General features: G+C 42.8%; 2 long non-coding RNA genes across 2 annotated transcripts; one reads left to right on the top strand and one right to left on the bottom strand.

The window, feature by feature from the left end:
- Positions 1–6,057: 6,057 nt before the first annotated feature.
- LOC108352920 (uncharacterized) lies at positions 6,058–20,745 on the top strand. The gene is made up of 4 exons (XR_001841328.3): positions 6,058–6,241; positions 7,056–19,990; positions 20,180–20,239; positions 20,651–20,745. It is a non-coding gene; the product is annotated as an uncharacterized LOC108352920 (long non-coding RNA).
- Positions 20,746–29,485: 8,740 nt separating this feature from the next.
- On the bottom strand, positions 29,486–33,206 carry LOC102550121 (uncharacterized). The gene is made up of 2 exons (XR_359930.5): positions 32,760–33,206; positions 29,486–29,863 (listed from the first exon to the last, which is right to left on the bottom strand). It is a non-coding gene; the product is annotated as an uncharacterized LOC102550121 (long non-coding RNA).
- Positions 33,207–66,297: the final 33,091 nt, after the last annotated feature.

Raw genomic sequence — 66,297 nt, 5'->3', positions numbered from 1 at the left:
ACTGCTCTTTCAGAGGTCCTAATTTCAATTCCCAGCCACATGGTGGTTCACAATTATCTCTAATGGGATCTGTACTCATATAAATATAATAATAAATAAATCTTAAAACAAAACAAAACAACGAACAGGAACACACACTCTTTCCTGAGTCAAAAGCTGACAGGTGCAGCTCTATATGTGACTACAGAGAACAGTAATTCTAGGAAGGAAAATCACAGTCGTGGACCAGAGCGAGCCAGGGTGAGCCAGATACAGATAGAGGACCACATGGCTGGGAAGTGGTAGCCATAGCTTGTTGGGTGGTAAAGGCAGAGCAGGGTGAAACTCAGAGACTTGGTGGGCACACACCTGAGACTTAGGCATCTCTGTGCATCCAGCCAGATTCCTGGCCTGAAGCATGTGTCATGCTCCTCACAGAAAAGAAATGGAAGAGAGCTGTCCCACTGAGTATTGTCTAAAAGAGCTGTAACACTAAAATCCTCAGAGAAGGCCTTCCTTGGAGAAGACCCCTCCACCCTGCACTCACTCCCAGCCAGACGGGGATCCTGCAGGCCACACCTGTCCAGCCCGGTGTGCAGAGGTCCCTGGACACTATGGAGAAGGACTCAGAACCCCAGCTAGTCCCCAGTACACATACCACACAGCTTAGAGCTTGCAGGATGTTAATAAAAATACCAGGTCTCTGTGCCATTTATTTGGGAGTGAAAATGGGTTAAAGAAGGCATAGACATGCCCTGCCATTATTTAGGAGCAAAGGGGGTGAAAAAAGTCCTCACCAATTACTTCTACGGGCGGGCTTCAAAGAATAGTTCTTTGTTCTTCTGTTGTTTTCAACCTTAGGAATTTTAAAGATTTTCCCTTCACTCAGCTGGGATTTGTTCAGTACCCATCCAGCCTCAGGTTATGGATTTTGGGCACGAGTGACCCCACTGTTAATTGCATGCCCATCTCTACCTTTCCTACTGCTGGTGGATAACCTTGATCTCCTGGTCAAATTGCTATCCACCAAGTTCATTTTCTCATGAGCAGTCAAGTCGCATTTTGTGGGAAACAGTTCATGACTACGCTACTGTTCTATTCTTCCGTGGGCTGTTTTTTGTCACTCTGATGCAAAGTAGAGTCACCTGGGAGGAAGGAACCTTAAATGAGGAAATATCTCCATCGGGATCTGCTTGTAGGCATATCTGTGTGGTATTTTCATGATTGACCCAGTCCACTGTGGGCAATGCCACTCCTAGGCAAATGGTCCTGGGAGGTCTAAGAAAGAAGACAAACTATGTAGTGAGTTGGTCTGGTATTCAAACGCTAAATACTATATCCTCATGGATACCAGCTTTTGTTGTGCAATTGTTGCCCTCCCAAATTATTCCTGATTGGTTAATAAAGATGCCTACAGCCTGGACTGGGCAGAAGAGAGAGGGTGGAGTGAAGGTTCTGGGCTTGGGGTTGGGTTGGAGGCAGGGACCATGAGGAGGAGAGGAAGAAGGAGGCCAACATGGGGTAGGTGGATCATGACCAAATGGCCATGAGGGCCAGTCTGTTGGAGTAGGAGCGGCCCAGACAGAACACAGCAAGTGTTATCTCAGGGTTACTGGCAGGGAAGTAGACATAATAGCATAGAGGGTTAATATCTGCCCAGATCCAGTGCTATAAGGCTTATTATAAATCTAAAGGTTTTTGTGTCTTTTATCTTGGAACTATATGGTCAAAGTGAGGTTAAAAAAAAAAAACCTCAAATAGTATTTACTGCAACATAAATCTGAACCCGGGAGTGAGCCGCTAAACAGATTCCCTCCATGGTTTCTGCCTGTAGCTTCTTCCCTCAGGGATGAGTTGTTACCTGGAAGTGCAAGGTACAGTAAACCCTTTCCTCCTCAAGTTGCTTTTGGTCATAGTGTTTATTACATTAACAGAAAGAAACCGGGACCCTCTGTAAACATTTACTCCCCTGCAGAGTACGTGTGTATTCAGTCACTACTGTGGTAGTTGCCATGTGACAACTTTTGAGTTATTTAATTTTTGAGGGGTAGGGTCTCATGCATCCCATGCTGGCCTTGGCCTAGCCTTGTACTCTAGATCCTCCTGTCTTCATGCCCCGAGTGCTGAGATACCACAGGCAGGTGGTACCAGGTCTGGAGTAGGTGGGGTCTGGGATTAAGTTCAGGGTGTTAAGCAAAAGCACTCTATCATCTACACCCCCCACCCCACCTCACAGGGCAGCTTTTAAAATGAATCATTCCTTCTGCATAAAGAAAAACATTCTGTGAGTTGATGTTTATATGCTGGTGAGGGCAGACATAAGATAAGGCAAGGCCTGTGATTGGGCAGTGAAAAAGAAAGGTGGGCTGAGAATTTTAGAGACTGGACAGAGAGGACAGAGGAGAGGGAAGGAAGGAAGATGGAGGAAGAGAGGGATGACCCAGATCTGTGTGGCTTTAAATAGCCACAGGTAGTTATGAATATCCTATAAAGGATGGATAATTACAGGACAATTTGTCTCCTCTAGGTGGGCAGTTATATCAATATCAATTGTCTTTGAGTTTATTATGTGGATGTTTTGTGTGGAGGGGAGGATTTACTGATATAAATCTGATTGATAAATTACAAGCCTCTAGAGTTTTGATTTTACTGGGAATTGTGACTATAACTACAGAGGGCGGATGCTGGGAATGTGAACAGAGTCCTAGCAAGGGAGCCGAGAGATGGGTGGTCTCTGCATGGGAGGGGCTAGCCATGGAGGCAGTGAGACCACTGGGGCCAGAGAATAGCCAGGGCTAGCATGGGATGGTGCATCCTTTTGTATTATTAAATTTTAATTACAAAAGAAATCTTTTGAGTTAGGGTTTCATGGCCCAGGCTGACCTTGTATTTGCTAACATCCCAGAGAGTGATCCTCTAGGGTGCTGGGATTACAAGTGTGTGCCACCATGTCTCTTCAAACCTAGTTGTAAAAGTTTCATTCTTTGGGTACGAGTGACTGCCTGCGTGCATGTAAATGCGCAGGGCACATGCCTAGTGCCCACAGAGGCCAGAAGAGGGCATCAGATAGCGTAGAGCAGTGAGCTCCAAGTGCCCTTACAGTACTGCTCAACCATTTCTACAGCTGCCCCCACCTGGCCTTTAAAATGAACTGGTGGGAGCGATTAGGCAAGCACCTTCTGAGGGACTTTCTCAGCCCCAATTTCTTCTTATTTAATAATTTCATCAGTGTATTCATGTCAATCTGAATATCCCAAAACCTTTGTGTTAGGTGATGGATTAGGATACATTACTGTCAGTATTAGTATGAAGCTCAAGCTGTCTCTGCTTTGGTCAGTGCAAGTCCTCTCTGTCTGAGGCCCAGGCCCTTTGAACACATGCTCGTCCTTCTTTGAGGATTGCCTTTTTCGTTGCTCAAGAAGATGTGATGTTTCAAGGTCATCTTACACCCAGTTCTGCAACTGGTCATTTCTCGGAGAATTTTGGGGGGAAGAAGGTATTTATAAACTGAGACCTTTTGTGCTTGGGAAATCTGATGTAACCAGGATATAGTTTGAGTATTCTTGGCACAGGGAGTGGCAATTTTAGGAGGCGGGGCCTTGTTGTAGTGGGTGTGGCCCTGTCAGAGGAAGTGTATCACTTTGGGGGTGGGCTGTGAGAGCTTCCTCCTAGCTGCCTGAGGATGCCAATCTTCTCCTGTTTGCCTTTGGGTCTCGATGTAGAACTCTAGGCACCTCTAGCACCAAGTCTGCCTGGACACGGCCTTGCTTTCTGCCTTGATAATGGACTGAACCTCTGAAACTGTAAGCCAGCCCTAATTAAATGTTGCCCTTTATAAGAGTTGCTTTGGTCATGGTGTCTCTTCACAACAATGGAACCCTAACTAAGACACAGGACATCACATGCATGCACTAATTATATTTCCTTAACTGCCCATCATTTTTATCACTCATAAGCTAACATTGACACCTCCAACTCCAGCCTAGTGCGTCAGTGTCTGTTTCCTGGTCTCTGTTTCCACGCTTGTGAAGTCCTGTGCGGGTTATCAATAAATCTGGTGCCCACCTTTGATATGTTACCTTGTGTGCTCAATTTCATGTACAGAACCAGTATCCCCAAAACATGGCTTGCTGCCTGTCCGTCTTTCTTCTTGACCTGCTGACCTCTCAGGTCCAGGTGCTGTCTCTTGGCCTAACATCTGCTTTGGTTCTTGGTCTTTCTGTGGCCTCCTCTTTTGTGCTATGCTGCCTCCTCAGGATGGGCAAGGAAACGAAGAAGAGAACTCATCTGTCTCCTTAGTGATAATCTCATACTCTTCAAGATTTTCAAAATAAGAATTTGGCACCTGAAGACGTTCCACTGTGCTGGAATGTTAATTATATTTAGTGTAGCTGTTTTGGACTTGTGGGTTGTGACCTTTTCACAGGGGTCACCTAAGATCACAGGGAAACACAGATACTTAACATGGCAATTCGTTACAGTGCAACATTACAGCTATGAAGTAGCAACAAAAGTCATTTTATGGCTGGAGGTCACCACAACATGAGAACTGTTTTAAAGGGTTGCAGTGTTAGGCGGGTTGAGAATCAGTTTTATTGATAAGAGGGGAGAGAATCAATAAGAACAGATGGGGAAACATAACATGAAGGGTGAACATGGACAGAATAAGATAGAACCTCACCGTAGTGGGGCTGGTTTCGCTGGAGGATGACGGGAAGTGGCTTTTCAGGTCCGCACTGGAGTGCAGCTCACATTTTAGAAGGACTTTGGAATCACTTGGCTTTCAGAGACACTTTGTGGTCAGGATAGATGTAGGTAGGCATTGTCAGAATTTAACCAGCCCTGATCCTGGGCTAGAAGTCAAATGGCCTCTGGAGGGCAGAAAAGCACCACAGGATTTGCTCTCAACTGTGTCGCTATGACTTTGGTTGTGAGCAACGTTCATTTGTTAAACTTCTGACCTCCTGAAAGGCCAACTGACCTCCACTGTGTTTACTAAAGTGGACAGAGAAGGAGTATGATGTTCTGGAGTCGAAGTAAGAAGAGTTGAATGGCGTTTACCTATTCCAAACTACTGAGCCATCTCTCCAGCCCATTACCTATTCTAAATGTAGACTTTGACTCTGTTCCTTATGATCCACGAGCCTTGACTTTCCAATGAGTGAGCTTACTAAGAATACAGGGAGCAGGAGTGAAGAACACAAGAGAAGCACCTCCGTCATTCAGCAGAACCCACCGGAGTCCCAGGGTCCTGGATCCACAAAGAGTGTGTATAGAGAGAGAGTAGTTTAACAACACAACCATTTAACAAAATAACAACAGCAGGTTCTACCCTAGTGCCTATGACTGCCCCAGCCATGGGTTTCTGACCAGGTTGAAGTGTCAGGCATGAATTCCCTCCTGTGGAACCAGCCTCAAATCCAGTTGGAAACCAGTTGGTTACCCCGTAACAGTCATGCCACTACGGCAACTCTGTCCTGGTAAGTTGGTATTGTAGCATTCAGGCCCCAGGCCAGGTATGATCACTGACGTCTTTTTTCCCCCTAACAATCTGCCTAGTACCTTCTGATATTGGGTGTGTTAGCTAGCAGGGAGGAAGTTTCCAAAGTGATTTGAGATTTATTTCTTTATATCTAATAGTCAAATTGTGCATGGTGCATTCAGCCATAGTATAATTGTTTCCTTTCTCGTGAAGGGATAAAATACCCTGACCCAAAGCAACTTAGAATAGTAAAGGATTTATTTCATTTTACACTCGGTAACAGTCCATCATTGAAGGAATTCAGAACAGGAACTCAAGGCAGGAAACTGAAGCAGAAATCATGGAGGAATATTGCTTTGGGGCTTGCTCTCTGGCTTGTTCACTGGCTTATGTTTAGCTAACATTTTTAGACAATCCAGGACCTAGGGATGGTCCTACGCAAAGTGGGCTGGACCCTCATGCATCAGTTAGTAATCAAGACAATCCTTCATAGACCCATACACATGGGGAGATTTGATCTAGATAATGTCCTCTCAGAGGACTGCTGGCTGTGTTAAACTGACAGTTAAAGCTGACCAGGACAAAGGTCTTGTCCTCTAGTTATAGGGAACAAGCGAGTACAATGGGAACAGTTCGTGTTGTTCTGAAGGCCTCTGGAGCTTCTCTGATAAACAGTGTATCAGGAGGCTTAGAAAGACGAACACCGCATGTTCTCTCTCAGTCATAGAGCCCAGCTTCAAAGCTTTTGTGTGTTTAATTCGGGGCACAAGAGCAAGCCAGGTAAGTGGAGAGGAGCTGGGGTGAGGGAGGGGTGCAATGATCAAAGGGGGTGTGGTAGATTGTGGGTACTGAAAAATCCCATTCCTGAATTTTGTTTTGTTATCCATCTTCTGTGAGAAGCATTGACCACCCACGCAGGGTATTACTGTCGAAACTCCTTTCTTCTTCTTCTTCTTCTTCTTCTTCTTCTTCTTCTTCTTCTTCTTCTTCTTCTTCTTCATCTTCTTCTTCTTCTTCTTCTTCTTCTTCTTCTTCTTCTTCTTCTTATTATTATTATTATTATTATTATTATTTTGGTATTTTAAATAAGGTTTCTGACTGCTGAATTTCTATAATGGTTTCTCATACATTCTTACTTTGGGTTAGCCTGTTGCGATGGTTGATCTTAGTTGTTAATTTGACTGGGTCTGGAATCAACTAAACTCTAAGTTACTGGTCACTTCTGTGAGAGATTTTAAAATTAAAAAAAATTTACTTATTTATTATATATATAAGTACACTGTAGCTGTCTTCAGGAACACTAGAAAAGGACATCAGATTTCATTACAGATGGTTGTGAGCCACCATGTGGTTGCTGGGATTTGAACTCAGGACCTCTGCAAGAGCAGTCAGTGCCCTTAACCACTGAGCCATCTCTCTAGCCCTGTGAGATTTTAAATGGGAAGACGCACCCTAAGTGTAAGCAGCCCAGATCAAAGGACATGGAAGAAGGAAACAGCTTTTTGCCTGTTTAGCCTCGCTCTTGTTGATAAGTCCACCCACTCTGTTGTGGCATTCCTTCACTAATATTAGAACCGATTTTTTCCATTTGCAGTGTTGACCATGACCAGCTGCTCTCCGGGAATTCTTCAGCTTTAGACTGGTTGCCTTGCAGACTGAGCAACTGCTGGATTTTCGGCCTCTCTGGTAGGAGACAGCTGTGGCTGAATTACTTACATCATATCATGTAAGCCGATCTAATAATGCGCCTTTGGTATGTATGTATCCATTCTATCACTTCTGTTCTTTTAGTGAATAGTGACTAAACAAACACTCATTAACTGCTTCTTTGCCTGTCTCCCCATCCCCACATAAGCCTTTTTATTCAAAACAGTTTTCATAAAGATTTTTTTTTTTTACTTTATGTGTGTAAATGTTTTGTCTGAATGCGTGAATGCGTATAAATGCACCAGTGTGAGCTTGGTGCTCATGGAACACAAAAACACTGGAGCGTGGGGCTGGGGATTTAGCTCAGTGGTAGAGCGCTTACCTAGGAAGCGCAAGGCCCTGGGTTCGGTCCCCAGCTCCGAAAAAAAAGAACCAAAAAAAAAAAAAAAAAAAAAAAAAACCAAAATAAAAAGCAAAAAAAAACCAAAACACTGGAGCGGAACTGGAGTTACAGAGAGCTCTGAACCACTGCGTAGGTGCTGGAAACTGAACCCTGATCCTCTGTGAGAGCTTTTCTTAACTGCTGAGCCGTCTCTCCAGTTCCCAGCCCCTTTAACTCCCAGAATCCCCCACTTCTTTCATCTCATGTGTGCTCAACTATCTCCTCCGGTGGACCCACATCTGGTTCCTCCGAGTTCCGCCTGCCTCGGCAGCGTGTCTCACAACTGGCTCCTACCACGTGGGGCTCGCACACCCGGCTGACTCGTACTCCAGCTGACGACCCACTCAGACCCATGGAAATCCAGATTAAACAAAGACTGTGAATAACCCCTGGCGCCCATTCCAAAGACCCAGGCCTTCCCACTCCCAAGACAGAGACAGTATCTTCTTCCCACTTTTGTTTTCCGGCAGAGCTTTGTGGTCCAAATACAGACAGTCCAACAGACCATTAACAAAAACTCCGATCACCTCCGCCCCCCCACCCCCCACTCCCCGGAATTCCTGGCTGGCCTTCCTTTCCTGGAGTCTCAGGGTCGTTTTGATTTGCATTTCCTTGATGACTAAGGACTTTGAACATTTTTAAAGTGCTTCTTTTTTTTTTTTTTAAAGATTTATTTATTTAATGTTTATGCGCATTCTGTTGCTGACAAACCAGAAGAGGGCATCGGATTCAATTACAGACGGTTGTGAGCCACCATGTGGTTGCTGGGAATTGAACTCAGGACCTCTGGAAGAGCAGACAGTGCTCCTAACCACTGAGCCATCTCTCCAGCCCCTTTAAAGTGCTTCTTGGCCATTCGAGATTCCTCGGTTGTAAATTCTCGGTTTTGCTCTGTACCCCATTTTTACATTGGATTATTTGGGGGTTTTTTTGGAGGTTAGCTTCTTGAGTTCTTCATATATTTTGAATATTAGCTCTCTATCAGATGTGGGGTTAATGGAAAGTCTTTTTTACTCTTCTGTAGGTTGCTGTTTTGTCCTATTGACTGTGTCTTTTGCCTTACAGAAGCCTTTCAGTTTCATGAGGTCCCATTTATCAACTAACTGTTGATCTTAGACCTGAGCCATTGCAGTTCTGTTTAGGAAATTTCACGCTGTACCAATGAGTTCGATGCTTTTTCCTACGATCTCTTCTATTAGGTTTGAAGAGTTAAATTTCAAAGAGTTAGTCACAAACAAAGTCCGAACATGCCTGAGAGAATTTGAGATAGGGTTCACCGGCTGGAGCCACCCCCTCCCCTTCCTTCACTCCCTGAGGATGGGTCACCCCCCTGCTGAGTGAGATGAGTCACCCTACCCACATTGCTGAGATACTAGATTGCACGTATGCTTTGCTGATGTAACTCCTCGCCAAAAGTAACTGTGCACCATTTGAATCAGCCAATCATGTGTAACCTCGAAATCCCCTGGCTTTCCCTATATAAACCCCTGCCTTTAGAGGCTCGTGGTCGGCTCCTCTATCTCCTGCGTGAGATGCGTGTTGGCCCGAGACCTCGGTGTCGGCCCGAGATCTCGTTAATAAAGCTGCCTCTTGTTGTTACATCAAGATTGGCTTCTCGTGTTTCCTGGGGCACGCCACCATCCCGAGACTGGAGCGAGAGTCTCCCCAATTTGGGGTTCTTTCAGGTTCAGTGTGTCTGGTTTTACACTGAAGTCCTTGATCCACTTGGACTTGAACTTTGTGGTAGAATAAAGCTTACTTGGTCATAATGAACAACCTGTTATTTATTATTTATTTTTATGTGTATGAGTGCTTTGCTCACATGTAAGTATCTGTAATGTGTGCATTTAGTACTTAAGCAGGCCAGAAGAAGGCATCATATATATCTACTGGAATCAGATTAACAGATGGTTGTGAGCCACTATATGGATGCTAAGAACAGAACTTGGGTCCTCTGCAAGGAGTGTCAAGCATGATTGACCACTGAACCATCTCTCCAGCCCCACAACAAACATTTTTGATGTACTTTTGAATCTTGAAGTGCCAATATTCTATTTTATTGAGAATTTTAAAAAATAGATATTTAATAGGAGATAGGGCTGTTATTTCCTTTGTGTCTTCTTCTTTTTTGGTGTCTTTATCTGGTTTTGATACGGCAATACTTCTTTCTGTTCTTAAAAAAGAGCTTGGAGGGGTTGGGGATTTAGCTCAGTGGTAGAGCGCTTGCCTAGCAAGCGCAAGGCCCTGGGTTCGGTCCCCAGCTCCGAAAAAAAAAAAGCAAAAAAAAAAAAAAAAAAAGCTCAGAAGCCTCCATTCCTTTTCTATTTTATGGAACAATTTGAGTAGCATTGGTCTTGGGTTTTCAAAATTCTGTTAGAATTCTGCAGTGAACCTAGTCCTGCCTGGACTTTTTTTTATTAATTATTTTATTTATTAAGTCCTGGACTTTTTTTTTTTTTTAAGTTGGGAGATGTTCTACTATGGCTTCAATTTCACCGTTGGTTATGGATCTAGTTAAATGATTTATTTGTTCTTGGTTTAACTTCAGTGGGTTATTTTCTACAGAGAAGTTTCCTAATTTGTTGGAGTATATTTTTAAAGCTTGTCATCATGGTTGCGAGTTTCATTGGCATCTGTTGTAATGTCTCCCTTTTTAATCTCTTGGTTTATTTTACTTATTTTTTAGCTTTTAGTTTTTACTTACGTGTATAGATTTTTGTATGCATGTATGTCTGTGTACCACTTGCCTGCCTGGTGCTCCTAGAAGCCAGAAGAGGTATCTGATCCTCTGGGACTTGAGTTATAGTCAGTAGTGAGCTGCTCTGTGGGTACTAGGACTTGAACCTGGGTTTTCTACAAGAGCAGCCACCAGTCCTCTTCACTGCTAAGCCATTTCTCCAGCCCTCATCTTTTAATTCTTATTAATTTGATTTTTCTCTCTCCCCCTTTAGGCTAATTTGACCAAGCATTTGTTAATCTTGTTTCTCTTTCCAAAAAACCAACTCTGTGTGTGTGTGTGTGTGTGTGTGCGCGCGCGCACGCACGTGCATGTGTGCTCGTGTTTTTTTGAGACAGAGTTTCTCTGTGTAGCCCTAGCTGTCCTGGAATTTGCTCTGTTGACCAGGCTGGCCTCAAACTCACAGAGATCCACCTGCCTCTGCCTCCCAAGTGCTGGGAATAAAGGTGTATGTTACCACTAACTCTTTATCTCATTATTTGTGTTGTTTTTGGCTTTTCTTTTTTCTTTCATTCTTTTAAAAATATTTATTTTTAATTAGCTCTGTGTGTGTGCGCTCGCGCACGCACGTGCACATGGGGACATGAATGAAAATGTCATGGAAGCTGGAAGAGGATATTGGACTTCCTAGAGCAGCAGTTGTAGAGCTGGAGTTCTAGGCAGTTGCCTGATGTGGGTGCTGTGAATGGAACTTGAGTCCTCTGTAAGAATAATACATACTCATAACCACTGAACTGTGTTTTACTCTTCTCTAGTTGGTTACTTTCTACCCTGACTTTTAGAATGGAAATGCTGTCAGTTTTATAAGTTCCCACTGGCTGTGGAAATGGTTTATGCGATTGCTCATCTTTCCTGGGTGGGGGGGGGGATCCCCATACCTAGAGGACACATCGTAAGTCTCTTTCCAGGACTTTGTCAGTAGAAATAACTATCTCAACCAGGCAGAAACTCTTGACAATATATGAGCTGGAAGTGAGGGGCTGGGCGGGCAATAGAAAGGCACTTCCTTTCCCTCCACTTGATGGCCTCGGCGACATCAGCATTATGAGAGCAACAGCCTTTATCTCCCTCCTGGGTCAGCCACTTACCACCATATTTATTGGATGCCTTTCTCATCACACTGTAACACCGACAGCTCGTAGGATTTGTGTCCTGAGTCTAACTCCTGCTGGCTCTGCCTGCTATGTAGTAGTAGATAGTTTTTAGATTAGACTCACTTGAGCTTTTAGTAATGATCAGGCTCTGATTGTAGAGGAGGGAAGCAAAATAGCCACAATTGCAGTGTTGGGCTACATTTCAATGTCTGCCCTGATTTTAATTGTTTCTTCCTTTCTAATGTTTCTGGCTTTGTTTTGTTTTCATAGAGTCTTTCACATTCTTGTTTATTTATTTATTTATTTGCTTAATTTATTTATTTTTGGTATTTTGACATAAGGCTCCTCTGTGTATTGCTGGGTGACCTGGAACTCCATCTGTAGATCATGCTGGCCTCAAACTCAGAGATCCACGAGCCTCTGCCTCCCCAGTGCTGGGATTAAAGGCATGTGACAAGCACTGCCCAGCTAGGTTTTGTAAAGTCTTAAGGCTTAAGTCTTAATTAAGTCCTAAGTCTTAGTTTATATATTTGAGAGCTCTCAAACTTTCTGAGATAGGCTCTTAGTACCTGTTGTGTGACGCTCTCCCTGGGGGAGATATAAACAACAGCTACTCACCCAATGGGAGCCCACAACAGACCAAAGTATGGGTACCATCAAAATCCAACTGAGTGAGCCAATGAATTATACTGGAGTTATTTACAGGAGCAGAAACGACTCAAAAACATCACCAAAGTCCACCTCAGACTGGGTGATGGGCCATAAAAGCTGGAGGCAAGAAGGAGGAGGATCCTGTTTCCTAAGACAGTGTGCTAGCCTGTCTCACTTCTATTGGCGAATCGAGATTTCTAATACTCAAGAGTTGCTATTTAAAGTGTATGCTGATTCCTGCTATTTTGCTGATCTTGTGGGGGCTTTCTTAGACCACTTTTGGTGAACAGTTTGCTATGGTTTTTCTCCTGTGGGTGACAACTTTATCCTCCTCATCTAAGGGATCCCTTCCAGTATCCCTTGCAGAGCTGGTGACGTGTTCATAAGTTCCTTAGGCTGTTTTCATTATGGAAAATGTGATTTTTTCCCCTTCTTCTTCTCTTCCTTCTTCATTTAGAAACCATTTGTAAACAGCTGACATACACTCTTGAGCTGTTTCTCGAGCTGAAGGGCAGACAGTGCCAGGCACAGGGACTGGAGCGTGAAGGGCGACTGCCACAAGCCTGTGCTCTTGCTCCAGCTTCCTCACACCACATCTCCTTCCAAGATCCCTTTTGCTGCTTCTGAACCAGTCCTCTTCTGGCTTTCCCTACGATGTTGGACTCAGTGTGGATACTCGGGCTGAGCAGTGTTGCCACTGCCCAGGTTTAAGGGACAGTCATGGTCTTGATGCTTTTTTCTTATCTATTGGTTCTCTGTAAAGTCTGCATTGGAGCTGAAACAAGGAGGTTCACCTTGAAAGGCATTCTCCACTGGGGAGTCTGCTCACCAGTTCCTAGGGCGACTGACCACCCTCGAGAAGTTATCCTGTAGCCAGAATTGAAGGTGTCCCATCTGCCTCGAGGTTCTTACGAGCCACCTATTCCTCTGCCATTGAGTCTACCTTTCAAAGCCACCTTCATTTTGTTTCCTGACTTCTGTAACGTCCACTTGAAATGACAGTTCCCCAAGAGTGCACTGTCCTTTGTTAAAGCCTCCTTCAGGGAAATCTACTCCTTCAAATTTGACACACAGAATCCTGCATCTTTGTGACTAGCTGCACACTCCATAGGCTGAGATCCTTAAAGATAGCATCTGTGTTGTCCTGAATTATGTTAAAAGGGAGATTTCTTTTGTCTACTGTGTAGGGTGGCTTTGGGACCCATGGCCACGAGCACAGTCATCTCATGCCCTCTGCCACCACTGAAGCTGCTGTAGGCTGGACTGTTGGGTTCTGGTAGTTAATCCAAGTCTGTCATTTGCTGTCTCAGCTCAATTTTAATAGATAGCTTCATTGAGTACAATGTTGGGAGCTGTTTGTTGCTTCTCTGAAGCAGAGGGGAAAAAAAGAAAAAGTCTGCCTGCCAAGCAGAGTCAAGACAGGTCAAGGTCTGTTGGCAGATTTCCTAGCCTGCTGAGGCATGGAGTGATTAGAGGAGGTGCACTTGAGGCTCAAGGCCAGGGGCTGAAGATTCTATTGACCTTGGTGGCAGGAACAGGGAGATTTTTGTGTGAGAACAAATGTCTTGTGTATATTTCAGCATTTGTTTTCGTTAGCTTGGGGCTTTGCTTCCCACGGTCCTGTAGTATAGGAAGGCCATGAGAAATACACTTGCTGCTGGCCTGGTCTAGACCTTCAGCCCTCCCATTATCTGTCTCTTGTGTCTTTTTTCTATCTTTCCTATAATCATCCTCACTTCCCCCTCAGGGGACTGTTTGATTCCGTACTGATCAGACCAGACCAGACCAGTACAATAGTTAGGATTGGCAGCTATGATCTTTTAGAACTTTAGATATATCTTTGAAGGTTCTTTCTATCTATGGTGGATAGTTTTTGCCAACTTGACACAAGCTAGAGTCATCTGGGGGGAGGGAAACTCAACTGGGGAAGTGCCTCCGTTAGACCAGTCTACCGGAAGGTCCCTGGGACATTTTCCTGATTGCTGAGTTGATGTGGGAGAGCCAATCCTACAGGGGGAGGCAGTGTCATTGCTGGTTAGGTGGTCCTTTGTGTAAAAGGAAGGTCGCTGAGCAAGCCATGGAAAGCAAGTCAGGAAGGAGTGCTCTTCCGTAGTCTGCTTTGGTTCCGTGTCACTCATCTAGAGGTGGTGGGACCTGGGAGAATGGAGCTGATATGTGAGGTGGACTAAAGTCCTGTGCAACAACCAGCTTTATTCTGGGCATCAGACAGTTTATATTCTGTTAAGGAGAATCACACGAGTAACCTGTGACAAGGACAAGGACAAGCTTCTTGAGGCAAAATCATGTTTTCCATAGAGGCACATAAACAAATAACAATAGCCAGCTGTAATGAATAATCTGAAGTAAACTCACTCTTACCTTCTTAGCTTAGCACAAAAACGCATTCCAAGAACAGTTCTGTGTTTTGTTTTTTTTTTTTTTTTTTTTTTTTTTTTTTTTTTTTTCGGAGCTGGGGACCGAACCCAGGGCCTTGCGCTTCCTAGGTAAGCGCTCTACCACTGAGCTAAATCCCCAGCCCCCAGTTCTGTGTTTTGAAGAAACTTAGGTCCTAAGATTCTTCTCTTGTTTTCTTCGCAAGCGTCCAGCAATCTCCTCAGATGACCTCATTCTTGAACCAGGTTTCTACAGTTCCCAACTTTAGATTCCCGCCTTGAGTTTCTACTTCATTTCCAGTCAGAAATGGACTATGGTGGTTTGAATGAGAATCCCCCCCCTCCCCCACAGACTCATAAACGTAAGCATTCAAATGAATGCTTAGTTCAGTTTGTGGAACTATTTGGGAAGGATTGGAGAGAGGGGAAGGGGAGGGGGAGATAGTGTAGGAAGCGAAGATGGAGGGGCCGAGGCATCTGAGCCCTTTAAAACTGAAGCATCAGATACTGGATATAACTACAAAATTTGATGTTTGCACTGAAGGGCTTGCTTGGTCTTGGTTTGTCCAATCTTTCTTCATCATGTCCTCATTGATCTACTTTAGTGTGGGATGAATATAAATATATATTTAAATGGAGGGTCACAGTTAAGATAGTTCCTTGAGTCTCAGAAGAGGCCTTGGACTTTTGAACAGTATTGAGACTGTGAAGACCTATGGGGAGTTTTGCAGCTACACTAAACATGTCTTGTATCATGGCATGGCCAGGAGCCTAGAGAAGCCAGGGGATGGAATGTGGTAGTTTGAATGAGAAATGTCTCCCGTAGGCTCGTGCATCTGAACACTGGGTCCCCAGTTAGTGGCACTGTCTTGGGAGGTTCTGGTACCTTTAGGAGATGCAGTCTCGTTGGATGAATTAGGTCACTGGGGCTGGGCTTTCAGGGTTTATAGTCTTGCCTTACTTCCTGTTCTCTCTCTTTGTTTCCTATGTGAGGATGAAAACTGTGCTCAGCCAGCTTTGTCCTCCTGTCTATTGCTATAGCTTCTCTGACAACCTCTATTTCTCTGGAATCAGACGCCTAACAAACCTTGTCTTCCCTAAATTGCTTTTGACAAGGATATTCCATCACAACAACAGGAAAGTCGCCGACAGACCTTTTGACTCCTTTCTATGTAAAAAGTGGTGACTCTTTAAGAGGATATGCCTACCCCATTTTCTTTAAACCTGACCTTGAATAAAATGTCTCTGTAACAAAGGAGTCAATGCAGGTAACCTGGGGCCAATGTTCTTTTCCCCAGGGAAGGGTTGGTTAACTGTCTCATCGTCAAATCCAGACATCTGCTGTTTGTCCCAGGGTTTATGACAAATTGCAAACCAGCCTCAGATATAGGGAGTGTAAAGTTATTGTGGGGAGGGACTGAAAGGAAGTCAGTGAGTCAAATTGTCCTTCTGGAAAGAGCTTTGTTGATATGGTCGTATCTGACAGGTAGACATAGCATGGTAGGGGTACAATTGTGCTCTATAAGATGACATTTTAAATATAGATCTTAAGCACAAGGGCTAAGAAGAGGAAGAAGATGCCCAGGAAGAAAATAAGACGCCTGAGAGCAGAGGTGGGCTTCCCTGAGAGAGAATGGTCCTGCGGCCCTGCTACAGCGGAAAGAAGATAAACTTCACACTGAACGCCCTACAAGGGTGATGAACTGATTAGAGCTTCAGTGACTGTGGGATGGTACAGGTCTACAGCATAATGGTACTGTATCTTGGGCTATCTTTAGCACCATTAATAGCCATTTCTTGTCTACCTCTGTGTCTGGCCTAGTAGCCTTGTGATTATCTGGTGAAGAACTTTGGAATGCATTGATAGATCCCTAGCTAAGAATGTCACCAGATAACATCTGAGGCCTATAACAGAGGTTTCCCCAGTTGGCTGCACACTACCTACCCACTGTACTCATATAGAAAAAGATTTATTTATTCTATTTATGTGAGTGCACTGTAGCTGCCTTCAGACCCACCAGAGGAGGGATCGGATCTCATTACAAGTGGCTGTGAGCCACTATGTTGCTGGGAATTGAACTCAGGACCTCTGGAAGAGCAGTCAGTGCTCTTAACCACTGAACCATCTCTTCAGCACACCCATCAATACATTTAAAGAGTTTTATGTTTTTTCACTATTAAAAACCCCATGAAACAGCTATCCCTTGGGAACATGGAATTCAGGGTAACCAAAATCTGCGACCCTGGGCATGGTCACTCATCTTTGGTCACAGAATGAATTACATTTTTTCCCTTTTGAGAGAATGGTGCTTCTTGCATAGACAGGATTCTTTTGGGTTGAAACTATTTTTTTCAAAACGTCACTAAGGAACCTAAATGAGGGCACAGGGCAGTTCTTGGTGGAATTACAATGGGTAAACTAAAACTATACCAGGAAGGTAGGACATATTTGCTTAAAGACCAAGTTAATGTCTCAAAGAGTCTTAGGAAGTGTCTGGGAAAGGACTGGGATGCTCCCTCAGGTCTTAAGCCTTTGCATTATTTTAACAAAAACCTGAGAAGCAGTATTCTGGGTCCAGTCTTTACAGTGCGCGTCAATTGCTGGAATTCTTGTTCTTCAGCTGGAGAGATGCTTCAACCAGCTTTGGGGAAGGGGCTTCTCCCCCTTTCCGTGCTCCCATCATCTCCCTTCTCTTTCTACGCTGCCTCAAAAGCCTCCGCCCGCTCCTTCTAACCGTGCTCACTCAGGCTTCTCTTTTGTGCCTGCCCAGGGATGGCGAGGCCTTGGCTCATTCTTCAGTCTCCCCGCAGCCCTTCTTTCTCCGTGCTGTAGAGGGAACGAGGTTACATGGTGCTCTGGCTATGTGCATCCAAGAAAGGTCCACAGATCATTAAAGCCCAAGATTTTCTCTTATTCAGCCAGAGACGGGTATTCATTCCACTTGAATAGAGGCATGAAGCTCTTTCTCAGACCAGAGCTGGCTATTTTACAGAAAACAAAGGAGTTATACATTAGCATGGGGTAACTGGCTTTTCTGGGAGGCTACCTAACAATGACTAGAGACAATGCTGTAATTATAAGCCACACTGTTAAAAGATGCCTAAGCTCACACAGTCTCTGAACAAAATTTCACTCTGCCTTGGGAAAGAGATTTAGACTGGCTTGTGGGTCTAATGAGGGGCCCGCTTTGTTCTTTCTCTCCCAGCGCTGTGGAAGTGCTTCCGCTTTACCCAGACTCTGGCCTTTGCCAATGCTGTTCCCACAGTCCGGGCGCTTCCCTCCTTTCTTTCTGCTTATCTTCTCTGGCTTTGTCTTCCCCTCATTCCTCCTGGCTGAACTCCAGTTTCTTTTCATCCTCAGGCTTTCCTGGGATCTACTGACTGCGAACACTCACTTTGGCACCCCACCACGCTGTTCACGCTGTACGCCACTTGCGTGTGTGTGTGTGTGTGTGTGTGTGTGTGTGTGATCTTGCCTTTGTAGAAATGAGCAGCTTGAGCTTTCAGATCATTCTTGTGTTCTGCCTCCTAACATAGGCCACAGCAACATGGTCTGCTTAAACTAATGAGCTATTGAATGAGTGGATGAAAAAACAGCTCTCACCTCAACCCTGGATAAGAAACACTTCATTATGGAGCCAAATATGTTCTGGGAGCATAGGTTTAAATCATTGGAAATTCTATATTTCAACACAGAAGAACTTTCATGAATTTTTTTTTCAGGAACTGAACAACAACAAAAGTTATGAATCGCTGGGTAGTGATGGCACATGCCTTTAATCCCAGCACTAAAGAGAGGGGCAGGTGAATATCTGTGAGTTTAAGGCCAGCCTGGTCTACAGAACAAGTTCCAGGACACACAGAGAAACCCTGTCTTAAAAAACAAAAACAAAACAAAATTACAAATCAAGATACGTTTCAAACACATTGGTGGGTATGTCAGCCATTCTCGCATGACTGGTTGCCTCTCTTTAATGCAGCTCCTATGTCCCATCCTTCTCCCTCCGAGTCATGGCAATTCTCTGTGTCCTCTTGCCTGGTTCCTAGCCTGTACAAATCTGAAGGTCCTGCCCTATTTCCCTTTGCCCAGCCACAGCCACTGGCATCTTTACTGATCAATCAAAAACCAACTGGGGACAAGGACCATCATTCAGCATTTGGACACGTGGATTCTCAATTAAGTCAAAGCATTAGAACCCATCCCCAACAGCACTGTTATTTGCCTTCGACACTGTTTGAGAGTCTATCCGAACCCTTTTTGGTGGAATTTGATTGTTAGCAAGTTCCAAAAGTTTATTTAAAATCTGTTAGTTACAGGATGTTAGGTTTGTCAGCTAGTTGAGATACAGAGGTAAACCACAAAGAATGGTGGGCTAAAAAGATAGCCCAAAATATATTGTAATTAGGCTCTGGACCTGCAACAATACCATCTCTCCAGTCACTGAAGTTCTAACCAATCAGCCTTTGCATGTACAGTAGGTTCTGAGTATGCAATGACTCATTATGATGTAAAGTGCCTGAGGGAATGCGTAGGTTATGTAGAGTAGCCTGAGTCAGTAGAGGAGTTGGTGGGCAATGGAGGCACTTCTAAGTCAGAATAAGAATGGATACAACATCACATATAGCACATGTGGGTTATGCTTAGGAAGCTATTCCCATTTATTATAATAAATCTAGGTTTATGTCTATATTTTAAAAGTATGTCTATGGCTTGGGTGAGTTTCTTGTGAGCAGTTTCCTGGGGATGCCTCTGTAGGTCAATGCAATCGTCTGGGTTCATGATGATTTCTGTGTATGTTATCTCTCCCATGCCGATAAAGGCAGTGTTGGTCTAAGCTTTGGATGGTGTGTGTGTGTGTGTGTGTGTGTGTGTGTGTGTGTGTGAGAGAGAGAGAGAGAGAGAGAGAGAGAGAGACTCAATAGCAACATGGCTTGTATTTACTAAGGAAAAGACCCATGGGGGGATCTTCAAAGAAGAACCACAGAACCCATCCATCCATTGACTGCTTTGCGGGCTATGGTAGCTTTGGGGTAGGAAAGAGGAAGGGAGGGGGGCCAAGTTTCCTTTCCTGAACCATGGTTGGCTGTCGCTGGGTGTAGCTGGGGAATGAAGTGGTGAGTTAACACTTTGTAAGTAAGGGGCCATGATTCACTGACTCAAAGAGCATGCAAACTCTAAGAGTGTTTCCTTGTGCAGAAGCCCATAACGCTGGGGTCCCCCCTTATACAGATCAGAGAGACACCCAAGTGATCTCAGAGGCTTGATTTAAAGCGCTTTGGAATTCTGGGGTAGATCAACTTTTTCTTACCCTATCTCTAAGGACATTCCATTACCCCAGTGTTGGGGTTGCCTAGAAACTACTGACCCATTGTCCTTGCTTCAGGTCAGATGGTGGGGCAGTTTCTGGCCAGCTACCTGAAGCCTGGGTTTTTAGATCTAATCTCCTGAATTTGAAGCCGGTCATGGAGTAGCCTGTCTCATCAGCTTGTCAAGTGACTTATAAACATCTTACACGTCAGCCATTTTCTGGAGTCACTGGGAGTCACAGAGTTCAGAGAAGCACTGTACGTTAGTTTTGGGGACTACCATTATTTAACCTGAATGGAGGAGTGGTACGGAATGGTGTGGCCATGGCTAATGCTTTTCTCCCAGTCTCAGTGTTTGTAGAGGGCCAGTGAGAAATCTCCCAGTGAGAAATTAGGTCTTTCGCCAGTGTTGGCTCAGTTTTTCCTTTCTTCTTTTTTTCCCCTCAGGCTCCTGCCTCCAGATCTCAGGAAAAGAGAAAGGAATGGCCTTTAGTTGGAATTTCCTCAGTAAGTGATTGAGAGAATTAAAGCGAGTTTTTAGTCTCTGGAAAAGAAGCTAAAAACCCGAGTGAAACCATTTGTTAAAACTTTGTGACTGTTTTGAGAGAAAGAAAATAGAAGTCTAGAGCATAAAATGCACGTTTGGATCTCAGAAACCCGGGATAAATGGCTAGCTGAGGTCGTATCAACACATCAAAGCAGAGGCTGGCTTGCTCTCGGTGCATGTGGCTCCGCCCAGCACTTCTCGCCCCGCCCCCTATTCTAATCTCTGGCTCCCAGGGTCTGAGCTTGGGCTTCCCCTCCCCCAGCCTGATCCCCATATACAACTCAGCGATTATGGCTAAGCTGCTCCCTTAGTCTCTTGGCCAGGCTGCCTCTCCTGATTGGTAGTACCTCTCTTGTTCTCCCTCCCCACAGCTCCTGTTTAGTCTCACGGCCATGTTCAGCCTGGACTCTTCCCTCCCTCTGCGTTCTCCCTTGTATCTGCAATAAAAATGTCTCCATACTCCCTCGCCTACGTCTTCCCTATCTATGACTCCTGGCGCCTGCTACACCCTCTGGGACACCTAACACATGGGCATCTCCCTGGGTGGCTATCGTGTGGGCATCTTTCTGCTATGCTTTCCAGGGCTCGACCACGTGGTCAGTAAATACAAAAGGGACCTCTGTTTCTCTGTATGCAGCAAAAGGGTGGTGCAGTAGCAACAGCCAACAGGAAGAGAGCTCATACAACACGGTGTCTACCACGAAGAAGATAACTCTTATCTTCAGCAAGCTTATAGTAAAAGAACAGTCATAAATTAAATCTCAATGTCAAACACTGGTTGGCTACTCCTACAAGTTCTGTGCTACCGTTGCCCTAGCATATTTTGCAGGCAGGACAGGCTGTGAGTCAAGGGTTCTGTGGCTGGGTTGGTGCCTACATTTCAGTTTCGGTGGCCTGCAGAGTACCTCCCTGCACCAAAGAGACTAGAACATAGGTGTAGAGGCTCCGTGTACGCACCTGCTGGACCTCTCCACTGCGCATGTCGTCCTCAACAATGCCCTGCTTTCAGCTTTTGGAGAGCAACCCTTTGTCTTAGTATCAGCTTGCGTTGTTTGGGGACTTGCATGGGACCCCTGGCCAGCAATGAAATTGAAGATAACACAGACTCACCACTGGGGTCTTGCCTGGCTACAAGAGAGGGCCAATGGGGTTGGGGATTTAGCTCAGTGGTAGAGCGCTTGCCTAGCAAGCGCAAGGCCCTGGGTTCGGTCCCCAGCTCCGGAAAAAAAGAAAAAAAAAAAAAAAGAAAAGAAAAGAAAAAAGAGAGGGCCAGTTTTTGGGCCCTGCTAACTAAGGTCTAACATTATTGGAAAGCTTTGAGCTTGGTGCAAAATGGCAGACTCCCTTTACCAGCAGAGCTTCTCCTTCGCTGACCTTGTCTGAGGAGCTCAAAACCTCCACACCCTCTGCCTGCAGAATGTCACACAGCCTTGGTGAGGTTACAGGTGTTAGGGTTTTGAATCTCGGACCGTGCCCGGACAGAAAATACTAAGACACCATGGTTCCACGTGGAAGGTTTAATGAGAGAAGAGTAGAAGAAGAGAGGAAAAGTGGCCGGCCATGGGTGCGTGGAGGTGTGTGGCATGGGGACAAGAACAGAGAAGAACAAAGAGCAAGAGGGGTAAGAGACCGTAAGAGGGAATAAGAGGAGGAGGAGGGGGCAAGCAGCCCCTTTATAGTGTCAGACAAAGCTGGCTGTTGCCAGGCAACTGTGGGGCGGAGCATGCCTCGCTGCTGCCAGGTAGCGGTGGGGGTGGAGCTTAAACGGAATACCAACAACAGGTTCAGCCTTCTCCTGATAAGAAACTTGTTCCGAGGGGGCTGGAGGGATGGCTCAGTGGTTAAGAGCACCCGACTGCTCTTCCAGAGGTCATGAGTTCAATTCCCAGCAACCACATGGTGGCTCACAACCATCTGTAAAGAGATCCAATGCCCTCTTCTGGTGTATCAGAAGACAGCTCTGGTGTATCAGAAGACAGCTACAGTGTACTTAAAAAAAAAAAAAAAAAGACAACGACCCTGGAAAGAAGGGAGGTCCACAGCCAGCCGAGATTCTATGTCCCCCATTCCTGGAAGTTTCCACTGCGCTACGTAAACCCAAAGCCCCTACCCTCAATTCCAGCTACCTCCAACTTCTCCCACTCCAATCCTTCCTGCATCTGTCCTCACCTGCCCCCAGTTCCATAAAATCTATTTCCTTTTCCTAGGGAGATCCATACATTCCTCCCTAGATCCTTCCTATTTACCTAACCTCTCTGAGTCTACAGAATGTTTACTTAGCCGCTAATATCCACTTATACGTAAATACATACCACTTTTGTCTCTCTGGGTTTTCAGAGAGCATGATGGCTGTGTGTTGCCTGTTCAACTGCCTTGCTCAACTGGTGTGTTCGCAGGGAATGTGTGCCGGTGTTGGAGGATGAGATGCATTGTTGGGATGCAGGGAACTGGGGCTAGGAGGGAATACTTTGTGGGATCCACAGATGTGCTAGAGCTTGCAGCCAGTGTTCTGTCGCGGTGCTAGGGACTGAGTCTGCGGGAACAGAGAGCTAGAAGGTCCGTGGCTAGCCTACCTGGTTTTCTGTCAGGCGTGTTCTTTTTATGGCAGAATTCTTTTCCTCATTTGTTCATTATTCCTAATGATATTTTACTAAATCCCTTGAGTCTTGTATTACCAACATGAAAAATAGTAACTTTGCTCTTCCAATGAGTAAACTATTTTAATTTTATGCTTTTTTATTTATTAAAAAGTCTAAAAGATGATGATAGATAACAGCGTTGATGGCAAGCATATTATTTAATGTCTAATTAAAATATTTATTTATTTATTATGTATACAGCATTCTGCCTGCATGTATGCCTGCAGGCCAAAAGAGGGCACCAGATTACAGATGGTTGTGAGCCACCATGTGGTTGCTGGGAATTGAACTCAGGACCTCTGGAAGAACAACAGCCAGTGCTCTTAATCTCTGAGCCATCTCTCCAGCCCTAATTTTTAATTTTAATTAAATCGGCTTTCAATTCCTTTTACCCATGTTTTGGTAATTGGGTTTTTAAAAACGATATCTCAGTCCGGGGCGATATCTCAGTTGATAAAGTGCTTGCAAGAGGACCTAAGTTCAATCACTAGGAGCCCTGTAACAAAGCAGTTGTGACCCAGATACTGGAGCAGAGACAAGTGGTTTCCTGGAGGCTCACCCCAGCTTACTCAATGAGCTTTGGCTACTGGAAGAACTTGACTTTAAAAAATTATATATATCACTTAATATACATATGAAGTAGACTTGAGGAACCCTTCCCACAGGGTGGAGGAGGAAGAGGGAGAGACACATTTGTGTGCACACATAAACATGCGAATATACACACAGAGACACATAGAGACACAAATGCGTGTGCACATATACTCCTAGAAAACAAAGATGGATGCCTCAACCTAATTTTTGTAGTTCAGAAATTAAGAGTAGTTGTCAAATTTTATCAAAGGACGTCCTAGTACCTGTTGATAAAATCACGTTGTTTTCATCTAATTTGATATTTTCTTAGATTATGGTGCTTGGGTTTTCTGACAGGGAACCACATGCGTTCCTGGAACCGTCCTTTACAACCCATATTATGTTTTTGCATCTTTTTGATAAATACTAAATTTCTTAGCATTTATTTTTGAATTTTCCCTCGTGTTCTGCAGCAAACTTGGAAAGTGTCTCTACTCTTTCAGTTTAAGTTTTAGGTTAAAATGGACTTGACAAAATGAGTTACATTTACATGTGTAGAAATATAAACTTTTTTTTATATTTGTATGCCAATATAATCCAAATAATATTGAATTGTCTAATCTTGAATAGATAAATAAAAATATAGTTGTTAAGTCTTTTATACCCTTCCCAGACTTCATACTCTGCTGTTGTATTGGGGCTAAAACTATTTTTCCCCTCTTAAGACAGGGTCTTATTAAGCTGCCCAGGACTTATTAAGTTGCTAGCACTCTCTAGGTCAGGCTTCATTTGAACTCAGGATCCTTTTACCTCAGCATCCTGACTGCTGAGATTACAGGCTTGTGCATCAAGTCTGGAAAAATGCCCCTTTTTCCAGAAGGAGTTTTTTGTTTCACAGCATTCCATGTAAAGTCTTTCATTTCTATTAACTTTACTTGAATCTGTATCTATGATGCCAAAATGTAAAGTCTTTCAATTCTTTTCATGTTTTGAATCTGCACTTATGACTGTGTCTAGTCTTATGTAAGAGTTCCTCATTGGGTAAACAAAAATATTTATTGCCCGAGGTGAATACTGTAGGAAAACAAAAAATAACAAAGCATGGCTAATTTACAGAAAAAGATAAAAGGAACAAAAATTGTCAATAAAGATGTTTTTTAGTGCCAGTGAAATGGGTCAGCACATAAAAATATTTCCTGTCAAGCCTGATTACCGGGGTTTGAGCCCTAGAATCCATGTAGTAGAAAAAAACCCAACTCTTTCATGTTGCCTTCCAACCTCTGTTCACAACATTGTATGTGTGTGTTAATGTGCACACATAAAGAAATAGACGTAATCTTAAAACTTTGGGAACATTTTTACGAAGAAGAAAAAAGGAAAATGCCTACTTTCCCTGCTGTCGGATCTCACTGTGGAGCTCTGGGCTTTGTGAGCACCGTTGAAGGAATTCAGATGAACCCATAAAGCATAGAACAGAAGATAATTTGAGTTCATTACAAAGGAAAGTGAAGCGCTCTTGAGGACAAGAGTAGAGCCAAGGGGACCATAGGCAAAGCACAAGAGTAGAGAAGCCGAGGGGACAATTGCCATCGGGCACACTCACAGGGTAAGAGTAGAAAATGACCTAAGGGACACTGTGCTGACCTACCTGTATTTTATGTAGGCTTTGTAATATTTCTAACGTTTCTAAAAGAGACAGCTTTTCCTCAGAGGCATTTCCTTGTACAGATGATTGACAGGCTCATTTAGATCGACTCTCAGGGAGGGGACAGTGGTATGCCCTTGTCCTTTAGCAGAAGGCTTCTTACTTGAAAACTGCATTATGGCCTTGTATGCAGTTCAGACTTCATGTTTCTACCCAGGGCCAGAGATAAGATTTAAACCCCTTCCTTCTGAAGCAGTGACCAGAGTCCTACGGTGGCAGCCTATGTTACACTACTAGCTACCTATCAACACCTTCAAGAGCTAAGACTAAAATCACTTAAGAAATGGCCCCTTTGGGATGAAATGGGGCATAAAAGTTTTTAGGGTGACCACTCTTACTGGTTAAGTTTTTATAGGGCCATCAGTAGACAGATCCACTGGGAACAGAGGAGAAGGTCTAGTGTAGGCATACATTTTTCCGATCTACTTTAATAAGCATTCAACCTCCCCTCTAGTCCGACACCCACCGGAGATAGTAGAAAAGAAAAGTTAATTAGGAATCAGAGGAAGTAGGTCTATTTAGGAATAGTTCTTCGGGGGCAAGTTCAATCTTCATTGTCAGGACATCAGCAGGTCAGTCCAGTAGCCAATACTGAGTACAAATCAGCAGCTGCAGTCCAGTCCTCTTGGCAGTCACCACACATGAGCCAGCAAATGAGGTTCAATCCAGAAGAAACCCCAAGGCTCAGCAACCAGCCAGGGTCTCTAGAAGCAGCAAGAACCCTCAGGAACCTCATGAGAAGTTCTTTGGCTAGTTTCTCTCTATGGCATCACAAGTGGAGCTTAGCAACACAACGTAAGGCAAACCAATGCACGCGTGTTTTCAGCGAAGAATAGAGAGGTAGAGCAAAGCAAACCAATGCTCGAACTCCCATTGTCTGTGGGGCCATATTTATAATGATTCATCACATGTCCTTTCACGGGTTTGTTTTAGCAAAACATCCTTTCACCCCAGCAAAACATTATTTGACGTAACTGACTTTCCAAAGAAACTGGAAGTTTCCAATTCAATCTAATGACCAACAGGACTGAGGCAAAATAGAAAGACAGGAAAATTATGGTGACATGGAAGGAAGGCTTGGGAAAACAGGCCCTTCATCCTGGGGTCTGGTCTGCTTTATCTGCTGAGAAACTTCAAATTCTCCTGATAGTCCAGACTGCACACGGAGATGAAATGTGTTTTCCAAGGACATCTTTTGAAAACAATAAGCTGTGCTTAGTGCCAAAATGATGTACAACCCTGTGCTTTGGAGCTCCCGTTCATTCCTCAACCTAAACCACGTTCCCTATAAATCTGCTTTATACCTTTGTTTAAAGGAGAACATTCTTTAACTTTTAACCTTACTATAAAGCTTTACTCTTTGGCAAATGAGGAAAGGGGGAAGAGTTCTCAGCAACCTTTACAGATGTAACCGGAGAACCACCAGAATCCTATAAATACCCATCGATACAACACCCAACTCTATATCCATGTTGGGCTATGTCTTACTCTTTCCTTGAACCTCCCTCTCTGAACCTAACATCTATGCTAACGCACCTCTTGGGGGCTGGAGAGCCGGCTCCAGGAATAGGAGTACTTGCTGTGAAAGCATAGGAAATTGAGCAGGGAGCTGGGCATGGCCGCCCATGCACCTATAACCTCTCTGCTGTGGATGCAGAGGCAGGAGGATCACTGAGATGTGTGAACTATCCTAGTTCCAGGGCCAGTGAAAACCTGTCTCAAGGAAATAAGGTAATTTATCACAGAGTTGAAAAAGCTGGGGGTCTGGCTCCCTAACTGATCAAAACTTTCTTGAAGGCCAAAGGATAGACCCTGGGGTGTCGCATTTGTAATTTTGTGTTTTCCTCTTGGCAGAGCTCCTAAATTTTACAAAATTCAAGCTCAACAAAGCCTGGGCCTGTCCTTAGCTAAGATCTTACCACTTGCATGATGATTTTTTTTTTTTAAAGAAACAGAGTGTAAATGAAGTGAATTATATTTGTTTCCCCAGTTGCAATCAAATTACAGTACTATTTACCCAGCAAGAAGACAGGTTGCGTACTGATTTTCCTACTTCTTCATTAACCTGTAGCTACAAAGCTACAAACCTGAAGACACAAAGATTTAGTTGAAATCATAGAACGTTGCCAGGATACTGTAAATCTTGGAAACATAAAATACTGACACGACTACAAATACCAATGCACTGGACAACTAGTTATTAATTAGTCTTTGGTAGTGGGCTAGCTAGGGAGAGACGCTAAGGGCGACAGGAGGAATTCTAGCATGCCGTTCTCATTAACTACGTCAACAAATCATGACCAGTATGAAAGCTGGAGGACTCAAGGAAAGTATAATCAATTTTCCATGTTTCAAAATGTACCCATAATATTTCTAAAGATGACAGATCAAGGAAAGAACCAGGTATATTACTAATGGTAGAAACAATACTTGACATGAAATAAAACTCATAAGAACAGCCTAGCACAAAGGAAACTTAGGAACTTGACTAGGAGACGAAGAAAACAAAATCTTGATTTATCTGTATCTAATCTATAATATATCTTCAATAGCATTTAATTTTCATTTGTTCAAACATCATTTAATCTTTACTCGAGTATTTAGAAATGTTTGTAATGATACAGCTGATGGTGTTGCTCTGTCCTGAGAGAAATTAATAGGAGTGATTCAAACAATTTACCTTCATTTTATTTACTAACGTGAAATACCTCTACAGCATATTTTATTTTAAAAATTCAGCTTGAAAGCTGGACATGGTGGCACACGCCTTTGATGCTGGCATTCGGGAGGCAGAGGCAGTTGGAACTCTGTGAGTTCAAGGCCAACCTTATCTACAAAGGGAGTTCCAGGACAGCCAGGGAGGTTATACAGAAAAACCCTGCCTTGAAAACCAAACCAAACCAAACAAACCAAACCAAACCAAACCAAACCAAACCTGAGATTGAGGAACTGCTCAGTGATTAACAGCATTTGCTGCTCTTGTGTGTAAAACATATGAGTTCAGTTTTCAGCACCCATATGACAGCTCGCAACTGCTATAGTTTCTGGGGGAACCTGACTCCCTTTTCTAGCTTCTGCAGGCGCTAAACATGCACATGACATACATACATACATGCATACATGCTGAGCCCAGGTCTGTGCAGGAGTACCACATGCTCATAAGCACTGAGGAGCCTCTCCGGCCCTAGTAAAAAAAAATTAAATTCAGATACTCATAAAAAAATGTAAAAAAAAAAAAAATCAAAATCCAGAAACATCCATGGCAGAGGAGAAGCTATGACAAAAATCTCAGATGCAGGGCTGTGGTCAAGAGCATTGACTGCTCTTCCTGAGGATCCAGGTTTGATTCCCAGAAACCACCTGGCAGCTCACCACTGCCTGTAACTCAGAGGATCTGATGCCCTCTTCTTGGCCCCACTGGCACTACGTACATACAGCATACCGACAAACATACAGGGAAAGCATCCGTAGAGATAAAATAAAAGTAAATAAATGTTTAAAAAGAATCCAGATGCCTTGGTCAGAGAGATGGCTCAGCAAATAAAGGGCAACTGTCAAGGCCAGTAATCTGAGTTCAATCCCCAGGACCCACTTGGTGAAAAGAGGGAACCAACACCTACAGGGTGGTCCTCTGACCTCAACACGTGTACCATAACACAGTGGCGCACACACGCAAATGTAATTTTAAAACATTTTTAAAGATTTTTCAGTTTATGCTTATAATTGTTTTGTCTACATGTATGTGCACTGCATGTATGCAGTTCCTTTGGAGGCCAGAAGAGGGCATCAGATCCGCTGGACATACAGGCAGGTGTGATCTACCATGTGGGTTCTGGAAACAGACCAGGGCTTCTGCAGGAGCACCAAGTGCGCCTAACCTTTGAGCAGCCATCCACTCCAGACCTATTAAAAAGGTCTGTTAAGTTCAGACTTATAGTAACGCCCATTTTTAAACATCTGGTGGTATACATGTACGTGTCCAAGATACGCATTCCAAATGTTAGGGATTATTAAATGCAAGTGGAAAAAGATGCGAATGATTTTTAGATTTTTTTTTCTTTTCACCATGCCTGAATTTCCCAAATTTTTTTTTCTTTTTCTTTTGGAGGGGTGGGGGAAGTTGAGACAGGGTTTCTCTGTGTAGCCCTGGAACTCACTCTGTAGAATGGCTGGCTTCGAATTCAAGAGCTCCATCTGCTTTTGCCTCCCAAGTGCTGGGATTAAAGGCATGCGCCACCGTGCCTGGCTCTTAAAAATTTTTTATGAGGGACATAAATTGTAGAAATAAAAACCAGAAATGTTATTTTATTTCCTTATTTAGCTCCTTTTACAGCTCTCCCGATTGAACAAGGTCATATAGATTGTGTGTGTCTTTTTTGCACACCGGCTACGTATTCAAGACAAGATGTGTTTGTCATCGCCCTCCAAAGCGTCCAGTTCGGAGATATTCTTCAACGCACGGTGATAAGAAAACCGCTTCCCAGCGGTTAACGGGAGATAAAGAGGCCATCATTGACTGCTTCCCAGCGCCGGCGCCGTCCATTTCTGATTCTGACTGCAAGGGCAGGCGACTCTAAATCATCAACCGCACCGTCGCAGCTTGACAACAAAGCTCCAGGCGAGCTTGTCAGCAGCAGGCCCTTGCCCGGGACGCTCATTTCAAATCGCTGTGGAAAGCAAAGCCACCGCTGTTAAATATCGTAACATCCGACAGTCCGCGACTTTTCTAATCATAAGAGCACTCTTGCAAACTTCGATAAGGAAGTTTACATGGACTTCATCACCGCAGCAGATTTAAAAGGTGAGAAAATAAAGGGGAAAAAAAAGTCAATATAGGTGCAGATGATCTCAGGGGAAAGTTTGGATCCAAGACATTTCCATTATGTCAAAGCAAGGAAGCCACATTTGAAACATTTTACTTTCACACAAAGGCTACTTTGTGCTTTGAAATTCAAGAAGAGACATCAAAGGAAACCAATACACCTGCATATAAAGTAAACCCATTTATTCTTTTTTTTTTTTTTTTTTGGACTTGATAATTTCTTTTGGATTAGAGTACTTAGTAGATAGTTTAGTGTATAATAGAATCCCCTGTGGAATTTTTCATGTCTCAGAATGGTGGGGGGGGGTGTCGAGATATTACAGCTGGGTATACTGAGGGCATGATTTTAATTCCAACAGCACCTGGGAGTCAGAGGATTGTATGAATTTGAGCCCAGCCTGTTCTACATGGTGAGTTCCAGGCTAGCCAGGACTAGATAGTGAGACCTTGTATAAAATAAAATAAAATAAACCATAAATATAATTGGTACTAATCATCTCATAGAAGTTCCAGAAGCCACCAACCATTGAAGTTTCTTCAGGACTTTCCTGAGCCTTACTAGAAGATCCTAGATCAGACCTGTCTGACACCAACCATCCCTCAAGAACTGGAGAGATGGCTTAGCAGTTAGCATTGGCTGCTTTTCCAGAGGACCCAGGTTCCACTCTCAACATTCGTATGACAACGCTAAGTTCTGAAACTTCATTTCTTGGGGGATATGTCCCCATCTGGCCTCCAGTGGTACTGCACGCACACGGTGCACAGACATATGCAGGCAACACACCGACACACATAAAAGAAAATCAAATTTTCTCCTACAAAGTAAATTAAAGGGCATTGGAGTAGTGCAGTATCTCTTCTTCTTCTTCTTCTTCTTTTTTTTCATAGACCAAGTCTTGATTTTTATTACTTAAAAAATTGTTTTGCTTTGTCTTAGACAATCTAATAAGGACTTCGGGTCTCACAGCACGAACCCCTCAAAGTCTGTCTGGACACACACCATAAGCAGATTTAGGAGCTTTCCCAACCTTCTTGGTGTAAAGGTAAACAATCCTGTTGCCAGGGGTTCGAGACAGCCTGGTTTTGTTAGAGGCTGTATTGTAGGAAAGCCTACAATGGTATGTCAAACGCTGGACCATCCTGAGCGTCTCTAAGCACTGTCCCTGGAAGAGCAGGGATATCTCTTCTTTCAACCGTGAGATGTGTTAGAATTATTCCTAGAGAGTGAATTTTAAAGATCCATTTATTACGGTGTGTGTGCAGGTGTATGTGCATGGTGTATGTGGGCACACCTGCCACCCTGCACATGTGGAACTCAAAGGCAACGTCATGTAGGTAAGTTACCTTTACATGGGCTCCAGGAGTTGGACCAGACTTGTATGCATGGCAGGTGCCCCTACCCTCTGTGATGATGTCCTGTTGGGGATTTCTGATGGAAACCATTTTGCCCCTTGATTCCATCATGTGGGGGCCATGGACTGGCCCCTTGACTTAGTTTGGGTTTTCATTGCTGTGACGAGACACCACGACTGAGTCAACTCTTCTAAAGGAAAACATTTAATTGGGGCTGCCTTACAGTTTCAGAGGTTCAGTCCATGATCATCATGGTGGGAGGCATGGCAGCCTGCAGGCAGACATGGTGCTGGAGGAGCACCATGATCTACACCATGATCTGAAGGCAGCCAGGAGGAGACTCTCATTCCACACTGGGCAGAAGCTTAGGCATAGAAAACATCAGAGCCCACCCCCACAGTGATGCACTTCCTCCAACTAGACCACACCCACCCCAACAAAGCCACGCCCCCAAACAGTGGCACTCCCTATGGCCAAGCATTCAAATACACGAGTTACCACTGTAGTGACCACTGAGATGTGTAGGAAAGGGTCCTTAATTATGAATCTGCCATGGCAGCCCTAGAGTCCTTTGATATGAGGAAGAAATAAGAGCATTTTATGTAACAAATAACAGACTATGTATTCAAGCTGCTAGTGTGTTTCTGTTGTTTATAGCCAGCAGCTCTAATCCTAGTTAACACTATTTCTTAGGTAACCCCTGGCTAATGGGACTGTAGTAAGGCCCCATAGTGGCCTTACCTCAGGAACGCCACCCACAGAGCACAGATTGACAAAGTGACCGCTGCATGAGGGTATAAGGTTTTTAATCCACGTACGTGGGGTTGCTCATCCACGCAGGGAGAGGCAACCCCGAACCCAAAAACCACACAACTTTTATTCGTTACAGAGGGCAGACTTCAGCAACAGGGTTAGCTGGCTTATTCTCATTGGTGGTACACAGGACAAGGGATCTGGTCAGGTATTGGCTGGCCTGCTCAAGGGGCCGTTCTTGGCTCAGTTGGTCACTTTCCTCATCCAGCCCTACACTTGGCCTTGGAGAATCACTGGGAAAGGGCTAAGTTGGCACGTCAGTCCCTTAGAGGGGGGTGAACTGGGTAGTTGGGCAGGGTCAGGATGACATCTTACCGTTGTTCTCGGAATTTACCACAGGGAGGGGTGGGGGGGTCTTTCCGAGAACAGTTGTTATTTTGTCTTAATTAGCTTAGTTAGAATCTTGATCACCAAAACTTATTTCATATCACTGGACATCCTGACCACCAGATGTATTTCTCAGAACCTTGTTTTTAAAACTTTGTTTCTCATATCTACGAAACTATGAAACTTTATTTCTTAAGGACCAAAGAGCTGTTCTCTGTTCCCAGCACATGCTCCTTCTGGCCACTTACCTGGACACCCAGGGGGAAACTGAAGGTTTCTCTCTCTCCTCCCATGTTCATTCCATCAACTGTTGACAGCCTTCAAGAGAAAATGAATTACAATTGCTCCTCAACGACAGGCAGCAGCCTGTGAGGTCATCTCTCTGCCTCTTCACTTGCTCTTTAAGTCTTCAGGGGAAGCCAAAAGACCCTGGTGAAAGGCGAATCCATTCACATCACCCACCATCTCAAAACCCTTCAGCTTCTTCCAGTTCTACCTCAGACAGAAATCCAAAACCTTTCAATACGGTCAGAAAAAACTAAGACTAGTCCTCCAGGTAAAGTGCCACGAAATTCTGTCTTTGCATCATAATGTGGTCACTGCACTTGTGAGATCACAGCCTCAGTGGTGACCTGCACAAGAGCAAGGCAGTTAACATTCCAGAACCGATAGGGAGGGGCTCATGAGGTCCAAGCCCTAGTTGAAGAGCTATTGACAATTGAGGACTGAGACGGGACAGGTTATAGTTTTTCTTTGGGGAGAATAGACCCTGGCAGTGCCCATGCTCTGGTTCATGGCCTACATGCATTTAAACATCACTAATTGGACTCAGTGGGTTATAAGGAAGGAGGGGGAGGATGAAGATGAGGAGGGGAGAGGGGGAAATGTAGATGAGAAGTATTGAGGGAAACTGAAGTGAATGGGAGGACGGTATTTGGGTTGGACATTATCTTTTATATTTTTGGATTATTTTATTGGATATTTCTAATTTCATTTCAAATGTAAATTTCCCCTACCCAACTATCCACCCCTTCTTGCCTCCCCTCCCTGACATCCTTCTACACTGGGGGGCGGGGTTCAGCCTTGGCTTCGCCTTCCTTCTGGTGCCCAACAAAGCCATCCTCTGCTACATATACAGCCAGAGCCATGGGTGTGTCTATGTGCACTCTTTGGGTGGTGGTTTAGTCCCTGGGAGCTCTGGTTGGTTGGTATTGTTATTCTTATGGGGTTGCAAGCCCCTTCAGCTCCTTTAATCCTTTCTCTCCAATGGGGACCCTGTACTCAGATTAATGGTTGGCTGCGAGCATCCACCTCTGTATTTGTCAGGCTCTGGCAGAGCCTCTCAGGAGACAGCTATATCAGGCTCCTGTCAGCGTGCACTTCTTGGCATCAGCAATATTGTCTGGGTTTGGTGGCTGTATACACACACACACACACACACACACACACACACACACACACACACACACACACACGGGCTGGATCCCCAAGTGGGACAGGCTCTGAATGGCCATTCCTTTAGTCTACTCCAAACTTTGTCTCCATATCCCCTCCTATGAATACTTTTGTTCCCCCTTCTAAAAAGGACTGAAGCATCCACACTTTGGTTGTCCTTCTTCTTGAGCTTAGTGTGGTCTGTGGATTGTATCTTGGGCTAATCCACTTATCAGTGAGTGCATACAGTGTGTGTTTTTCTGTGATTGGGTTACCTCACTCAGGATGATATTTTCTAGTGAAAGACCCCCGAAGGGAGCCCCCCACTCAAGTCTCGGGAAAGACGCGCACCCAGTAGGACACAGACACCGACCTGCTGTAATCACACGAGGAAGATTTATTGTGAGCGAGATGAAACGAGAGCTCAGGCCAGCATGCTGGGGTCGAGACTCATACACCACACAGGGAGTAGAGGAGTTCGACCCCGACCTGAATTTTCACAGAGCTTATAAAGGAAAAAACCACAAACCAGGGGGATCAAGAGGGAGGGAGGAGGGGAATTCCAAAACCATAAACTGCCCATACAATTTAGGACTTTGTGACATTGTGATTAGGGGTAGTGACATTTTACAGGGCCATTGGACCATTGTGGCCGGAGGCTATGGGTCATTGTGGCTGTTCCAGGAAACCTTTCATGCAAGAATGTTCCGGGAACCATTGTACAGCAAGGGAGGGGCGAAAAGTTCATGTTCTCACAGACCCTACCTCTTCTTTTTGGGTAGCTAGGCGGCTTATTATTAATTTTTAATCCTTCACTAGTTCCATCCATTTGCCTATGAATTTCATGAAGTAATTGTTTTTGATAGCTGAGTAGTACTCCATTGTGTAGATGTACCACATTTTCTATATCCATTCCTCTGTTGAAGGACATCTGGGTTCTTTCCAGCTTCTGGATATTATTAATAAGGTTGCTATGAACATAGATGAGCATGTGTCCTTTTTATATGTTGGAGCATCATTTGGGTATATGCCCAGGAGAGGTATAGCTGGGTCCTCAGGTAATACTATGTCCAATTTTCTGAGGAACCTCCAGACTGATTTCCAGAGTGGTTGTACCAGCTTGCAATCCCACCAACAGTGGAGGAGTGTTCCTCTTTCTCCACATCCTTGCCAGCATTTGCTGTCACCTGAGTTTTTGATCTTAGCCATTCTGACTGGTGTGAGGTGGAATTTCAGGGTTGTTTTGATTTGCATTTCCCTTATGACTAAGGATGTTGAACATTTCTTTAGGTACTTCTCAGCCATTCAGTATTCCTCAGGTGAGAATTCTTTGTTTAGCTCTGTACCCCATTTTTAATAGGGTTATTTGATTCTCTGGAGTCTAACTTCTTGAGCTCTTTGTATATATTGGATATTAGCCCTCTATCGGAAATAGGATTGTAAAGCTCTTTTCCCAGTCTGTTGGTTGCTATTTTGTCCTAATGACAGTATCCTTTGCCTTACAGAACCTTTGCAATTTTATGAAGTCACATTTGTCGGTTCTTGATCTTAGAGCATAAGCCATTGGTCTTCTGTTCAGGAAATTTTCCCCCATGCTCATGTGTTTGAGGCTTTTTCTTCTATTAGTTTGAAGTCAATTAGTTCTATTAGCTTAATACTTCTTTCTATTAGTTTCTGGTTTGATGTGGAGGTCCTTGATCCACTTGGACTTGAGCTTTGTACAGGGTGACAAGAATGGGTCGATTTGCATTCTTCTACATGCTGATTTCCAGTTGAAACAGCACCAAAATTTGTTGAAAATGCTATCTTTTTTCCACTGGATGGTTTTAGCTGCTTTGTCAAAGATCAAGTGACCTTAGGTGTGTGGGTTCATTTCTGGGTCTTCAGTTGTATTCCATTGATCTACCTGCCTGTCTCTGTCCCAGTACCATACAGTTTTTTATCACTATTGTTCTGTAATACAGCTTTAGGTCAGGGATGGTGATTTCCCCAGAAGTTCTTATATTGTTGAGGATAGTTTTCACTATCCTGTGTTTTTTGTTATTCCAAATGAATTTGCAAATTGCTCTTTCTAACATTATAAAGAATTGAGTTGGAATTTTGATGGGGATTGCATTGAATCTGTAGATTGTTTTTGGCAAGTTGGCCATTTTCATGATATTAATCCTGCCAATCCATCAGCATGGGAGATCTTTCCATTTTCTGAGATCTTCTTCAATTTCTTTCTTCAGAGACTTGAAGTTCTTGTCATACAGATCTTCTATTTGCTTGGTTGAAGTCACACGGAGGTATTTTATATTGTTTGTGACTATTGTGAAGGGTGTCATTTCCCTAATTTCCTTTTCAGCCTGTTTATCCTTTGAGTAGAGGAAGGCTACGGATTTGTTTGAGTTAATATTATACCCAGTCACTTTGCTGAAGTTGTTTATCAGGCTTAGTAGTTCTCTGGTAAAATTTTTGGGGTCACTTAGGTATACTATCATATCATCTGCAAATAGTGATATTTTGATTTCTTTCTTCCCAATTTGTATTCCTTTAAACTCCTTTTGTTGTTTGATTGCTCTGGCTAGGACTTTGAGTATTATATTGAATAAGTAGGGAGAGAGTGGGCAGCCTTATCTAGTTCCTGGTTTTAGTGGGATTGCTACAAGTTTCTCTCCATTTAATTTGATGTTGGCTACTGGTTTGCTGTATATTGCTTTTATTATGTTTAGGTATGGGACTTGAATTCCTGATCGTTCCAAGACTTTTAACAAGGAGAGATGTTTAAGGCTGTCAAATGCTTTTTCAGCATCTAATGAAATTATCATGTTTTTTTCTTCTTCTTCTTTGGGTTTGTTTATATAGTGTATTACGTGGATTGTTTTCCGTATATTGAACCATCCCTGCAACCCTGGGATGAAGCCTACTTGGTCATGATGGATGATCATGTTGATGTGTTCTTGGATTTGGTTTGCGAGAACTTTATTGAGTATTTATGCATTAGATATTCATAAGGGAAATCGGTCTGAAGTTCTCTTTCTTTGTTGGGTCTTTGTGCAGTTTACGTATAAATGTAATTGTGACTTCATAGAAGGAATTTGGTAGTGCTCCTTCTGTTTCTATTTTGTGGAATAGTTTGGACAATATTGGTATTAGGTCTATAGAAGAAGGTCTGATAGAATTCTGCACTAAATCCATCTGGCCCTGCGCTTTCTTTGGTTGGGAGACTTTTAGTAATTGCTTCTATTTCTTTAGGAGTTATGGCACTGTTCAGTATCTGGTCCTGATTTAACTTTGGTACTTGGTATCTGTCTAGAAAATTGTCCATTTCCTCTAGATTTTCCAGTTTTGTTGAATATAGGTTTTTGTAGTAGGAGCTGATGATTTTTTGAATTTCCTCAGTTTCTCTTGTCTCCCTTTTCATTTCTGATTTTGTTAATTTGGATACACTCTCTGTGCCCTCTGTTTAGTCTGACTAAGGGTTTATCTATCTTGGTGATTTTCTCAAAGAACCAGCTCCTTGTTTTTTGATTCTTTGTGTAGTTCTTTTTGTTTCTACTTGGCTGATTTCAGCCCTGAGCTTGATTATTTCCTGCCTTATACTCCTCATGGGTGCATTTGCTTCCTTTTTTTTTTTTGGTTCTTTTTTTTTTTTTTTTCGGAGCTGGGGACTGAACCCAGGGCCTTGCACTTCCTAGGTAAGCGCTCTACCACTGAGCTAAATCCCCAGCCCCTCTTCTTTTTGTTCTAGAGCTTCAGGTGTCCTGATTAGTTGAGAGTGTATGCTCTCTCCTGTTTCTTTCTGCAGGCACTCAGCGCTATGAGTTTTCCTCTTAGCACAGCTTTCATTGTGTCCCATAAGTTTGGGTTTGTTGTGCCTTTATTTTCATTAAATTCTAAAAAGTCTTTAATTTCTTTATTTCTTCCTTGACCAAGTTATCATTGAGTAGAACATTGTTCAACTTCCATGTGTATGTGGGTTTTTGTCATTTTTGTTGTTATTGAAGACCACCTTAGTTCGTGGTGATCTGATAGGATGCGTGGGATTATTTTAATCTTCTTGTATCTGCTGAGGCCTGTTTTATGACTGATTATATGGTCAATTTTGGAGAAGGTACCATGAAGTGCTGAGAAGAAGGTATATTCTTTTGTTTTAGGATGAAATATTCTATAGATATCTGTTAAATCCATTTGGTTAATAATGTCTGTTAGTTTCTCTGTGTCTCTGTTTAGTTTCTGTTATCATTATCTGTCCATTGATGAGAGTGGGGTGTTGAAGTCTCTCACTATTATTGTGTTATGTACAATGTGTACTTTGAGCTTTAGTAAGGTTTCTTTTATGAATGTAGGTACCCTTGCATTTGGAGCATAGATGTTCAGGATTGAGAGTTCATCTTGGTGGATTTTTTTCCTTTGATCAATATGAAGTGTCCTTCCTTATATTTTCTGATAGCTTTTGGTTGAAGGTTGATTTTATTCGATATTAGAAGGGCTACTCCAGCTTGTTTCATGGGACCACTTGCTTGGAAAATTGTTTTCCAGCCAGTTATTCTGAGGTAGTGTCTGTCTTTGTCACTGTGGTGTGTTTCCTGTATGCAGCAAAATACTGGTCCTCTTTACATATTCAGCTTGTTAATCTATGTCTTTTTTTGGGGGAATTGAGATCATTGATGTTAAGAGATATTAAAGAATAGTGATTGTTTTTTTTCCTGTTATTTTTGTTGTTAAAGGTGGAATTATTTTTGTGTGACTCTCTTCTTTTGGGTTTGTTGCAAGAATACTTTCTTGCTTTTTCTAGAGTACAGTTTCCCTCATTTGTTGGATTTTTCCATCTGTTATCCGGTAGGGTTGGATTTGTGGAAAGATATTATGTAAATTTGGTTTTGTCATGGAATATCTTGGTTTCTCCATCTATTGTAATTGAGAGTTTTGTTGGATATGATCGCCTGGGGTGGCATTTGTGTTCTCTTAGGGTTTGTATGACATCTATCTAGGCTCTTCTTACTTTTGTAGTCTCTGGTGAGGAGTTTGGTGTAATTCTGATAGGTCTGCCTTTATATGTTACTTGACATTTTTCCCTTACTGCTTTTAATATTTTTTCTTTGTTTTGTGCATTTCATGCTTTCATTATTATGTGACAGGAATTTCTTTTCTGGTCCAATCTATTTGGAGTTCTGTTGGCTTCTTGTATGTTTACGGGCATCTCTTTCTTTAGGTTAGAAAGTTTTGTTCTATAATTCTGTTGAAGATATTTACTGGCCCTTTAATTTGGGAATCTTAGCTCTCTTCTATACCTGTTATCCTTAGGTTTGATCTTCTCATTGTGTCCTGGATTTCCTGGATGTTTGGGTTACGAGTTTTTTGCATTTTACATTTTCTTTGACTGTTGTGTCAATGTTTTCTATGGCATCTTCTGCCCCTGAGATTCTCTCTTCTATCTCTTCTATTCTGTTGGTGATGTGTGTGTCTATGACTCCTGATCTCTTCCCTAGGTTTTCTACCTCCATGGTTGTCTCCCTTTGTGTTTTCTTTATTGTTTCTTTTTCCATTTGTGGATTCTGGATGGTTTTGTTCAATTCCTTCACTTCTTTGGTTGTGCTTTTCCTGTAATTCTTTAAGGGATTTTTGTGTTTCCTCTTTAAGAGCTTCTATTTGTTTTCCTGTGTTGTCTTGTATTTCTTTTTTTTTTAATTTCTTTTCTTTTCTTTTCTTTTTTTTTTTTTTCAGAGCTGGGGACTGAACCCAGGGCCTTGTGCTTGTTAGGCAAGCGCTCTACCACTGAGCTAAATCCCCAACCCCTGTCTTGTATTTCTTTAAGGGAATTATTTATGTCCTTCTTAAAGTTCTCTATCATTGAAGAGTTAAATTTCAAAGAGTTAGTCACAAACAAAGTCCGAACATGCCTGAGAGAATTTGAGATAGGGTTCACTGGCTGGAGCCACCCCCTCCCCTTCCTTCACTCCCTGAGGATGGGTCATCCCCCTGCTGAGTGAGATGAGTCACCCTACCCACATTGCTGGGATGCTAGGTTGCACGTATGCTTTGCTGATGTAACTCCGTGCCAAAAGGAACTGTGAGTCCTTTGAATTAGCCAATCCTGTGTAACCGCGCAAAATTCCCTGGCTTCCCCTATATAAACCCCTGCCTGAAGAGGCTCGTGGTCGGCTCCTCTATCTCCTGCGTGAGATGCGTGGCGTGTCGGCCCGAGACCTTGGTGTTGGCCCGAGATCTCGTTAATAAAACTACCTCTTGCTATTACATCAAGATCGGCTTCTCGAGTTTCCTGGGGCACGCCACCATCTGGAGACTGGAGCGAGAGTCTCATGAGATGTGATTTTTAAATCCAAATCTTGCTTTTCTGGCATGTTTGGATATCCAGTATTTGCTTTGGTGAGAGAACTGGGCTCTGATGATGCCAAGTAGTCTTGGTTTCTGTTGCTCAGGTTCCTGTGCTTGCCTCTCACCATCAGGTTGTTCTGGGGTTAACTGGTCTTGCTGTCTCTGACAGTGGCTTGACCCTCCTGTAAGCCTGTGCTTCAGCACTCCCAGAGATACTACTCTACCATCTATCAAAATTCAACATGTACCAGCAATTTTAATGTAAATTCTAAGTTGGCAACATTTCCAGAACAAAATGGATAAAACTATAGTTTTCTAGGAAATGATACCCAAGGCATGATCTGTAAGTGTAAAAATGAACAAATTAGATTTTGAATGAAAAAATACCTTTTTAATTTCAAAATACTATATTAATAAAATGAAAATATAAGGAATAGAGTAAAGTGAAATATTTGAAACTCATATATCCAGCAAAGATCTTGTATCTAGAAAATATAAAAAAAAAAGGCATTCACACCAGGTAATGCTGGCTCACATTTGCAATTTTGGCACTTGGAAAACTGAGGTAGGAGGATTGCTGTGAGTTCTAGACAGCCTGGGCTACTTGTGGACACTCCCCATCTCTCTCTCTCTCTCTCTCTCTCTCTCTCTCTCTCTCTCTCTCTCACACACACACACACACACACACACACACACTCAAAAGTAAAGCAAAACAAAGCAAAACTAAAAAATTCAATACAAAGGCAGCCCAGTTTTTAATTTTTTTCCCTTTGAGACAGGGTTTGTCTGTGTAGCCGTGGCTGTTCTGGAACCTGTCTGTGGACCAGGCAGCCCCAGAACTCAGAGATCTGCCTGCCTCTTCTGAGTGCTGGATTAAAAATGGCAAAGTATTGACATTTCATTTTGATATACATATCAATATCATCAATCATCAGAAGATACAAATGAAGGCATCAATGAATACTACTACGTGTCCCCTAAAAAGATTATTATCAAGAATATGGACGATATTGAAATACTTTGAATATAAAATAAATTGTGTGTGTGTGTTTGTGTGTTATATGCACATCTGTGTGAGGGAATATCTGTTCCACGTGTATCTGCTATAAACATGGAAGTCAGAGAACATGAAGTATCTTGCTTCATCACCCTTGGCCTTATTTTCTTGAGACAGGGTCTCTCAGTAGAGATAGGCTGGCAGTGAACAAGCCCCAGAAACCTTCCTATCTCTGTCCCTCCAAACCATAGGTGTTACAGGAAAGTGTTTGAACGCAAATCTTTGATGCTCGTGTAGCAGTGTTCTTATGCACTGAGTTATCTCCCCAAGCCTGCTAAAATAAATACTTAAAAACTCATGAGTAAATCTGATGACATGCTTACCCTCAAGTTTGATGATCTGAGTTTTATCCCAAAGATCCCCAATGTAAAAGAAGAAAATGACTCTTACAAACAGTCCAAACATACAGTGTGATATGCACAGACAGGCAGGCAGGCAGGCAGGCAGGCAGGCAGGCAGGCAGGCAGGCAGACAAACAGACAGACACGCACACACGCTAAACATAACAACAGCAATAAACTAACATGCAGGAGCACTTGGGAAAGGTCCCCAGCTGGGACACTGTTTTGGCTTTAACATCAACAAATTTCCCACCATGCACCTGGTTAATGGACTGAGACACTGGCCCTCAAAGTAGTTGAACATTTCCACATGTTTATTGAGAAAAGATCACTGAATTAAATTATGTTTGTATGGCAAAGTTCATGGCAGTCGGATATGCATACTTGTACTCTTTGTGAATTTCATGTAAATATTTAAACGATGCTATCTGATGCCAAGTAACCACTAATCTTAATTTGCAAACTCATGTGTGCACAAAATTTAATTTTCTGGGTATTTAAAAATCCAGCTTAATTTCCCTAGACACCCTATTAGCCTGATAGTAGAAATTAAATCAGAGTTAATTTCGATGTCTCTGGTGTTCTGAGGGTGATGGAGAGAGTAAGCAAAGAAAGCTCCAGTCCTCTGCTCCTGCCCTCTAGAAGCCTTCCAGGGGGAGGTCATCACTTCCCAGAGGGAGCTGGCTGTCACCTCTGCTCTCAGCAGGGAGGCCCTTCAGGAGGCCCTCCCCTGCTGTATTCACACCCCTCTGGGACATAACAGGCATCATTACTTTCTCCCTGTACTTTGCTGAGCTTCCGAAAACTATGCTCTCCAAGTTCCCACTGGCCTAGAAATGCTACAAGGCTTTCCTCCTTCATTAATGGCCACTGCTCTAAAGTCCCCCCAGACAGTGATGAAATGCTACAAGGCCTTCCTCCTCCATTAATGGCCACTGCTCTAAAGTCCCTCCAGACAGTGATGATACAGCCTTCCCTTCATCTATGGTCATTGCCCTGAAGCCCTTCGAGGCTGTGAATCAAAGGTGTTCTCTGCTTTCAGACCCACAGCGCTGTAAGGGATTCTGTCATTTCCCCTTCAGACCATCCCTGGATGTGAGAACCTGCAGAGTAAATGCACTTCCCTGAGGCTCACTAGCGCTGAGTTATCTTTTCTTTGTTAGTTTTCCTTTCAATGATAAAATCTGGGGAATAAAGAAACCTTGCCCTAGCTCACCACCACCTCCACCACCACTGTCACCACCACCCGCCACCATCAACATCAACAAACTCATTGGATTTAAACTGTACTCCCTATAATAAGTGGGTCTAACAGACATTTGTAGACCATTCAACCTATCTAATGCATTGTTCTCCATGGATTTGGATACAAGATAAATCATAATAATAGACTAGAGGAGCTGGAGAGATGGCTCAGCAGGTAAGGGTACTGGCTGCTTTTCCGAAAGAACTGGGTTCAATCTCCAGCATCTGTATGAAAGCTCACAACTGTTTTTAAGTCCAGTCCCAGAGGATCCATCACCTTCTTCAGGTTGCCAGACACATGTGTGCTGTGCAGACATACTCAACATCTGTACACATAAAATAATTTATTTGTAAAAAGGATTAGAGCAATAAGTAAAATAGAAAGTTTAAAAGTTATTTTTTTTGGTTCTTTTTTTCGGAGCTGGGGACCGAAAAAGTTAATTTTTGATATGTATACTTGTACTCTCTGTGCATTTCATGTTTAAAAAAAAAACCACATACAAAAGATGGGCTGGAGAGATGGCTCAGTGGATAAGAGTACTGGCTTTACTTCCAGAGGTCCTGAGTTCAATTCTCAGCGCCTACCTGGCAGCTCACAACCATCTGTAACTCAATCTATTGCTGTCTTCTGGCTCTCTTGCACGGTAGGCCCAGAAGTACATGGAGGCAAAACATATACATAAAAAATAGAATGACACACATACGAGGCTGGTGAGATGCGGGGGATATGGAGGTGAACCTTGTGAAGGACAAAGTGGGATGGAGATCAAGGTGCCACAGACTCCTGGACTCCTGGAAGAGTCCTGATCTGCTGAACTCAGGCTGTAGATCTAAGATGGCTCAGGAATACCGCTTTCATTGGCGACCTGTGACAGTGTGGTGAGATACAATTGGCCAAGGATTTAGGAGCCTGGGATTGGCTCAAACACTGTATATAATCTTAAATGCTGGGCAATAATTTCAGATCTGTACCTTGATGCTGGTCTCTGGAGTCTGAGTCCTGGATTCGTCACATGACTGTCACCTCTAGACTCCCATTCTGGGTCCTGTTCCCACAATGAAATAATAAGTTGATCCTTTGAAAGACAAAATTACTAAGACTTTGTGTGATGGTTTGTATATGCTTGGGCCAGGGAGTGGCACTATTAGGAGTGTGGCCTTGTTGGAGTAGGTGTGTCACAGTGGGCATGGGCTATAATACCCTAGTCATAGCTGCCTGGAAGCATCTTTCACTAGCAGCCTTCAGATGAAGGTGTAGAACTCTCAACTCCTCCTGTGCCATGCCTACCTGGATGCTGCCATGTTTCCACCTTGATAATACTGGACTGAACCTCTGAACCTGTAAGCCAGCCCCAGTTAAGTGTTGTTATTTATGAGTTGCCTTGATCATGGTGTCTGTTCACAGCAGTAAAACCCTAATTAAGACAGGAGTTGGGGGCTGGAGAGATGGCTCAGTGGTTAAGAGCACTGACTGCTCTTCCAGAGGTCCTGAGTTCAAATCCCAGCAACCACATGGTGGCTCACAACCATCTGAAATGAGATCTAATGCCCTCTTCTGGTGTGTCTGAAGACAGCAACAGTGTACTCATAATATATAATAAAAAAAAAAAAAAAAGACAGGAGTTGGTACCAGGGGTGTCGCTGTGATAGGTCTGACAATGCTTTTGTTTGGAAGAATGTGGATTTTGGGACTTTGGATTTGGCAAGCTGTGGAATCTTTAAATGGGGCTTAATGGGCTCTCTTAGTAGGAATATGGAAGACTTTGGTACTGAGGATGATTTGAATTGTACAGGTCTGGCTCAAGAGGTTTCAGTGGAGAAATCAATATATGGCCTAGAGATTGTTTTTGTGGTATTTTGGTGAAGAATGCAGCTACTTTTTGCTCTTATCTGAAGTGTCTGTCTGAGGCTAAGGTAAAGAGATTCAGATTAATTGCATTGACAAAGGAAGTTTCAGAGACGCCCATTATAGACTTTGTTCTCTGGTTAAGTCTCATGAAGAAAGTTTTGAACAAGTTTAACAAGCTTAAAAGGGAAAAATATAAAATAAATGGTTAAAGTATTAAAGGGGTACCAGGAAGTGAAATGAAGCCATATCCTATGTTCTAGGACAGAGCAGATTAAGGGAGGGGGACTTTGGGCCAAGATCCTACCCAGCTAAATTTAGATCCAGGCACAGTGGTACACACCTTTAATCCCAGGAGATAAAGCCAAGCAGATCTCTGAGTTCAAGGCCTGCCTGGGACAAGCAAGTTCTAGATGAAGAAAAGTTTAAGTCCAGGCATGGTGGCACACACTTTTAATCCCAGGAGACAGGCATGCAGGTTTCTTGAATTCAAGGTCAATCTACAGAGCAATATCCCAGGACAACCAAGCTTAGGCAGTGAAGGAGTTGGAAAACAGAAAGCCTCTAATCAGGAAGTAGTCTAAGATAGTACCTCCTCCCTCTTCCCAACCACTGACTTTATTCAGGGATCCCTTTCCTTTCCTCTCTATCCTTTTTCTTCTCCTATCTAGTATTAGGAGGTTGAAAGGGTGGAAAGGGGTGGAAGAAAGAAGAACCACAAAATAGCAAAACACCAGCTACAGGTAAAAGAGAGGAACAGACATTTTCCCCAAGAAGACAAGAAATGGCCAAGAGTAAATAAAAATCTTTAGCATCACTAATAATCAGGGAAATGCACATCAAAACTATGATGAGAAACTATCAAAAAGACAAATCAAAAATTTAAATTTGAAGGGGCTAGAGCAATGGCTCAGTGGTTTAGAGCACTTGTTGCTCTTGCAGAAGATCTAGATTCAATTCCTAGCACCCACATGATGGTTTATAACCATTTATAACTCTAGTTCCAAGGGCTCCAGTATCACCTTCTGGCCTCCTTAGGCACCAGGCACACACCTTACCTGGTGCACATACATTCATGCAGATAAAGCATTCATACACATAAAAGAAAATAAAAATTAAATTAAAAATTCAATAAAATTAAACAGAGAATTCACAACAGAGGAATCTTGAATGGCTGAGAAGCACTTAAAGAAATGTTCAAAGTCCTTAGTGATCAGGGAAATGCAAATCAAAATGACCCTGAGATTCTACCTTACACCAATCAGAATGGCTAAGATCAAAACCTTGGGCGACAGCACATGTTGGTGAGGATGTGGAGAAAGAGGAATACTTCTCCATTGCTAGTGGGATTGCAAACTGGTACAACCACTCTGGAAAATTGATCTGGAGATTCCTCAGAAAATTGGAAATAGATCTATCAGAAGACACAGCTATACCACTCTTGGGCATACATTCAAAAGATGACCCACTATGCCACAGGGGCACATGTTCCACTATGTTCATAGTGGCTTTGTTTGTGATAGCCAGAAGCTGGAAACAAGCCAGATGTCCCACGACAGAAGAATGGATACAGAAAATGTGGTTCATTTACACAATGGAATACTTAGCTATTAAGAACGAGGATATCTTGAGTTTTGCAGGCAAATGGATGGAACTAGAAAATATCCTGACTGTGGTAACTCAGACCCAAAAGAACATGCATGGTATGTACTCACTAATAAGTGGATATTAGCCAAAAATGTACAGAATACCTAGGATACAATCTAGAGAAGTCAAGAAGGTTAACAAGCAGAAGGGCACAAGTGAGGTTCCTATAATCCAACTTGAGAGGAAGAAGAGAGCAAGCAGAAGACAGGGGAGAGAGGGAGGGACCTGGGTGGGAAAGGGGAGAGGGAGGGGAAGAGGGGAAATGATCTGGTATTGGGCTGGGGAGGGGGTACAGGACTGAAACCCTGAGGGCCAACAGAAAGAATGGAAACAGGCAACCTTGGGAGGTAGGAAGTGGAAGGACCCTCCAGAATATACTAGAGACATGGGAGGTGAGAGACTCTCAGGACTCAAATGGAGGGACCTTAAATGAAATGCCCTACAGTGGGGAGAGGGAGCTTGTAGAGCTCACCTTTAGGAGAAAGATAGGGCATCAAGTGAGGGATGGGATTGCCAAACTACATTCAAAGACTCTGTCCCATAATTGTTCCTGTCTGAAAGAAGTGCAGGGACAAAAATGGAGAAGAGACAGAGGAAAAGGAGGTCCAATGGTAGGCCCAAGTTGGGATCCAGCTAGGGGTGGAGTGGGGGGCCCAGGGCCTGACACTATTACTGAGGCTATGGTGTTGAAAGACCCCAGCTTAGCAGCAGTAACGCCATTTTGCAAGGCTGTACTTAAGATGACTGGTTCAGGGAAAGGTTAGAACACTGAGTACACAGCGGCTGCCAAGCAGGATGTGTTTGGTTGAAGGCCTGGCAACAGGACGACTTCGGTTGAGCACCTGACAATGAAAAAAAGCCCCGGGAGAGGTCCCACACCCTGGTGGGGGGCCGAGTCAGTCGTTATGTTCCAAGAAGGTAGCTAAGAAACTTGCCCCCGGGCTGAACCCTTGGGGGGCCGAGTCAGTCCTTATGTTTCAGGAAGGTAGCTAGGAAACTTGCCCCCGGGCTGAACCCTTGCCACATTAGAATCCACCAATTATATCCCTGTAACCATGCATCTGCTTCTGTATGCTTGCTTCTGCTCCCCAAAATCCTATAAAAAGCCCATCCTTGGTTCCGTGGGGCGCGCCAGTCCCCCGAGTGACTGAAGCGCCCGCAGGTGCCTGTGCCTGTGTATCCCGACAATAAACCAAATCCTCTTGCTGATTGCATCCTGTGGTGTCTCGGTCTGGTCTTTGGAGTTAGAGGATCTCCATCCCGAGGGAAAGTTCTCCCTGAGAGCTTTTCAGTGTGCTCACAAAAAGGGACCTATCATGACTGCCCTCTGAAGACCCAACAAGCAGCTGAAAGAGTCAGATGCAGATATGTGCACCCAACCAGTGAACAGAAGCTGCTGACCCCTGTAGATGAATTAGGGAAAAGCTGGAAGAGGCTAAGGAGGAGGACAATCCTGTAGGAGGATCAACAGTGTCAACTAGCCTGAACTCCCGAGATCTCTCAGACACTGAGCCTCCAACCAGGCAGCATACACCAGTTGATATGAATCCCACAATACATATACAGCAGAGGACTGCTGGACCTGGACTCGGAGAAAATGCACCTCACTCTCAAGAGACTCCCCAGGGAGTGGAGAGTTCTGGGAGGGGGATAAAATCTAGATTATAAAAAAAGATTAAAATTAAATAAAATTCAAATTGGAAAAGAGAGAATACCAACTAAGGCTGTGAGCAAAGAGGGCTCCAACACACTCCGATGAGGATGTCAGTTCATCCATTATGGAAAAGTAGAGAGAGACTCTTCAAAAACCAAAGTGAGAATTTCCTTATGGTTCTCTAATCACACTTCTGTGTATATTTCTGTCTTAGTTTATGTTTCCACTGCTGTGATAAAACAGCATGACCAAAAGCAACTTGCAAAGGAAAGGATTTATTTCATCTTACAATCCTTTGGTCCAGGGAAGTTGAGGCAAGGACCCAAGGCATGAACCTGGAGACACTGATGCAGAGGCCATGGAGGGGTGCTGCTTCCTGGCTTACTCCCCATGACTTGCTCAGCCTTCTTTCTTATAGAAGCCAGGACCAGCAGGGCATCACCTACATTGGGCTAGAAACTCTCACATCAATCACTAATTAAGAAAATGCCCTACAAGCAAATCTTATGGAGGCATTTTCTCAATTTAGAGTCCCTCTTCCCAAATGACTCATGCTCATCCAGTTGACATAAAACTTGCCAGCATAATATCCAAAAGAAATGAAATCAGCTTAATGAAGAGATGTCCAAATTCCTGTACTTATTACAACTTTTCACAGTAGTCAAAATATGGGATCAACTTAAATGTCCATCAGTGGGTAAAGAGGCCAAAAGCTATGGTGGCTTGACACTGGTTCAGCTGTCTTGTCATTTACATCAACATATGTGAGCCTGGAGGATGTTGTCTTTTAAAACAAGATCCTACATATATAAAATGTTCACAATGAAACCAATGGTAGTGTATAATTAATATATGATAGTAAGACCTCTAATCTTATAATAATGAAGTGTACATAGAATCCTGGTTATCAGTAGCTACAAAGGCTGGGGGGCAGGAGAGATTGTACAGAAGGTACAAAGTTCAGACAATGCATTCCAATGTTCTATTGGACAGTAGCATGACTATAGTTAGCAATAATATAGATTTGAAAATGGCTAACAAACAGGACTTCGTGTTTTCATCATACAAAATTATAAATATTTGAGATGATGGATAAACTAACCACTTGATTATTGCATATTGAATAAACATGAAAAAGTAGTATTAGGGTCAGTGATGTAGCTCATGGGATAAAGCCAATTGCCACCAATGCTAATTATCCAAACTTGATCCTCCAAACTCACAGAGTGAAGAGAAAGAACCGACTCCCACAGGTTTGCCGTGGTACCGTGGTACTCACACATCCACACTCAGACATACAAACAAATATATATATATATATATATATATATATATATATATATATATATATATATATATTACAATGGGGTGTAGTAGTTGGGGACTGGCCAAAACTCTGTTTCCTTGCATCCCCATAACAAGAAGAGTGCTTAATATTAGATGGTTAATTATCTTGGATGTACGATAAAATGTAGTCCTCTAAAAGCTATTCTTTTTGACATTTTATATATATAATCTACTTCAGTAGTGACTATTATTCTGAAACTGAACAAACAAAAATTCTTTTAGTAAAGTTGTAAGTAACGACTAAGAGATATAGAAAGAGGAAAGTGAGTCTCATTAGACTAAGTGTCTGGGGATCCTAGGCCCCATCAGACTAAGGAGATAATTAGATCCCAAAAGAGAGCAAAGCCGTCCTGTGTGACTCCAGCTCCATCACCATCTCAGGCTGCTTCCATCTCCAGTCGTGTGATCCATGGCTACTCCTCTTGGTCCTTCCAGCCATACCCTATATGTGATTCCACCCCACACTGATCCTAGCTTCCTCTTGTCCCATTTGTTATAGTCACCCAACCTGGTCCTCCAGACCCAGCCCACTCCACCTGTGTACTGGTGAACCATAATGCTCCACTTAGTCCCTCCAGCACTGGCCCTAACCCCCATCTCATCTCATCTCATCTCTGTCAGCACAGGTTCTATTCTCTAAAGCCTCCTCCAAGCCAGCCAAGCTGCCACACCATCTTGATATTCTAGTCTAACAAACTAAGAATACATACCAAAGGACAATGAACAACTTGGTGCATAGATATATATGTAGGCTGTAATGGGTTGTATATGTTTGGCCCAGGGACTGGCACAATTAGCAGGTATGGTCCTGTTGAACTAGGTGTGTCTCTGTGGGTGTGGGCTTTAAAACCCTCATCCTAGCTGCCTAGAAGCCTATTCTGCTAGCAGCCTTTGGAACAAGATGTAGAGCTCTCAGCTCTTCCTGCACCATGCCTGCCTGAATGCTTCCATTGTTCCTGCTTTGATGATAATGACTGAACCTCTGAACCTGTAAGCCAGCCCCAATTAAATGTTGTCCTTTATAAGAGTTACCTTGGTCATGGGGTCTGTTCACAGCAGTAAAACCCTAACTAAGACACAGGCAAAACCAACCATACACATAAAAATAATTTTAAAAAGTAAAATAAACACCTGAATTAATGTAAAGAGAATGGGAATAAAATTATTCAGCTGTAAGAAAACGAAAATAGGGGTTGGGGATTTGGCTCAGTGGCAGAGAGCTTGCCTAGGAAGTGCAAGGCCCTGGGTTCGGTCCCCAGCTCCGAAAAAAAGAACCAAAAAAAAAAAAAAAAAAAAAAAAAAAAGAAAACGAAAATAGTTGAATGAAATAACAAAGAGAATTCAGGATGGAATTGAATAAAAAGATAGGCACATTGAAGAAACCCAAAACCAAAGAGAAAATCCAGTAAGATTAATCAGTGGAATAAATATCAGTGGCAAGTTTCATTAAGAGAGAATCATGCAGAAGACAGAATATCTGGGCTTGAAGACTAAGTAGATCGGGCATCCAATCAAACAGAACAATACATTTTAAAAAGCATGTTCACATAATGTGTAGGAATTTTGAGACACCCCGAAAAGACCAAATCTATGAATTATGGGCATTGACAAAGAAAAATAATTCCAGGTTAAGGCATAGTTAATATTTTCAGTAGAATCATAAAACAAAATATCTCAAATCTTAGAGAGATAGCATTTCTGTAGAAAAGGTTCACAGAACATCGAATAGATAGGAGCAGAGGAGAAACTCCTCATGAAACATTATAGTTAAAAACACTGAAAACACAGTCCAAAGATAGGCAGTGACTTTTGACCCTGTATTCACGTGAAAGCTACAAGGAAAGGGGCCAAGTCATCTATAAAAGCAAGACAATCTGAATAATGGCTTATGACTTGAAAGAAAACTTAAAAGCAGAAGAGTATGAAAAGATGCATTTCAAGTTCTGAGAGGCCACAACTGCTAGCCCAGGCTATTATACCCAGGAAAACTCTATTAAAATTGAGGGAGAAGTAGGAACTTTTCATGATAAAAATAGATTAAAGGAAGAGGTGGCCACTAGCTTAGCTCTACAGAGGACAGCAGGAGAAATTTTTTCGAATGATGAAAAATATGTAAATTCAAGAGGTCAGGGGGAGAATGAACAGTATCACCAGGACAGTTAATCAAAAAAGATGAAAAAATACCACAAAATTAACATAATTACAGGAATTAATAAGACACATTTCAATAATAACTCTCTAAGTCAGGGTTTGTATTCCTGAACAAAACATCATGACCAAGAAGCAAGTTGGGGAGGAAAGGGTTTATTTAGCTTACACTTCCACATTGCTGATCATCACCAAAGGAAGTCAGGACAGGAACTCACACAGGACAGGAATTTGGAGGCAGGAGCTGATGCAGAGGCCATGGAGGTGTGCTGCTTACTGGATTGCTAACCCTGACTTGTTCAGTTTCCTTCCTTATAGAACACAGGACTACCAGCTCAGATATGGCACCACCCACAATGAATCCTTCCACCCTTGATTACTAATTGAGAAAATGCCTTACGGTTGGATCTCATAGAGGCATTTCCTCAAGGGAGGCTCCTTTCTCTGTGATAACTCCAGCTTGTGTCAAGTTGACACACAAAACCAGTCAGTACAGTAATGTTGAATGTCAATGGTCTCAATTCACCAACAAAAAAGATACAGAGTAACAGATTAAATTAGAAACTTGGAACACTCCTCTTGCTGCCTCCAAGAAACACACCTCACTATTAAATAGAAACCAACTCAAGATTGGGAAAAGAGACTACAAGTAGACGGGACTAAGAAACAAGCAGGCGTGGCTGTTCAATTATCAGACAAAGCAAGTTTCAAACCAATACTACTCAGAATAAATAAAGTCACTTCATATTCATTAAGGGAACAATTCATTGAGAGGGTACTACAATTCTAAACATACTCTCCAAACACAGATGCACTCAGTCTTATGAAAAAAAAATTGCTACTAGATGTAAAGTCACAGATTAATCTCAATGGAGTTAAGAGTGGGAGATTTCAATACCCCTTTCTTAGCAAAATACAGGCCATCCAGACAAAATGCCAATAGAAAAACATTAGCGTTAAATCACAAATCATAGAAACATAATAGACATATAAAAATATTCCTTCTAAACATTAAGGAATACATGCTCTTCTCATTGGCTCAAAGAACATTCTCCAAAATAGAACACTCATTAGGATACAAACGAAACCTCAACAGATTTAGGAATATGAAATAAATCGAAGTAACATTTTGTATTCTATCTGACCATATTCAAAGAAAGCTACATATCAACAACAGTGAAAACTACAGAAAGTACATAGACTCATTAAGGCTAAACAGCACGCCATTGAATGGAATTGATCACTGAGGGAATTAAGGAAGAAATGAATGAAAATGAAAACACAGGATACCAAAATCTGGAATACCATGAGGGCAGCCCTAAGAGGAAAGTTATAGTCCTAAGTAATTACAAAACAAAACAATGAAACAAAAACAAAACAAAACAAAACAAAACGCCAAAAACCAAAAAACAACCCCACCCAAAAAAAACCCAAAAGAAGCCCCTCAAAAACCCTAAAACCAGAAATCAAAACCAAATGAAACAAAGCAAATAACCTCCACCACCACTAACATAGCAAGCAAGCAAGCAAACAAACAAAAACCAACCGCCACCACCACCAACAAAAGGAGACCTGACCTAGACTTACAGGTCATTTTTCAGTGGCAGGTTCCTGAGAGGGAGGACCGAACTCAGTAAAAAAGTTAGGGTCAGGAAGCCTTGCACAAGCTATGTCTTACGTCAAGCAAGTCTATTAAGAAGTACAGCATCTCATATACTACTTCTATTTGCAGGGGAAGAATGAGACAGAGTCAGCGGGAAGCTAATTAAGAAATGTTGGCAAAGAGAACAGAACACAGGATAATTCAGACACAGCTGCCTTAGGACTGATAGCCACAGCCCAAGGGGAAGAATTGAGTTCCCAGGAAGTACAACCTTGACTCCTTCAAGGCTCTGGCTTCAGCCTCAGACTAGACTTTGCCAAGTTGGACCCTGAACGAGGACACCGAACTAATGTTCTTTTTTTGTCATTTCAACAGTGCCTCTAAGAAAGCCTTGCACTGGCCAGGCTGCCAACTGAGGTCTCAGATGGGGAGAGTGGTATATTTAATCCTAGAGCTCAGGAGTCAGAGGAAGGTAGATCTCTGTGAGTTCAAGTCTAGCCAGACGATGAGTTCCAGACTAGCCAGGGATACACAGTGAAAGTTATTGGCTTATATTTTTTCAAAACCTACTTTTAATAAGGGCTCTTAAATGCGTTAACCTCTCTTCTAGCCCACCGCCCACCAGAGATAATAGAAAAGAAGGGTTATTAGTATACCGGAGAAGCGGACCTGTTTAGAAATTGTTCTTTCGATGTGAGTCCAATCTGCATTGCCAGCAGTACAGTTCAGTAGTATCAGGATAGCCAACATGAGTCAGCAGCAGTAGGACGACAGAAACAGCCTGCAGAAACAGCCAAGCCTCAGCTGAATCAGCATGAGTGACCAAGACCCCCAGGGACACCAGGAGAAGTTCTCTGCTGTTCCTCTCTCAATGAAGTGAAGATCAGCAAAGATGATGATGAGAGACCAACAAACCATTGCAAAGCCAGCTATGCAATCTGCCCCCCCCATTACTGTCCATTGAGTCCTATTTATAATCCCTCCAAACATCACATGTTCTCCACGGCCCTTTCCTCACCACAGGAGTCTGTCTTAGCAAAACTCCATGTGAGACTGTATCAGCTGACATCACTCTGCCAATCAACATGAGTCCACCGAAGTGGTGAGAAGCCCAGAACATCACCACGAAGTTCTTTGGTGTGTTTCTCTCTACGGAGTCAAGACAAACAGAGTTCCTCAATGCAATGTAAGGCGAACCCGTACATGCATGTCATTAGCGAAGAATCCTTCATCACGTATGTGTCCCTTCACATGCTTGCTTTAGCAAAACATCTTTTTACCTGTGTGTGTGTGTGTGTGTGTGTGTGTGTGTGTGTTTGTGTGCGTGTGCTTCAGCAAAATGTCCTTCATGTGTCTGCCTTATTGAAACACCTTCACCCACATCTGCTTCAATAAAAGCAGTCCATCATGTGGTTTGGCCCAGCAAAACTCAACCTGACACAGCTGACTTTCCAAAGAAACCAGAAGTTTGCACAATTTTTCTGCCTTCTCTTTCTCATAGCTTCCGGAGCCCTGAGGGAAAGGCTTTGATGAAGATATCCCATTTTGGAATGGATTGTGAAGTATCTTTTGCGCCCTGTACATTGACTGCTCGATCGTGGGTTTTTGCATTAGTGCCCATCTATTGCAAGAATCTTCTGTGATGAAGAAGGGGCGATGTCTGTAAGTGTTGCTTTCGGCAACACGGCCTTACCATCGGTTTATGGAGAACAACCTACAGTCTTGGCAACAGCCTGAGAGGTTTGCAGGCTTCCGTCCGGCCTCTTTGGTCAGTGACTCAAATAGATGAAACCCATTCCTGGCACTAGAAGTTTTACTTCACTGGCATCAGAGGTCTAGCGGGGGCTTTGTTGCTCCCATTATTTTGTGACTGCATTTAGATTCCGTTCATATATGTTTATACTTTAGGAAGTTTCTTCAGGAGCAGGTTTCCACATGGACTCTCAAATGACCATTGGTGTTAGTTGTCACCCCCCATTCCCTTCTTTATTCCTCCTTCATGCTCCCATTAATCTCCCACTCTGTCTCCCCAATCTCTCCATAATTGTATATTTATCCTTTGTCTTAATCAATGTTTTATTGCTTTGGAGCTCTACCATGACTATGGCAACTTTTCTAAAGAAAAGCATTTAATTGGGATATGCTTACAGTTTTAGAGGTTTAGTTCATTGTCATCATGGAGGGGAGAATGGGAACATGTAGGCAGACGTCATGGTGATAGAGAATTTGGAAATTCTAGATCCAGTTCTGCAGGCAGCAGAAAATGAGAGAGCCATTGAGCCTGGCTTGGGCTTCTGAAATGTCAAAGCCCACCCACAGTAGCACGCTTCCTCCAACAATGCCATCTCTCCTAATCTCTCTCAAGTATTGCCACTCTGTAATGACCAATCATTCAAATATTTGAGCCTATGGGGGCCCATTTCTACCCAGACCTCCACATCCAACCGCATAGGCTTGTAGCCATATCATAATGAAAAAAATGTGTTCAGTCCAACTTTCAAAGTCTCCATAGTCTATAATGGTTTCTGCACTGTTTACTGTTCTATGTCTTTTCTGAAGCTCAAGGGAATTCCTCAAATGTAACCCCCTGTAAAAGCAAAATTGAAAAGCATATCAAATACTTCCAACATACAATGTCACAGGATATACTTTAACATTCTAAGAGGGAGGAAAGGGAGCAGAGAGAGGAAACACTGGATCAAAACAAGATCGAAACCCAGTGTTTGGGTTTTATCGCTGTGAAGAGACAACACAACCATGGCAACTCTTATAAAGGAAAACATTTAATTTGGGTCTGGCTTACACTTTCAGAGGTTTAGTCCATTATCATTGTGGTGGTTTGAATATGGTTGGCCCATGGGAAGTGGCACTATTAAGAGGTATGGCCTTGCAGCAAACCACTGAACTGAAAACAGGACCCCCGTTGAAGGAATCAGAGAAAGGACTGGAGGAGCTTGAAGGGGCTCAAGACCCCATATGAACAACAATGCCAAGCAACCAGAGCTTCCAGGGATTAAGCCACTACCCAAAGACTATACATGGACTGATCCTGGGCTCCAACCTCATAGGTAGCAATAAATAGCCTAGTAAGAGCACCAGTGGAAGGGGAAGCCCTTGGTCCTGCTAAGACTGAACCCCCGGTGAACATGATTGTTGGGGGGAGGGCGGTAATGGGGGGAGGTTGGGGAGGGGAACACCAATATAGAAGGGGAGGGAGAGGGGTTAGGGGGATGTTGGCCCAGAAACCGGGAAAGGGAATAACAATCGAAATGTAAATAAGAAATACTCAAGTTAATAAAGATTAAAAAAAAAAAGAGGTATGGTCTTGTCGGAATAGGTGTGGCCTTGTTGGAGGAAGTGTATCACTGTGGGGCAGGCTTTGAGGTCTACGAGTTCACAGACTCTGCCTAGTGTGGAAGAGACCCTCCTGGCTATCTGCAGAAGACAGTCTTCGTCTGGCTGCCTTCAAGTCAAGATGTAGAACTCTCAGCTCTTTCTAGAGTACCATCCATCTAGGGGATGATGCCATGATTCCCGCCATGATGATATTGGGCTAAACCTCTGAAAGTATAAGCCAGCCCCAATTATAAGAGTAGCCTTGGTCATGGTGTCTCTTCACAGCAATGAAACCCTAACTAAGACAACCATCATGGTGGGAAGCAGGGCAGCACGTAGGCGGACTTGTCGCTTGAGGATCAAGAGCTCTACATTTGATCTTGAGGCAGCAGAAAGAGGCTATGTGTCACACTGAGCATAGCTGGAGCATAGAGATCTCAAAGCCTGACCCAATGACACACTTCCTCCAACAATGCTACACCTCTTAATAGTGCCACTCCCTATGGGCCAAGCATTCAAACACATGAGTCTATGGGGGCTATCCTTAGTCAAACCACAACGTTTATATGGAGTTTTCTCTAAGCATGTGTTTTTCTCCTGGACCAAAACTCCTGGAAATAATGACTCTGAGACTCAAATATATTTACAAACACCTAGGCCATATAGCTAGGCATGTTCCCTGACTATCTTGTAGCTTAATAACCCCATTATTTTATTCTAAGTTTTGCCACACAACTGGTTACCTCTGCCCAGCTCTCAATGTGTCTATCCACCTTCGACTCCTGGGGCAAATCCTCTTATACTTGGCTCTATCCCAGAATCTCCTCGGCCTACAGGATGTCCCGTGATCCACCTTTCATTCTACCCTTTCCTAGAGGCCATACTTAGTTTTTTCTTGGGGGGGGTAGATGGGTGGGTGGGTGGGGGAATAGGTGATGTATCCATAGAGTACACAAGAGATTCTCCCTATGATTTCCTTTTTTAGTCCAATGAAAGGCTCTGGGCTCTTTTTCTTACAATAATAAACTATAAACAATAACAATTAAGAAAAGTATCGGGTAAAATTTACATTCAAAATGTGTAGTCCATATGCATTTGGCAACCTTGGAGAATGTTATCTATGCTATCTTGGTGAGTTTAGAGTTTTGGACCTAAATATATTTGTTTCATAACTTGCATTACCGACCTAAAACATCCCAGACTTACAAACAATTTCTTCAATCTTAAACAATTTGAGCTTATACATGAGATTATAACTATCAAGCCTTCAACATCATCAGGGCCTTGAGAAGGAATAAACACCATCTGAGTTAGGAGGAAGTGCAGTTAAGGAGCTTCCAAAACTATAGAAATGACAGAGGGGCTGGCTGCCTGGGAAGTCCCCCTAAATTTCTCTGAGTCATAGGAGCATCCATTTTTGGCCTTCTTGTGCAGTATCTGACAGACTATTGTGTGAGGCAGGAATTTTGAAGGTCTTGTCTTGTCTTGGCAAAACTTAGCACTTCACTTCCCCACATCCCATTTGTTCATTTTGGACAACATTCTGTCTGTAGTTGAAGCAAAGGCATTTTCTTGCCCAGAGGCAGCTCGCAAACCCCATAAGGAAATTCTTCAATGCTCATCCTATTCTTTGAAGTAGAATGGGGGTGCTGCTAGAAGCAGTCCTGTTTCATAAAAGACTTAAACTAATAAAAAATCTTTAAATGCCATTTTCTGTAGATCACTGAGGTTTTTGAAGTCATCTATCTATAGTATATCTGAATTGCTTGTTACTAGCTAATTACCATGTGATTAACCTTAAAAGCATTTATAGAAGACTAAATAAAATTTATTTTTGTAAACAAGTAAACTAGAACCTAAAGACCATACATTTGATTGACTATAAACCTCCTCCTCCTCCTCCTCCTCCTCTTCCTCCTCCTCCTCCTCCTCCTCCTCCTCCTCCTCCTCTTCCTCCTCTTCTTCTTTTCTTCTTCTTCTTAAAACTCAGGTATGGGAATATTTCTTTTTTTTTTTACAAGATTTATTTATTTATTTATGTATATGAGTACTCTGTAGCTGTCTTCAGACACACCGGAAGAGAGCATCAGAGCCCATTACAGATGGTTGTGAGCCACCATGTGGTTGCTGGGAATTGAGCTCAGGACCTCTGGAAGAGCAGTTAGTGCTTTTAACTGCTGAGCCATCTCTCCAGCCCTAGACTTGCATTTCTAATTAGTTTGTAATAACAGCTTTTAAAAGGCCTATTTTAAGATGAGTTGCAGAGGTACAATACCTTAGCAAGTTGTAGCAATATATAATCCTGAATCTGTATCAATATACAAAGATCTATACCAATGTAACAAAATATAACCTTAATTTTATATATACAAACATCAAAGCCAATGTAAAAATTTTGGCTTATTAAGGTTCTTTGGTCTAAGAGTAGATTCAATAATCCACCCATTATTCCTTTTTTTTTCTTTTCTTTTTTTCGGAGCTGAGGACCGAACCCAGGGCCTTGCACTTGCTAGGCAAGCGCTCTACCACTGAGCTAAATCCCCAACCCCGCCCCATTATTCCTATTATGCCTATACTCCCTATCTTTCCTTCATTTTCCCCACCCCAACATCCCTCTAACACTAGATAGGAGAGAAAGAAATATAGAGAAAAGAAAAAGAATGAAAAAAAGAAATCCCTGAATCTAACCTCTCTACTTCATTTCCTCTTTGACCAAGACCATTAACAATTTGTAACTAACTCTCCTAAAATGACAACATTCATCATCCACTGAATGACCAAAACCCATCCACCCCACCTCTTAGGAATTGGGGTCTTGTTCTCTTAAAATTGCTTCCTGATGATTTGGGGGTATTGCTTTCCTTTTGAGAATAACCTCTGCCCCCCAAAATTGGGATAATGGTTAGTCTTAAGAAAGCTAGCTGTAGCATTTGTCCAGTCTTTGTATACTGAGAAAGTTCAGGGCTTAACTTAAGTCCTCACTGGAACAGTCTATGATACTGGACCAACAGGGTCCGCTGTTTTCTTTGAAGTCGTCCTGGAAGCATGTTTTGATGAAGCAGCAGCTGAGGCCACCAGAGGCTGGATCACCGGAGATATTTGTCTTCTTTGGTGTCTGATCCTTTTGTTCTTGCACACAGAAACCCTCATAAGCAATACGCATTTATGCAGTAAAATAAGTATAGAATGTGCAGCGTGCATGGATCAGTCAAAGACAGTTCCTTGCTTTTTGTTTGAGGAGGCGAAAGACATCTGTCTTTATAAGTTATAAGTTGGACTATATAACCAAACTGCAATATTTATGTCTCCATCCATGCTGTATGAAAGGATGCCATGATAAGTTTTGAGGATTCTGTAGCCAACAAGATTTACTCACTAAGCTTTGCTGAAGTTTTGCCTGGAGACGTTATTACGTCTCAGCCAGTTTCAGAGCTCTTCCCGTGCGGAGAGACTAGCATGTTCTTTCTTTTGACTTCCCTCTTCCTGTCTGCAGCTCAGACTCTCAAGGGCTCTTCCCCAGTTATATCTGATTTTTCATCAGTTTGGAAGGAATACATAGTTTCTCTTTTTCTACTGAAACAAGAGCATGTTCTCATCCACGATGCAACACACTTTCTGCCTTCTGGAGTTTGGATATATTTATGTTGATCTAATTTCACAGTCTTGTCCATGTTCCAGTTTGTTTTTAGCAGTTACTATGTTTGTCTCATTGACATTTAGAGTATAGAGTCAATAAAGCATTGATTAAACTGTCTTTTTGAGATTCCATGTCTCCCTTTTGTTCTACGAGCATTTTCTTTTAAGTCCTGTTAGGTCTCTCTACAATCGTTTGTCTTGTAGGATTGTAAGGTATGCCAGTAACATGTTCTATGTCATAATACCTAAAAAATTATTTCTAAATGATACATACGCCCGAGCATCATCAGCTTTAATCTGCAAAGGCACCTCCAAGATAGCCATCATCTCTAATAGATATGCAATCTCCGGATCATCCTCAGAATCCAAGGCAGAAGCCCGTTGGAGTTTGGAGCACGCATCAGTAGCATGTGCATCACCATGTGCACACACCTCAATTCCCCAAACTCTACGAAATGAAACACAAGATCTACTGCTTGACATCATTTTAAGGTATCATCATTAAACGGAATCTGTATTTTTAATTTAGCATGTTGTATATTTATGTGCTGTCACTTTAATGCCTGATAACCTAGTGGATTTTTCTCACCTGGAACTACCTTTTCTGTTGTCGGTTCCAGATCCAATAATAATAATAATAATAATAATAATAATAATAATAATAATAATAATAATAATTCTATTTTTCTATTCTAAATTTTGCAACATGGCTGGTTATCTCTGCTCAGCTCTCAACACGTCTATCCTCCTTCATGTTCGGGGGGTGGTGTATGGAATCCTCCCTTACTTAGCTCTATCCCAGAATCCCTCTGTCCACCAGATGTCTCACCTTTCATTCTACTTTTTCTTTATAGGCCATACGTTTCTTATTGACAGGTGATATATCCATATAGCACACAATAAATTCTCTCTACTCACCACATTCTTTTCCCTGACTCCCATAGGCTTATGTCTATAACATATTGCAAGATGCATTTAGTCCAACTTAGAAAGTCCCCATAGTCTATCCCAATCTTGAAAGTGTTTAAAAGTCCACAGTTCGAGTCAGGCCATCACAACCTACATTGCTCTGAGCACCACTACCTCCATATTTCCACTAGTAGGACCCATTAATAAACTCACTCGCTTTCTTAATTCACATTACCAAAGTCCAAATTCCAGTCCAAGCAGCATGATCAGGCCTGTCACAAAATACCCCACACTCTTCTACTGTAACAACTTCTTAGTGTTCCATTGCTGTGAAGAGACGCAATGACCACAACAACTCTTACAAAGGAAAGCATTTCATTGGAGCTGGCTTACAGTTTCAGACATTTAGTTCATTGTCATCATATCAGGAAGCATGGTGGCCAGCAGGCAGACCTAACAGTGCTGGAGAAGTTGAGGTTGAGCGTTCTACATTCAGATCTGTATGCAGCAGAAGGAGAGAGAGCCACAGGGCTCAGCTTGGGCTTCTGAGACTCCAAAGCCCACCCCCAGTGACACAACCTCCTCCAACAAGACTACAGGTACTCCAACAAGGCCACATCTCCTAATCTTCCCCTAATGACCAAGAATCCAAATATTTGAGCCTATGTAGCTATTTCTTCCCAAAAACCCACACCCTTCTTTGGGAGCTCCTCTCCTCCCCTTCAGTTCTTTACTAAGTACCTAACCTCTGTGGTTATACAGATTATAGCATGCCCACTGAAGGCTTAAAACCTAACATGCACATACAGAAAAAAAAGTTTGCCTTTTTAAGTCTGGCTTGACTTACTCAGATCGTTTTTTTCTAGCTCTACCACTTAAGTGTAAATTTTAGATTTTTAAAACAGGTGAATAACATTCCCTTGTATAAATGTACTACATTTTCATTGTCTTTCCATCAGTTGATGGACATCTAGGCTGTTTCCAACTTCTGGCTGTTATGAGTAGAGCAGCAATGGACATGGGTGAACAAGCAGTTCTGTAGTCGTACATGGAATCCTTTGAGTACTCATCCAGCATTGGTATAGCTAGATCCTGAGGTACTTCTAGTCCTCCCTTCCAAAGGAACCACCACACTGATTTCTATGGTGGCTTTACAAGCGTTCAGTCACACCTGTAATGAGTAAGTGTTCCCCTTTTCCCGAATTCTTGCTAGCCTGCCTGTCATTTGTTGTATTTATTTTGACCATTCTGATTGGGTAAAATGAAATCCCAAAGTACCATTAATTTATATTTCCCTGAAGACTAAGGATGTTGAACATTTCTTTAAGTGATCACATCCATTTATGTTTTACCCTTTGAGGACTCTGATTAGATCTGCTTAGATCTGTACCGCATTTTTATTTATTTTTAAAAAACTTTGTATTGGGGTTGGGGATTTAGCTCAGTGGTAGAGTGCTTGCCTAGCAAGCGCAAGGCCCTGGGTTCGGCCCCTAGCTCCGAAAAAAAAAGAAAAGAAAAAAAACCCCTTTTTATTGATCTTTGTGAATTTCACATTATGCACCCCAGTCCCATTCATCTCCCTGTCTTCTAATACCTACCCTCTGCCCTTGCAACTTCCTCACTAAAATAAAAAATGCACTGACAAAACAAAATAAAACTAAGCATAGAAAACATCTCATCGTGGAAGCTGTAGTGTGTCACAGTGTGGCCCGCAGTGTAACCCTCTGTCCACTCATCTTCACTTGCAAATGTTCATTGCAATCAGTCATTGGTCTGTTGAGGTCTCTGACTTCTGCTCCATTATTAATACTGGATCCTCCCTGGGACTCCTCTTGGACATCCTGTTGTTGCCTTTGTTGTTTTATATTTTTTCATACCTACTGTAATAAGTGTTCAACCTCCCCTCTAGCCCAGCACCCACCAGAGGTAGTGGGAAAGAAAGGTTATTAGGATCCTGGGGAAGTGGACCTGTTTAGAAATTGTTCTTTGGGGTGATTTCAATCGTCATTGTTCTTAGTCCATTCCACTAGCAAATACCAAATGTGAGTCAGAAGCTGCAGTCCAGTCCACTCAGCAGTCACTACTCAAATCAGCAAGAGTAGTTCAATCCAGAAGAAACCTCAAGGCCCTGCAGTCGGCTCCAGTCCAAGGAAGTGGCAAGAAGCTGCAGTAAAGTCATAAGAAGTTCTTTGGTGAGTTTCTCTCTATCAAGTCGCTACAGCGAAACTCAGCAAAGCAATGTAAGGCGAACCAATACATGTGTGTCATTAGCAAAAAATAGAGAGGCAGAGCAACAAGAAGTAATGCTCCATTTCCCACTGTCCTTTCATGTGTTTGCTATAGCAAAACATCCTTTCACCTGTGTCTGCTTCAGGAAAACATTCTTTCATGTGTCTGCTTCAGGAAAACATTCTTTCATGTGTCTGCTTTAGCAAGACATCCCTTCACCTAGGTGCCCCAGCAAAACAACATTTGACATAACCGACTTTCCAAAGAAACCAGAAGTTTCCACTTCAGCACTGTATCATGGAGATCCTGCAGCTTTGGATATGCAGGACTGGCCCCTTCTCACAATCCATAGATGACGAGATCTTGGGATGGACCATCTTAAAGCTCTGGATCTGGGCCTGGTGGTAACCAAGCTGGCCAGCCCAAGAGTTCTCCTGCACCCATTACTCCAGGGTGATCTCTCCAGCATTGCCCCAGCTAGCTCACCCAAGTGCTGCAGCTGACGAGAGGCAGAGCCAGCTCTCAAGCTCTCACGCCCTCAGGGTCAGCTTACCCATACTCCCACCACCATGGCCAGCTCTACTATGTTTCCCAGGCAAGGCGAAGGCCCACTCTCTTGAGTGCTGTAGCTGTTGAGGCATGGGGCCAGTTCTCCCATGATGCCCAGGTGTGGGGTGGGGCTAACTCTGCATAGCCCTCAGACATCAACACGGCACCAGATTATATCCCTGAACAGGGACATCTGCCTGGCCTTTGGTGTTAACAGGCCCCACTGCTGCAGGGCCATGGACCCAGATATGACCCTAAGCAGCAGCATGGGCCAGGATCTCACCATGGCTTCAGGTGGCACGCGGGGCGATTCACATGTTCGTCGCTCCCCTCCAGGCTCCATTTCCCCTTCTCTTCATTGTGCACACAGCATTCTGCTTCTCTTTCTCTTCCATCTCTCTACTTACTTGCTCATCTTAGTGGTATTGATGCCTCTGTGTGCCTGGGGTTGTCTCGGGAGTGCTGTGCTCCACCCTTGCTGGGTGGCATGGTCTGTCTGCCCAGGCTGCATGGTGTCAGGCTAGGGTTCAGTTTCTTGTATTTCTATATTGTAACAGGCCCCCAGACCTTAGTAGGCACTCAGACCCTAGCACAATTTACTCAATGATGAAAGTCCCATTTAGACCATAAAACTCAGCACATAGACAACACCACCTGCTAAGAACAAATCAAAGACTTAATCCAGGGGTTGGGGATTTAGCTCAGTGGTAGAGCGCTTGCCTTAGCAAGCACAAGGCTCTGGGTTCGGTCCCCAGCTCGGAAAAAAAAAAAAAAGACTTAATTCATCAAAATCCATGTTTTGGGAAAGTCTTCACATGTACTAACCTTGATTTTTGGCTTCCATAACTTCTCTTCTGGATAACTGTTTTTGTTAACTGAATTATGCCAACCCAGGATATGTTTTTTGTGCTAAAAGCTCACTGCGAGAAGCTACAATGGGATTACAAATAACCAGTGTAGTCCTGGCCAGCGAATGAAGAATTTCTTTTGGCTTAAACCCATGTCTGCTTAGTCTCCTCCATTGAACACACCACGAGAATACAAGATTAAAGTTTACTTTTTAATGTCTGTGAAGAATTTTGTTGACATTTGGATAGGGATTACATTGAATCTATATAGATGGCTTTGGCCATTTTAACTATATCAATCCTAATAATTCAAAAGTATGGAAGATCTTTCAATCTTTGGATGTTTTCTTCAATTTTTTTCTTCAGTGTCACAAAGTTTTTATTATAGACATGTTTTACTTGCTTGGTTAGAGTTATCCCAAGGTATGATTTTTTTGGAGTCTGTTGTTAAAGGTATATTTTCCATGATTTCTTGTTCATTCTGTTTGTTGTTTGTATATAAGAAGGCTGTTGACATTTGCGTGTTAATTTTTTTATTCTGTTGTTTTACCAGACATGTTTATCAGCTATAGAATTTCTGGGTGGAGTTTTAAAGTGATTTTATGGATAAAATCATTATGATGGATAATTTTATGTTAACTTCACACAGGCTAAAGTCATCTAAGAGGAGGGAACCTCAATTAAGAAAATGCTTCGGGGTTGGGGATTTAGCTCAGTGGTAGAGCGCTTGCCTAGGAAGCGCAAGGCCCTGGGTTCGGTTCCCAGCTCCGAAAAAAAAAGAACCAAAAAAAAAAAAAAAAAAAAAAAGAAAATGCTTCCATAAGACAGAGCTCTCAACAAGCCTGTAGGACATTTTATTAATTAGTGATTAATGAGCAATGGCCCAGCCCATTGTGGGTGGGGGCCACCCCTAGGCTGAGCAAGCCACAAGGAGCAAGCTAATAAGCAGCACTCATTCATGGTCTCTGCATCAGCTCCTTCCTCCAGGTTCCTGCCCTGTTTGAGTTCCTGTCCTGACTTTCTTCAGTGACAGACTATGATGTGGAGATATAAACCAAATGAATCCTTTCTTCCCCAACTTGCTTTTGTTTATGGTGCTTCACCATAGTGATAGAAGCTCTAATATAGACAATCATATTGTCTGAAAAGAAAAACTCTTTGACTTCATGTTTTCCCGTTTTTATTCCCCTTGATCTTCTTTAGTTTGCTTTTTGCTTTAAGATTTCAAGAACTATAAGGAACCACTATGGAGAGAGCAGACATCCTTATCCTGTGCGTTCTTTTAGTGGAAATAATTTGTGCTTATCTCTGTTTAGACTGATGTTGGCTGTGGGCTTGCTGTGAATTGAGCTTATGATGTTGATGTATGTCTCTTGTATTTATAGTCTCTCCTGGGCTTTTATCATGAAGTGATGTTGGATTTTATCAAAGGTTTTTTCTGTACCTAATCAGACATTGGTGTGTTTTTCTTTGTCTTTCATTCTGTTTATGTGGTGAATACATATGTTGAAACATTCCTGAATCTCAGGGATGAAGCCAAGTTGATCATGGTGGATATTATTTCTTAATGTGCTCTTGGATTCATTTTGCAAGTACTTTATTGAGAATTTTTTATCTATGTTCATAAAGGATATTG

The sequence above is a fragment of the Rattus norvegicus genome, chromosome 15 (assembly GCF_036323735.1).
Source record: "Rattus norvegicus strain BN/NHsdMcwi chromosome 15, GRCr8, whole genome shotgun sequence".
Classification (NCBI taxonomy): domain Eukaryota; kingdom Metazoa; phylum Chordata; class Mammalia; order Rodentia; family Muridae; genus Rattus; species Rattus norvegicus.
The sequence above is the reverse complement of the archived record's forward strand: the minus strand, read 5'-3'. Positions and strand labels throughout refer to the sequence as shown.